This window comes from Prionailurus bengalensis, chromosome F2, assembly GCF_016509475.1.
Source record: "Prionailurus bengalensis isolate Pbe53 chromosome F2, Fcat_Pben_1.1_paternal_pri, whole genome shotgun sequence".
Lineage (NCBI taxonomy): Eukaryota > Metazoa > Chordata > Mammalia > Carnivora > Felidae > Prionailurus > Prionailurus bengalensis.
Window position 1 is genome coordinate 66,843,120 of NC_057353.1, and position 71,664 is coordinate 66,914,783.

The 71,664-nt window shown below is 45.0% G+C and overlaps 1 protein-coding gene across 1 annotated transcript; it reads right to left on the reverse strand.

The window, feature by feature from the left end:
* Positions 1 to 7,944: 7,944 nt before the first annotated feature.
* On the reverse strand, positions 7,945 to 44,151 carry FBXO32 (F-box protein 32). The gene is made up of 9 exons (XM_043601701.1): positions 43,596 to 44,151; positions 37,607 to 37,719; positions 36,693 to 36,742; positions 35,408 to 35,500; positions 22,793 to 22,886; positions 21,731 to 21,915; positions 15,520 to 15,702; positions 13,910 to 14,053; positions 7,945 to 13,469 (listed from the first exon to the last, which is right to left on the reverse strand). Exons 1-9 carry the CDS (start codon positions 43,709 to 43,711, stop codon positions 13,380 to 13,382), a joined length of 1,068 nt encoding a protein of 355 aa, XP_043457636.1. The 5' UTR covers positions 43,712 to 44,151; the 3' UTR covers positions 7,945 to 13,379.
* Between the last annotated feature and the right edge of the window lie 27,513 nt (positions 44,152 to 71,664).

Below are 71,664 nucleotides of genomic sequence, written 5' to 3' on the forward strand. Positions count from 1 at the left end.
ACTGAGCCACTCAGGCACCCTGGATTTAATTTATTATTGATAATACGTCTGGGCTTTCTTATTTCTTGTCACTTAGGAGTTTATAAAATTTAAAGGGTTTTCACCCAAGAAACACTTTAACCAAAGGAGGGTGTATGTGTGCTGTGGGGATGGTGTTGAAAAAGAAAAACAAAAAAGAAAACAAAAATACCAAATAACATAGTTTCATCTGAACTTCTTTATGACTTCCTAAAATCACAAAAGGACATTTGAGCTAAAAAGGACCTAGAGAGTGGCTGATCCAACATACCTTCATGTTACAGATGAAGAGACTGAGTCAGAGAGCTGGAATGGCTTCCCGCAGTTTCAGCCTGGTAGGACAGCACCCTGAGTAGAAGCCAGCAAGGTCTGCAGGGTGGCTGTCTATCCAGGGGTCAGTCTGTGAGCCCAGCCCTTGTTGGCAGGCCTTCAGTGGCTCGAGCAAAAACTTTTCCCCAAAAAGCAATGGGAGAAATGGGAAATCTAAGGTTTATACTCACACTGGTCAGGAAAATTATTTGGCTTAATCTTCAGAATAGCTGTTTAAACTGGTGGTCTCTGAAGTGAGGTGCTGGAAGGAAAAAATGAAAAGTTATGTTGATTTCTTTATTAAAGAGGAAGAAATAAAGCAGTGATCAGTGGTTTTGGATGGGAAATGATCTCCTTATGTAGTTCCAATGAAGGGACATTAGCAAAGGGACTGCTTGGAGAGGTGTGGGCAGGGTTAAGGGAGCACAAAGGTGCTGAAGCCCCCAGAGGTGAGCAACAAGAATTACTTCTCCCAGGCTTGGAGAGGAGGCCCTTGAGAGCCAGAGCCATGGGGAGGCTTTATGTGGAGGGAGGATATCGCCCTTGTGAGAGACTAGTGGGCCAGCCAGGAGGGAGGTGGTAAGAAAGACCCCAAACTCTCCCTCTCTCTGTTCTCTGTCCTCCGTCAGCAGCTCTCATTGGGCAAACCCACACACACCAATCCAACCAGGCAGTAGAATCTGGGGGATGCAGCCCTTTTGTTTAAAAAAAAATGTTTTAATGTTTATTTTTGACAGAGAGAGAGAGAGAGAGAGAGAGAGAGAGAGAGAGAGAGAGAGAGAAAATGAGCGGGGGAGGGGCAGAGAGAGAGAGAGGGAGACACAGAATCCGAAACAGGCTCCAGGCTCTGCAGAGCCTGACACGGGGCTCGAACTCACAGACCGCGAGATCATGACCTGAGTCGAAGTCAGACGCTCAACCGACTGAGCCACCCAGGTGCGCGGATGCAACCCTTTTCGTTCAGCCCCCCGGGGCACAGAGCTGGGCATGGATCTCTGGGGACACACAGAGCAACCAGCACAAAAGCTTTACAAATATTTAATATCCAGATTGATACTGGTTCTCTCTGCCCACCGATCAGACATCAGGTGTCATGTCCGTACCCAAGGTGCCTTGGCCCCAGTGCAAAGTGGAGGCCAGTCAGTGCTTTGTTTTCGGTGTATTGTGACATACTGCAACTTCTGACTGCCTGGCTAACTGGATTCGTGGATTATAGTATCTAGTTTTAAATCAAACCTCACAAAATGGACACATGCTTTAAGGTGGTTCTTGCAAAGAAACAGCAGAGTGAAGATACTGTGATTGCATACATAAAGGAACAAGAAAATGTCAGCATTAACATGGCCCTTCCTAGGAGGGCCTCTTCACTGGCTGCAGTATCAGGTGTAAACAATGATAATCGAACGAAATCTGACCAAAAATTGACTAGAACGTTCGAAGTGGTCACAACTATTTGAAATGTGGATTTATATCCATCATTACTAATGATGACTGTCCCCCTAAGAGTTCATTATGCTTGAAATGTTAATGATAACAATGCCTGCCTGTACTTAATAAGTACACATATATTGGGTTTGTTTTAAAAATGCTTACTGATGGGAGCCGCTTGAGTGGCTCAGTCAGTAACGTCGGAGCGTCCCACTTTCGCTCGAGTCATGATCTTATGGTTCGTGAGATTGAGCCCTGTGTTGGGCTCTGTGCAGACAGCATGGAGCCTGCTTAGGATCTTCTCTCCCCCTCTCTCTCTGCCTCTCCCCTGCTTGCACTCTCATGCACTCTCTTTCTCTCTCTCTCTCAAAATTAATTAATTAATTAATTAATTAAAAAAAAAACCCCTATCACCTCACACCTGTCACAGGAATGGCAAAAATCAACAACATAAGAAACAATAGGTGTTGGTGAGGGTGTGGAGAAAGGGGAACCCTTATGCACTGTTGTTGGGAATGTAGTTGGTGCAGCTACTGTTGAAAACAGTATGAAGCTTTCTCAAAATGTTAAAAATAGAACTACCCTATGATCTAGCAAGTGTACTATTAAGTATTTACCTAAAGAACAGAAAAACACTAATTCAGAGGGATATATGCACCCCAATGTTTATAGTAGCATTATCTACAATAGGCAAATTATGGAAACAGCCCAAGTGTCTCCATCAATTGATGAACAGATAAAGAAGATGTGTGTGTGTGTGTGTGTGCGTGCACGCGCTTGTGTGTGTGGTTGGAATATTACCCATCCATGAAAAAGATGAAATCTTGCCACTTGCCACGACATAGAGAGCATTTTATGCTAAGTGAAAAAAGTCAGAGAAAGACAAATACCATATGACTTCGCTCATGTGGAATTTAAGAAACAAAAACAAACAAGCAAAGGGAAAAAAAAGAAATAGGGGAGGCAAACCAAGAAACACACTCTTAATGATAGAGAACAAACTGATGGTTACCAGAGAAGGGTGGGTGGGGGTATTAAATAGGCGATGGGGATTAAGGAGTGCACTTGTGATGAGCACCGGGTGATGTATGGAAGTGTTGAATCACTATATTGTACATCTGAAATTAATATTACACTATATATTAACCAACTGGAATTTAAATTAAAGCTTGAAAAAAATAAAGTTAGCTGACAGGTCAACTGGGTGCTAGCTGATATGGAAAGGGTCACATTTCTTTCATAAAAAAAATATAATTGAAACAATTGAACGTTTAAAAAGTACAAAGAAAGGGGAGCCATCACTTTTATGTAGGGTAAGAGGGACTATTTTGCTGCCCTCTTTGGCATCTGCCAGATAGGATTTCTCAGGATGTGGTAATTGGCTGACAGCCTCTTCAGCCACTAGATTCCGATCTCTGGTTTTTCTCCCTTTCCCTCCTGCCCTCTGAAGCCTTCCTGTAAGACTTTCCTCACCCTTGTTCTCTTTCTAGGAGCTTGTATTAGTCAGGGCTCTCCAGAGAAACAGAACCAATAGGATGCATCTCTGTCTCTCTCTGTCTCTCTCTGTCTCTCTCTCTCTGTCTCTCTAGCTCTATATAGATATACATATATTTTATTCTTTTATTCTATATATTTTATTCTTTAAAATCTATCTTCTATCTATCTATCTATCTATCTATCTATCTATCATTTAGCTAGCTAGCTCGCTAGCTATCTTTACTTAAAGGAATTGGCTCACACAATTGTGGAGCGGACAAGGTTGTAATTGGCGAGGAAAGTCGACAGACTTTCAGAGAAGAGAAGAGCCTATGTTGCAGTCTTGTGCCTGAAGGCAGTCTGGAGAGAGAATTCCTTCTTTCGGGGATGGGGGACATGAGCCTTTTTCTCTTACGACCTTCACCAACTGGCTAAGGCCCACCTACATCAAGGAGGTTAATCTGTTTTATTCGAGGTCTGCTGATTTAAATGTTAATCGTACCTAGAAACTCCCTTCACAGCAACGTCTACATTGGTGTTTGACCTAACAAGTGAGTGCCATGGGTTAGTCAAGTGGACTCAGAATTGATCATCACTGAGTTCTTTGAAGCAACCTGGAGTTCACTGCGCTTTTGTTAATTTCTGAGAACAACAAGGCTCAGGCGCTGGGACCCCCGGGGAACACCAAGAGCTTCTTCAGTTCCCCTCAAAAGGGAAATCTGCCCCCCCTTCAGTGTTTTCTTCAAAAAACCGATTGGCACCACCAAACAGACTGGGGTGGTAAGTCTTGGTCTCTGGCTTTTAAGCCACAGCCCCTGGCTTCCAGATTCAGGAGGAGTATGTTCTGGGCTTTTGTCTTCTCCCACATTGTTCCTTTTCAGAAGCATGAACTCCCTTCCTCCCCTCTGAATTCCTCTGGTGCTTTGTACCTCGCTCGGGGCACCTGCAACTTTGGATCTTGCGTTGTAGTCGATGTACATTCTCTTGCCCCACCTAGGCCCCCGACCAGATCTGTAGAAGTTCTTGAAGGCAAGGGTGGGGCTCATACTTCTGAATGACTGCTCTAGTGCCGGGACACTGCTGCTTCATAAACATTGCTTATTGGAGAGACTTTGAAAGGCTGATCGTCTGTGTTGTTTCTTGGGCAGGAATGTGATTGGTGTTAACCTCAATTAAGCCTGTGTAAGACGGGCAGGAGACAACTTTACGCCTACTACACTGACAGGCAGAACTCTCCTGTTTGGCTTTGAAGGTCGTATACCTGGGCAGTCAACATAACTCTTGCTGCTGAATTAGGCTATAAAGACAGCTGTGCCTTTCATTTGCAGAAAGACCTTCACTCAGCTTGGGGTGGGGGACATGCCACAGAAGGGTCAGAACTGATAGCTTTTTTTATTTTATAGAGTTAAAAATTTTTTTTAATGTTTATTTTTGAGAGAGAGAACGCACAGAGGATGGGCAGAGAGAGGGAGACAGAGAATCAGAAGCAAGGTCCACGCTGTCAATGCAAAGCCCGACAGTGGGGGGGGGGGGTGGCTCAAACCCACAAACCATGAAATCGTGACCTGAGCCGAAGTTGGGCGCTTAACCGACTGAGCCTCCCAGGCGCCCTGTAACTGATAGCTTTGTAGGGCGGGCTGCTGGACGTGCTGGCAAATCTGTCAGATTAACTATGTTAGTTCCTGTTAGTGCTGTCACAAATCACCACAAACTGAGTGGTTTAAACAATGCAGATCCATCAGAATTTTAGAAGTGTGACACAGATCTCACTGGGCTAAGTTCAAGGTGTTGGTAGGGCTGTGTTCCTTTCTGCAAGCTCTGGGGGAGAATAATTTCCTAGCCTTTCCTTGATGATACACAGTGCTCTCATTCCTTGGCTCATGGCCCCCATTCTCCATCTTCAAAGCCAGCAATGGTGGGAGGGCCCTTTGTACATCACATCACTCTGTCCTCTAGTGCTCTTCTCTTTTTTCCACTTTTAAGGACCCTTGTGACTGGGCCCACCCAGGTGGTCCTGGAGAATCTCCATCTCAAAGCACTTACCTTAATCACACCTGCAAATTCTCCCTTGCCATGTAACATAGTCACAGGTTCTGGGGATTAGGATGTGGACATCTTTGGGGATTCATTATTCTGCCTACCTTAGTAGTCCTATGATTTCCATTTAAAATAAGTAATTAGTATAAGATATGATTTTAAATGGAAAGGTATAATGATTTCACTAGTTTTAACAATGCTAGGGTTTTTGAGATATGTTTATGCTTAATTTATTAAATGTAATAACTTATTAATTTACTTGGGAGTGTTTTACTTATTAGGGCTGATGCCTACCTGAGCAAAAATGTGAAGTGCATATATATATATATCACATGTGCTAGATTTGTAATTGTAGCTTTAAGATGTTAAAAGGAATTTTCATTAAGTGTATGAAAGGAACTTGTTTTTTTAAAATTTCTTTTTTAATGTTTATTTTTTGAGAGACAGAGAGAGACAGAACATGAGTTGGGGAGGGGCAGAGAGAGAGGGAGACACAGAATCTGAAGCAGGCTCCAGGCTCTGAGTGCTCAGCACAGACCCCGATGCAGGGCTCGAACTCATGAACCGCGAAATCATGACCTGAGCTGAAGTCAGCCACTCAGCCAACTGAGCCACCCAGGCACCCTGGGACTTGTTTTGTAAAAGGACTTTGGTCTATTCAACTTGAGTTTATCAAACAGTAATAAAAGCCCCTTTTCTTTTGTATGAAAATTTACTAGACTTGTAAAGATTTAGTTGAACTTAAAAAAAACCTTAATGAAAACTAGGTCTCTACATTTGTTATTTTTTCAACTACCATTATTTGTAACTGAGAAGCTGTAAATAGTTCTATGTCCATCAACTCACACTGATTCTTACTGGAGTGGAGGGTAAGTATGTGGCCAGTAAGACTTCCAAAAGCATTTTGTGAATGTATGTGTGTGTTAATTCATTCAGCCCCTGCACTGTGCTGGGGACTATGATATAGCCCCCACGTCAGACTACAGTGTAGCAAAGTCTAGATGCAGGGAAGGGTTATGGGAGGTGAGATTTACTCAGTTGGGGAGGCTTTAGGGAGGAGGTGGCCCTAAGGGGTAATAGATGCTTATCTGTCAGAGGCAGGGGAAGAGTATTCTAGGTGGATGGAGTAAGTAGTCTGAGCAAAGAGTGCGTGGGATATTTTGCGAATGGTGAGCTTTTGTGATCCTGGTGGAAATTAGGAAAAAAAAAATCTCTTGGGGCGCCTGGGTGGCTCAGTCTGTTGAGCCTCTGACTTGGGCTCAGGTCACAATCTCCCAGTTGGTTCATGAGTTTGAGCCCCACATCCGGCTCTCTGCTGTCAGCGTGGAGCCCGCTTTGGATCCTCTGTCTCCCTGTGTCTCTGCCCCTCCCCTACTCGCTCTCTTTCAAAAACAAATAAACATTAAAAAAAAAATCTCTGATTACTCCCATGCACCTTTTACGTCGTTTTCCGATGGAGAGTTAGTGGCAGGATCAGTGTGTGTTCCAGAGTAAATGTGTTATTAAGTCAGTCACCATGTCGGTCACCCGAGCATATCACACCTAACTAGAGAGAGATGCAGAGCAATTCCCAACCTAATTCTCAGACCCTTGTCGCTCAGGGACTGTTAACTGTTAACATTTAATGAGCATTTATTGAATGTGTGTGTGGCTCCACACATTTTACTGGTGGTAGTTCACATAACCCTCCCAACCCCAGTCATAGATTTATTTTCACCATTTTGGAGTCTAGGACATTGGGACCTAGAGGAGTCAAGGGGGCCAAGGTCACACTGCAGGTAAGTGGCAGGACCGTGATCTGAACCCTGCACAAGCCATTCCCTCTTTCTGAAGTGCTCATGACCTCACTCTTCTGGAGGAGGCTCTTTCTCACATTCTGGGCCTCAGCTTCAGTATCTCTTGTTGGAGAGACCCCCTCCCCACCCCCCACCCCCCCGCACAGCTGGTCCAAAGCAGGTCCCCTTGACATTCTGCATCTCAGCCCCTTGTTTATTCTTTTTTTTTTAAATTTTTTTTTAACGTTTATTTACTTTTGAGACAGAGAGAGACAGAGCATAAACGGGGGAGGGTCAGAGAGAGGGAGACACAGAATCTGAAACAGGCTCCAGGCTCTGAGCTGTCAGCACAGAGCCCGATGCGGGGCTCGAACTCACGGACCATGAGATCATGATCTGAGCTGAAGTCGGACGCTCAACCTACTGAGCCATCCAGGTGCCCCTTGTTTATTCTCTTTATAGCACTTACTATGAATTAAATATTTTCCCACTTGCTTTGTGTGTGTCTGTTTTTCCTGCTAGAATCTAAATTCCATGAAGGCAGGGACTGTATCTGTCTTGTTCACCATGCTATTCCCAGTGCCTCGCACAGGGTCCAGCATATTGTAGCTGTTCAATAAATGTTGATGAAAAAACTGATACTGATTTCACATCTCACTAGTCCCCAATCATTCTGTTATACCCAAGTAAGTGGAGATATCCCATTTAAGCACAGTTCTGTCTTATTGACTGAGGCTGGTACTCAGCAGGGAGGTCATTTTTCTACATATCCCTAGAAATTTTACAACAACGGTAACAAGTTTCTGGGACAAGGCATATAAGCCTTACGAGGCAAAAGATAAATGTAGTCCGTGTGCTCAGAAAGCCAACTTGAATTGGCACGCACCAAAATGCACCAGCGTGTTGTTGGAAAAACATTTATTGCAATTCAGTGTCAAAAAAATCTTTACAAAAATATGCCACCGTCTGGTACAAACAACTATAAAAAAATCAATTCATCATGCAAGAAAAGTGTGCAAATAATTTATACAGGAGGGCTTAGCTCACACAATATTAAATAAACATTTTTTTGTATGTAATTAGTCTAACCTCATACTTTTAGTTACAATGTTCAACCCCTTATAGCATTTTTTTATTGAAAGGAGTAAAGCTTCTCGACTTAGGACGTGGACTTGACTATACACCCCCTTTAGCCAGGGTTATTGGCACTTGGTAGAACAAAGATAGTGCCAAGAGTTCGCAAGCATAGACTAGTACTTGGAGCCTTCTGTTTAACAGACTTGTACATCGTTAATTAAACAAACATTGCTATACTCAAAGACAGAAAAAGTCATGTTCAGACTCCAGAAGTAATGTTGTAGCAGATGGAGTTTTAAGAAGTTCAGAGATTTGGAGCAGCTATCCATTTTTGGACAAATGGAGCAGGACCTGAGTTTTGAGAGATTTCTCAGGAGGCTTTGTTTGCTGAGTTCAGAGACACTTTGAAAAATGTCCAGCAGACAAAGTCAGAAGTATCTGTGGTCCCTCGCTCTTTGCTGCCTCTTGGAATAATCCCTCTTTGCTTAGTGAAGATGAGGTTTAGCAGAGAGTGGGAGGGTCTGCACTGGGACAGAAGCTCACTGGATCTCATGCCAGGTGCTGGAAGATGGGGAGATGAGGGTATGGATTAAATGTTCCTCTTAGTCTAAGAGAGGAAATATCTGCTTGGTTCCCAAGCTTGGTTTCAGAACCTCAGTTTCTAGAAAGCAAGCTGGCCGCTCAGCCGTTTTCTGTCTTAAGGGCCACTTTTGGAATTAAAATGCAAGTACCCAGGGAAAAGTAAATTTGTCAGAACATGCTGCTTACTTTATGGCGAGCAGGTTGTACTCACTAGAATGCTGTCCTCACAATAGAGTCAGAGGTTTGTAAAAATGTTAAGTGGCTCCAGGGAGAAATGTGAATTTCTCCATAGAGAACCAGGGGCTTAAAATATTTGGAAAAGATAATGGCCACATGCCTAACACCGGACTCTCATGCTTGCCTTCCACGGCGAAGGTGTTGAGAAGATTCAGGTCAGGTATCACGTGTCTCCAGACATAGCAAAAGATGCTGGGTAGGGGGCACAAAGTAAAGACCTCAGAAAGTCCCAGGTTTATACTCAGGTCTACCACTGAGTACCAGATGGGCTCAGACTTGTCCCCTGAATATTGTGCACCCACTACCTCATGCTGAAAGGCAGAAGGAATGCCAGACTCCACCATCTTTCATTTCCCTTCTAGCATTAAAGTCTGGGATAGGAGTTTCCTTCCTTTGGAAAACCACAGAGGGTTTACTCTTCTTAAAAATAAAAAAAAAAATTAAAAAAAATTAAAAAAAAGAGAAGAAAGCCTCTAGAGAAAACGTGGAGTTTAAAGGAGTTACGATCTTGTTTACTGAAGACATCAAGAGCCCAAGATATATCAAAGAGCCACGGCTTTGCGTTTGTCTAGAGGTTCAGGGTGTTTCTGAGGTCTGTTTAAACACTAATAGGATTTTAGGCCAGCATCCAGTCAGAACGATGGTTCACAGACTCAGAGAGTTGGAAACAGATAAAAACAAAAAACAAAAAAAAACACCCAGATGTCCACATAGAATATGTTTGATATAGTTTAGTTAAAAAAAATTCACACATAAAATTACAGTTTAAAAAAATTCACACAAAATAGAGTGCATAGCAAAACATTATTGCCCTAAAGCCTGGCAGAAAAATATAAACTCAGGTGCCTATTTTATGATAAACATTGTATTGAGTGCTACAAATGATACATTGTTGAACATGTCTTGAAATGATTGACCTTGTGAATCACTCCACTTGCTTAGACAAATGATACTCTAAGCCCCCTCCCTTCTCCCACATAGAAAACAACAGAAAAACAGAGCCTCTGTTAATCATAGGCTCCTTATGAGCAAAGTTTTTGAATCCACGGAGAATCATGGTGGTAACACAGTACACAACTTACCAAGTCATGTCCCCAAGGAAGGCCCACTGTTGCTGAGTGTTCTGCAATGTCAACCCAGCGCATCTCAAGTATCTCCTCCCAGCCACTTCAATATAAAATTGATCATTACTGAACAAATGTCATCTCATACCCGATGCCCTGGGGATGTTTTTCACTTTGTATTTTATGCCACTTACCCTCCCACGCCACTGGTCTGTCTCCTCAGAGTAATAGCATTAATAATGCAACCTGGCTTAAGATGTCATTGGATCTTCTTCCGGATCTTGCTATGAAGTGAGCACTCACATATTCTTTCCCCAAACGTTGTGCCTTACTCTTAAGAGACTCTAGGCTCACTGCTCATACACCTTTATGTTGGACCAGCTCATCATACAGAACATCCCTGTGGACTTCCTCACACTGCCCTGGACACACTCCTTCTTTCTCTGGAAGTCCGCATTACTTCATAGTCGACATCAATTTCAAATTCTACATCACAGGGTTGGGGTCGGGGGTAGTAGGTAGGTACAGCAAAGAGAGGAGAGCTTTCTATTTCTTCCAGCAATTTCCATCGTCCTGTCCCTCTGGCTTTTAGACCAGTAGTTTGGAAGACAGGGATTCTTTGTGTGTTTTGTTTTGTTTTGTTTTGTTTTGTTTGTTTTGTTTTGAGGTTAGGTTGTCCCGAGAGGGTTTGCCAATAGAAATTCTCTAGATGATTGGTACCCAGGGAACAAGTATTTTCTTTTTCACTCACTTTACTTACATGGGAGGCTCTGACCATGCTTAACAGCTGCCATGTGGTGCCAACACAGATGCCCTGAACCCACTATGTTCTTCTCCAATACCTTCACACAAACCACAGCATCAAAGATAGGCCATTTCTATTCCTTCCCCCGTCCCTCTCCACCTGCCATTTCCTTTCTTATTCTCCTCTCCCAATGAAAGAGAACCAAGAGCATTGGTTTCTTCTCTTTTCTTCCTTAAAATTTTTCCTTGACTCTGTTTCACACCACCTCCAAAATGCCAACAGAGATGGGGAGAGCCCAGAGGCACCATCAAGGTAAACATCTCAGAAAACCATAACCCCACCGCTTGGCAGTAGGAGTCATCCTGCACAGATGTGCCTTGCTGCCTGGCAGATGATGTGCAATCGTGGGCATTGCACAAAGTCCAGATGAGACTGGTTTGGCAGTTTTGTGCTGACAGTCGAAAGCAGGCAACATTTCCGGGACTGTAAACCTGAGGGTACCCAGGAGTTTCCACCTCCCTGATCAGCACGAAGGGGCAGAGGTCATGAGTTGATGGGCAGATGTGGAAGGCCATGGATGCCTAAACCTAAAAATGTCAGAGCTAAAGGTTCCAGCATCTAGAGCAACAATTAACCCAGCTCTGCCCCACATCTTTAAGGAAGCCGAGACATTTGAGGGCACGTCTCTGAATTATAGAAGTGCCAGCTTTTTATTCACCACTTAGGCCCTGCATCCTCAATGTGACTCTGACTCAGGGGGGAAGGGGAAGCAAAAATCCCATCAGGTAATACAGGGGTTCCTAAAGCTCAACCTTACCCAACAAAATCTTATTCTTTAATATTTGTCACAGTGGGGAGAATTTAAATTCAATTTAATTTTTTCTTCTGTCAGGGGTGATGAGGAAAAGAAATGTGGAGACACCCTGGGGTGTAGACACAGGCATTGCAAAGTGAGGGGACTAATGGTTGACTTCTCTTTGGGATGCTGAGTCGTGGACTGTGCACTGACGGATGGGCATGAAGGGACTTCGCATCACCGGCCGGTCCCTTGCCTCGTTTCTGTACGTGCTTAACCATCTCTCCCCTCATCTGGTCACCCCAAGGTTCAACCCCTAAGGATACCCTGTTCTTCAATGTGAATGTGAGCAAGTTTCCTATCTCTGCTTCACCTATGTGCCAAGGCCATGCAGAGTGGCAACTTTATTTGCGTGAGAGAGAAAAAAAAAAAAGCATGAAGCAAATACAACTGCCAAGATATGTACATTGTTGTAGAAAAGCAAAGTTCTATAAAAAGTAAAAAAAACCAAACATCCCCTACCCCATCCCAGGAATATTTGACAATGAACTCATTAAGTCCTGAGATTCCCTTTCCTCTACACAGCTACCTGCTGATATTTGCCTCGCAAGATCCCCAGGGGTATGTAGCAAGTGTAGGATGAACTCACAGTACTTCTGTTCCCTGTGATTGGAACTCCAGGCTTTCTCTTGTCATCCTTGCAAGAAGTGCTAGCTTAGGTTGACTGAATTTTGATGTTGGGCAAAAAGAAAACAAAGCCCCTCAACTCATCCCCTGTCATGAGGAACAGCAGCTGGAAACACGTTTAACTGATATGTAAAACCTGTTTTACAAGCTTTTATCAGCACTCCGGCTCCGACCAGTCCACAGATATGCTTATCCGTGAAGATATTCCAGGAAGCCCAGACAAACCAAGAAGTTAAACAGGAATAGAAAGTCTTCACAGCTATTGGGTGACTAATTCTATCTTTTCTGCGGTAGGACTTCCTCTGGGACTGTTTTTAATTGGCCTTATGTTGCCCTGAATGAGCTACAGCACGAAAGGGAAAGAGGCATACGCGCTGTGGGGCTGTTCTAGAAAAGAGGCAACTCTGAAGTGCTTATTCGCCTAAAAAGGAAGTCTCAAGCATGATGAGGATTGCCTCCAGTATCCCTTTCCTATTGAAACCACTTTCAGGTGATGAAAAACCAAGAAAAACAGACACTGCCTACTGGACAATGCGCTTTGTCAGAGAGGGCATTGCATACTTTCCGAGGTAGACTATTGTGTGATATATTTGCAAGATAAGGCCTTGTGCCCACACGGGTTAAGATGGGTGGTGCTTCCTTTGCCTTTTTAAAACAAACCCCCCAAAATCGAAACCAAAGCGCGGGGACTTCTCATATATAATGAAGTTTTCTTCTTCTCTTCCTTTCTTTAAGCAAATTTTCACATTGTAAACAGAGAGTGTTCTATCTTGTATTCGAGTTCTGCCCTTTTCTTCCACATCCCTAGGGAACTACAAAGGCGTTTCAGTGAACGTCAAGGAAATTCCATTTTCTCCGATGAAACTGAATTCCTGCCCTTATAGTCTTGCCGGCAAATAGTTAGGGAAAAAATTTATTTACAGCATTTCTGATTTTCCATACCGATTCTAATGAGAAGTCCATAGTCTTAAATTCCCAGCCAGCAACTGCATCTCTCCCCTTCCAACATCCTCTCAGTGACTTATCTCAGAAGTTTTGAGCCAGCATTTCAAATGTACACTATTTACAAATGAAGTGTCCAAACTCTGTATTCCCAAGAATCCAATCAGCCGGGGGAACCCGTCTGAAGTGTCGTCATGTGCTGGGATTCAGAACTTGAACAAGTTGATAAAGTCCTGGGGTGAAAGGGAAACGGAGCAGCTCTCTGGGTTATTGGCTGTGCACGGGTGGTCAGTGCCCTGGAAAGGAACATCATGGGTAGGTTTAGGTTCTCAGAAGCATCCTGCTGGCTTGTTAGCACCGTGAGTCATTTCCCAACCTCACAGCAACATTCCTCTGTCAAGAATGCCGTGAGTTATGCAAAACTAGAGAGCTGTGTGTGTGTGTATGCCTATGCCCAAAGAGATGGGAGAATTTGCAGGTGGGTGGGATGCATAAAAAATATATATATACACACATAAAATATACATACATAAATATAAAAAAAATATATGTAAGGGGGTGGAGGAAATGAATGTCTTTGAAAGTTTTTTTCCCCAGGCACTGACTCAGTTTCCCTACACCTTCAGCTGGGGGCTGCAGAGGGGAAGAGCAGGAAAGGAGTAGGAACGGCTTTGGCAGTGCTGCTGGCTCCTAGGGGCTGGGCTGGGGGTCTGTGGCAACCACTGGAGACACATACCTTCCAGGAGAGAATGTGACAGTGTCTGCAAAGCTGAAGGGTGTCTCCATACTGCTCTTTCCGTGGGTAACATCGCACAAGTTTAAAATACATCTTCTTCCAATCCAGCTGTCCTTTGTCTGACAAAATTAATCGCTTGCGGATCTAAATTGCAAACAAATACAGATAGTTGTTCATCAAGAACATGGCTTGTGGTTTTCTGGTTCTGAAAAGTTCTGTTCCCACCCTCCTTCCCCTTTTTCATCTGTGTCCTGCAATTTCCAGGGAAAAAATAGCCAAGATATAAAGAGGGAACTTCTAAGCTCTACCCAGTTAAACGGTAGCTTTTACCAGTCTTTAAAAGAAACAGGTGGATGGTGACATCTTACTAGTGACCTCTACTAAATTATATTTGGATGGTCCTTTAAAGTTTAGGTAATCTCCATAAACACCTTCAATCTTTTCTTAGCTGTAGACTTGAGTGATTATTTCCCGGGAAATGCGGTGACTCCTTGGCATAGTGCCTCTAATCTAGATCTAAATATTAGTGGCTTCATGAACAGAACTTGTTGAACTCACACGTCTATATAAAGAAGTTGGGGAAAAAAAAATCTGAGGCAGCACGAGGAGGGGAAACAGGACTCCTCGGGTGTCAGAAGGCCCCAGTTCAAATTCAGATTCAAGGCCGGTTTCTTCACCTCGAGAGCCATTCCCCTAGTTTGGACAGTCACTTAGCCACCTGTGGTCTGAGCCCCCTCATCTGTTTAAAGTGAGCATAATGATACCTACTCCACCCTGGGTCATTAGACTAAAATGAAATAATACCTGTAAAAGTACATCAGCTGTAAAATATCATGAAAATAAGTGACTTTTGTAAGTTACTTTGTTATAGAAAAGGAGGATTGATGCCACTTCAGGAACTTTTAAAAAATGTTTCTTTTTGAGAGAGAGAGAGAGAGACAGAGACAGAGAGAGAGAGAGAGAGAGAGAGAATGAATGCAGGGGAGGGGCAGAGAGAGAGAGGGAGAGAGAGAATCCTAAGCAGTGCAGAGCCTGAAGCCGGGCTCTATCCCACGAACTGTGACATCAGGACATGAGCCCAAATCAAGAGACAGATGCTTAACTGACTGAGCCACCCAGGCGCCCCCTTTATGAACTTTTTAAAGCAAATTGCAAAGTGTGCATATAGGTTAAAAATGTAAGTTGGTGGGGGAGCCTGAGTGGCTCAGTCGGTTCAGCATCCGACTTCGGTTCAGGTCATGATCTCGCGGTTCGTGGGTTCGAGCCCTGCATTGGGCTCTGTGCTGACAGCTCAGAGCCTAGAGCCTGCTTCAGATTCTGTCTCTCTCTCTCTCTCTCTCTCTGCCCCTCCTCTGCTCGCATGTCGTCTCCATCTCAAAAATAAACATTAAAAAAAAAAGTAAGTTTTTTTTTTTTCCCCATCAAAATCACCTTAAGGGAAACCCTCACATATGTTATTTAGAAACTCCCTGTACTGTTGCTTTCCAGTTGGCCAGGAAGCCCTGGAGGGTGGGCACCCATGCCTAAAGTGCGAGAAGAATGCCAAGGACGTCTGAGGGTGGGGGACAGAGAAGGGAGAGAAGGAAGGACTGCCCGCTGGGCCCCCTGACCTGCCGCTCAGAGAAGTGGTATTGGCAGAGCCTTTTCCACAGCAGACGGTCCTCACTGAGCACGTGCAGGTCAGGAGCCACCTGGCCCAGGCTGACCAGGTCCCGCCCGTCACTCAGCCTCTGCATGATGTTCAGTTGTAAGCATAAAGGCAGGTCGGTGAAGGTGAGGCCCTTGAAGGCAGGCTGTGGGGAGAAGGATGATGTTAAGTTGTGGGCTGCAGGGCGGGAGGGCAGCGGATCACCAGGTGACACCCTCCAGGGATGCAGCTGTCCCCTCGTCCTCTACCCTCAAGTTGGTTTTTTGATCAGAGATTAGAAGCAGCAATTCTCCCCACTTTAAATGCAGAAATGCCCTAAATGCAGGACCCGTGGCCGAGACCCACAAGAACAGCCCTGAACAGCTCGAGCTGAAGGGTGCCAGAGGGATTTTCCTGAGACTGACAAAGCTTTATACTTTTAACGATCCTCTGAGCAGCACAGCACATGTTCGATTCTGGTGCTCCACTCAGTTCACTCTGCGACGAGATTCGCTACCTTCTTAAAGGGCGGGGTGCCTGGGACAGGGCGCCACCCGCCCCTGCCGCCTGAGTTGGCTCTGTCACTGCCCCTCCTGACAACCCATCTCTAAGCGGGCTTTCTCACCTGTGCCCAAACGTGCTGCCCGTGGGCCCCTGCTCTCCCCAGGCCTCTCTGCCCATCCCAATTACTTTCCCTCAGATCCAGCGTCTACTTGTTTCCTCCGAAAGGCCTTTTCTGCGTTTGTGACTACCCCAGCCCTCTTTCACTGCATCTTCCTGGAACTCCCATGGTCTCTCTCGGGTACTTTTGGAACCAGCGCCTTTTTGTTATGTAAGGCATTTTCCCAAAGAAAGCTTAAAGGAACGTTCCTGCTGAAGGTAAGCTCCATGGGGGCCGGACTTTTTGTCTTTTGTCATTGCCGTCTCCTTTGTGCCTAGCATAGAGTGGCACCCAATAAGTACCTGAGGGATGAACAAAACCTTAATAATTAAGGAGGTAAAAAAAAAAAACAGCAACAAAAAGACCCTGTGCCTGGGTGTATGTGCACATGCATGTGCGCTTTGGGACTAACTCGTCCAGAACCTTCTGACCTAAGTGACACCATCCATTCCATCCATTAGAGCATCTCTCTTCAAACCTAGGGCTCCATGGGACATTTAAAAAACTCTTTGTGGATAATAATACACAGGCTGTTAATCAGAAACCTCTACTATAAGCCTGAACTTTAATTTTGTATTTACTGTTTACTTTTACATTTATTGTTTAAATTTTGATGGGCTTATGTTATCCCATCTACACTTTGAACCTTGAAGGGGGGGGGGGTGGCGGGGTCTAATTTCATATCCCTTGCAGCCTAGCCCAGCACAAACCACCTCTTTTGAGGGCCTGCTGTGGCCTGGTACTGGAGTTGGAATGGGTTCCTTAGGCTGGCAAGATACTCAGAAACATAAGCAAATAATTATAGAGCAGTATGTTAAGTGCTGACCAGGAAGTAAGCACAGAGTGCTCTGGCAACAGTCTGTATGGAGGAGGTCCTCAGTAGTATTTGCTGATATGTCTTGAACAGCATCTGGATGCTGCCATTTGGATATAAAGTCAGCACAAATCATCCAAAATTGTGGTTCTTTGTCCTTCTCACGCTAGACCTGGGTGTGCTCTTGATTTTGGACTATGGACATTTTTAGCTCAGTGCTCTGTCACATCTGGCGGTGGGGGGGGGGGGGGAACGTTCAAGGGAAAAAAATAGAGGATGAAGAAGCCCTTCCTTAGCTCAGGGAAAACTATCTTGTCAAAGGGTATTGAGTCCCCTCCTCAAATTTTTAGGGAACTACTCTGTTCGAGGGACATCAAAGCCCCCCAGCCGCCCAGGATTCCAGGGGGTATGCAGTCTTATTGACTCCCACCTGTGTCCCTTGCCAAGCAGGAGAGGTGTGTAGAGGGAATATGGGAAGTGGCAGGGGGCCTTGGGAAGTTGGACTGTGGAGAAGAATGGCAGGTGACATGAGAGATACACCGAATGGACAAGCAGATCTGGATCCCAGGTGTCCTTGGGGACTCTGGGTCTCAGTTTCCCCATGTCCAAAATGAATGAGCTTAGAAGACTCTGAAGATCCCTTCTAGCTCCGACAATCTCGGATGTGGATCGGCTTCAGCCTCTTAACTCATCAGAAAGTCTGTGACTTGACAATTTAAATTGTTCAGGCTGCTGGGCTGAACTTTCAATTGTTTGCAAAATTCAGGACTTTGCCGGGCTGCTGAAGGCTCTAGACCTATTTGTCGTTTATCATCTGCTGGTGATCATGTGAGCTAATAAAACTGCCACGAAATTTTCTTTTTGTTTCCAGCACTTCAAAGCATCTACTTTTTTGGTTAAAACTCCCAGGCCAATTATTACATGAACTCCTATTAAAGTCCACTTGGCAGAGTTCACTCTCAAATTTTCAAACCTGAACTTTTCCAAAATATTTGCCCAGACCCCATGCTGAGCCCTTACTCCTGATAAATGGTTAACTGCTTATATGCCTTCTTCTTTTTGAATGTAAATATATAAGAAAAATAAGTCACTTTTGTTCTTCCAGTCAAGCATTTGGCAAAAATCCTTTTAGGGGTGCCTGGGTGGTTCAGTCGGTTAAGCATTTGACTTCGGCTCAGGTCATGATCTCGCGGTTGGTGGGTTTGAGCCCCACATAGGGTTCTGTGCTGACAGCTCAGAGCCTGGAGCCTGCTTCAGATTCTGTCTCCCTCTCTCTCTGCCCCTCCCCCACCCATGCTTGCTCATGCACACACTCTCTCTCTCTCTCTCTGAAAAATAAACAAACATTGGGGAAAAAAAAATCCTTTTATGGATTCTCTATATCCCCTACATGCTCCCAAACCCTGCCTTGCCCACAGCACTCTGTGGCTCTATTTGATTTTTCTCCTCTCCAAACCAGTTCTCTTTTTTTTTCCCCCTTCATCCTTTATCCTATTAATTATTTTTGCCAAACATCATTGGCTCCATGTAATTAGAGATGAAATTTTGAAGGGAAACGAGATTATATGCCGGGAAGATAGTGCTAGGACTTTGGCAAATAGAAAGCAATTAGTGTGAATGTCACCTTAACGTTTTTGTGTGATAACATACTTCTCTTTGGTCCAAACTGTTAAAAAGTTGGCTTTAAAATATAGTCCACACTGAAGTAACAAAGTCCCTTCTCTCTTTCTTTCCTCCAGAGAGTTGGGCATTTGTGTGACAAGCTCTTTAGGGCTCCATGGGTTCCCATCTCTGCTCTCAAAATCACTGGCTCAGAGCAAGGAGGGCTGGGAAGGAGGGCAGAGGGGAGCAGAGAGTATGGGTAGAGGCGCGGTCTCTGTAGCCAGGCCTGAGGTTCAGTCCCCATACTGCTACATCTGATCTGTATCAAGGCACCAGCCAGCTATTCTTAACTATGCAGTCTAATTTTTCTCATTTATAAAATGAGGAAATGTATATCTTATAGTGTTGCCGGGCAGGGTGGAAGAGATAATGCACAGAAGTACTTAGCCCAGTGCCCAGTGAAAATGAGCTATCATAAAGACCCCTACTTACAATTATTAATTAATACAATATGAAAGACTTGGAAGAAAGCCGGCCGCAGAGTGAGCCGTTAGTAATAATAAGAGCTGACCCATTTAAAGACTTACTACATGTCAGGCACTGTTCCAAGTACTTTCTATAGGTTATTAAATCCTACACTAGGGCTAGGAGATCAGTATTACTGCCTTTATTTTCCAAACGGGGCCCGGAGATGCTGACTAACTCACCCCAAATTCGGCAATTGGTAAATGTTTATCATCATCCCTAACCCAGGGCAGTATTTTCCATCTATATTCCCCCAAACACTGCACGAGTTATTTCAGGCAGGTGGTGGGGGACTTCCCTTCAATTGTTCATCCATTCGTCTCAGATTTACTGACTGCCTTCTGCTCTGAGCAAGGAAGAGGGAACAGAGAGGGAGCAAGATGGTGGGGTCTTTCCCTGCGGTGCTCAGAAGCCAGTGGATGGAGGCAGGGAAGTGGAACCAGGCAGGAGATAATTTCACATAGCAATAACCACTCTGAAGAAGGTGAGGGGAGAGTGGTTTCCGTGGATCGGATGGTCTGGGGAGGCGGGACCAAGCTTGGAAGGGGCAGGGAATAGCTTGGCCTGGCTGTAGTGCCAGGAGCAGAGGGGCGAGTGAGATGAACTTCCGTGTCTGATCTGTCCTGCACAGGATTGCGCTGGACTTAAAAGGTTGCGAAAAGCTGGATCATGGAATAAATAGTTGGAAGAAAGCTGGATTGAAAAGAAGTTTGGAAATCTCTGACGTTAAGAAAGCTTTGCCGTGTGAGGAATAGAGAGTCCCGGTTTTGGCCTAAGTCACTGGGCTTCTCTGGTCCCCACTCCCCTCTCACTCCATGAAGGGTTAGAGTAACTACAATGGCTATCTTCCGGTGTCCATGGGTCAATTAAGGGGGTGGTTCTAGGTAAGTAAGCCCATGGGGCTCCTGTGGTGTGGACAGAGGGAACAGAGGCAAGCTCTAGGCAAGTGTGATCATCTAAACAGTGTCCCAAATTCCCCTGGGAGAAGATGCCCTTGAGACAAATGGACTTGCTCATTTAGATCACTGGCTGGGTAATTCTCTCCTGGGCTTAGACCAAAAAAAAAAAAAAAAAAAAAAGTATGAAGTCCAGGCTACACAGAATACCAGAAATCAGGTAGAAGGTGTAAGTGAATTTTCTGGGAGAGATAAGCTGGGAATCTGGGTCACAAGTTCACGTTGTCAAACTATGCCCATACCTGAGAGAAGGGATTGGGGTAAATTATTGGAATAAACTAGGTAAAGGTTCAGAATGTACTCTCTTAAAATAGTCAAATAATTGAGATAGCTTTTGAAAGATTATCTGGGCTTGAGCTCTGCTGTGTGTGTGTGTGTGTGTGTGTGTGTTTGTGTGTGTGTGTGTGTGTGTGTGTGTGTGTGTAAGTGTGGGAGTTGTAGCCTACGTGACTAAGGAAGTCACATAATTCTGAGGCTTCTAATTATTCCCCTTGTTTCAGGGTTTGAGAAACTAAGTCTTAGAGAGGGTGTTAACACCAAAGTCAAGGATGCTACATTTTGAAAACTTTGTTAGTAAAGTAATTATTTAAAAGAGGTCAGGGGCGCCTGGGTGGCGCAGTCGGTTAAGCATCCGACTTCAGCCAGGTCACGATCTCGTGGTCCGCGAGTTCGAGCCCCGCGTCGGGCTCTGGGCTGATGGCTCGGAGCCTGGAGCCTGTTTCCGATTCTGTGTCTCCCTCTCTCTCTGCCCCTCCCCCCTTCATGCTCTGTCTCTCTGTGTCCCAAAAATAAATAAACGTTGAAAAAAAATTAAAAAAAAAAAAAAGAGGTCAAACAGGTTTTTTTCATGCTACTGCCTTGAGAGATGGGGCGGACCCAAACTTTATCAGCTTGGGTCCCGGAACCACTTAGAACAGTGCGGTGGGTGATTAGATATGGGAGTCGAGCGCTATGTGAGCGGTCTAAGTATGCCTGTCCATTAGCGAGCCTTAGAGATTACAGCAGTGTCTTTCTCACATTTTTGTGTGCCTTCGTCCTGCTGCTCGCTATTAAGAAGACAAGAGCTGGGGGCCAAATTATGTTGTAAAAGTCAAAAGACACTACTTATAGTTATAGTAGTTTCATTGTAATATAGGGCTTTTTTTTTTTTTTTTTTTGCTTTGAGTGAGAATTACTCTTCTCTTTCCTACATGTATGTTCACAGTCTTTAACCAAAGGCTTCCTTGTCATAATTATTCATTGGAACTAGAATTTTCAAAAGTTGGCACCAGTTTTCCAAGCCGCTGCCATTGTAGCTCTATCATATGCAAGGCAGCATTCCTAGAGCTATAAGGGACAGGTTCTTTAGGAGGAAATGGGCAAAGAGGAGAGATTCCTCCCGCCCCCCCCACCCCAGATCGAAGTCTCCAGTTTTCCTACCATGTTTCAGTTCCCACACTTTGATCCTGTTTTGCCAAGTTCTTCTGCTTCCCTCTCCTGGGAAGTTCTAGCCCGCTCCCAGCACCCAAGTAGAAAGCATCAGATCAGAATAGTTGAGACTCTTCCACCACCACCGTGGATTTAAAGTCCTGCCTCGCCGTGGAGGACCTGACTAACGTCTTTACTGCCAGAAGGAAGCCGGGGCGCTGCTGCTTACCCTGGTGATTTGGATATTGTTCAGCTGCTGCTGCCAGTGGAGAATGGTCTCCATCCGGTACACCCACATGTTGATGTTCCCGACCAGCACAGACTTGCCGACTCTCTGGACCAGCGTACATAAGGATGTGTAGAGGGTCTGGAGTAGTTCCCTTATTAGCCTGATGTTTTGCTGGTCTTCGAGGACTGGAGTGGGGGCGGGGGGGGGGGGCGGGTAGAAAAAAGTATTAACAGTCGTGATACTGGAAACACTGTATATTTTATAAGTGGGCCTTTCTTCTCGATTCTGCTCATGTTACGTGGGTACTGCCTCCGGGGATGTGGTTTTCTTTCTCACTGTTATTTATTCTACACTTGGCCAAGCTTCTACACTTGAGGTTACTGGGTAGAGTTTCCATTATCTAGGTCCCTCTTTGTTCTCTTCTCCCTAGTTTTCGACAAAGACTCTTTCTCCCTTCACAGTTTTGCCAGCACCAATGGCTCACCTGATTTGAAGGCAGTTTCTTTTGCCCAGCAGTGACATCCTGCCCAGCAAGTGGTCACTCGTCAGGAATGTGAGTTCCGATCCTGTCTGGCTGAGTCTTTGTGTGATTATGGATAAATTACTCTTTCTTATGGGCCTCAGTTTCCCTCTGTGTACAACGACTCAGATGAGCCAAAGATCTAAAGTTTCTTTTAGATCAAATAGTCTATGAGTCTATTCTGCTTCGTATATAGCTCAATTTTCTAGGAATTTAGAATCCAGAGAGCTTGGTTAGCCAAGGTTGGGATGTGTGCCCACACTGAGAAGTTTGAGAGGCTTATAGCAGGGCAGATGGATACTCCTAATAAAAGGATGGGAGGGTGATGGTGTCTCCCCTTTTCACAAGCGACCCTCCTTTCTGAACTGGAATTTGGCAGAAGTGCATCTGGAGTCATTCACTTCCATCCACTCACTCTTCCTTAAATCTAATGACAGGTCCACTCTATCAGAAAACCCATCTGCCCATCCCCATCTCTATAAAAAGGGGTGAGGGTGAGGGTGTGAGAGGGAGAGAGAGAGAGAGAGAGAGAGAACGCTCACCTTTCAGTACCACTTTTTCCAAAATGTTCATGAAGTTCTTTTGGGCGATGCCACTCAAGGATGTGAGCTGTGACTTTGCTATCAGTTCCAACAGCTGTGGATAAAAATAGAAGTTGCCAGGCTTAGAACACAGAGACATTTTTCTCCTCTAATCTTTGCTTTCGGGTCACATGACACGTAGAGACAGATCGACAGGGAGAGATAGATGGCAGGCGGGCCCACAGTGCAATAAAAAGCAGATGCTCAAAGTGAAAGACAAATGGGGGGTAATTCAAAACCCAGGAATCAGGCTGAATATTTAATTGCTTTTGTTTTCTTTTCAATATAAAGAGTCTTGCTTCATCCAGGGTGAATTCATTCTGCCTGTCCTACTTCAGCAAGTGAAGCTGAGGAACTCTAAAGGGAACAAAACTTCCAATGACCTGCAAATGTTGGAGTCGTACACAATCACTCCCAGCAAGAATTTTTCTACCCCTACTTGAACTTCTTCCCCACCGGCACCAACTACTCTCAAGGCACATTAAACCTCATGGTCAGGAAGATGCACACTTTCCAAGGAAGGGGAAATTCTTATCCAGAAGTCTCCTGCTCCTGCAGCATTCAGTAAAAATGTCTGTTAATTAGAATCTTCCATTGCACTTAAATTCCTGTGGAAAGAGGCCAATCACAGGAAAAGAGAGGAATTCAGGGTTGTATCGTATATCTACAAATTTCTGCTTAGAGGCTAGGATCCTTATAGCTCCTAACCTTGGGTTCAATTTTTGATTTGACCACCTATTAGTCCTGTGGCTATGGGCAAGTTACTAAATTTCTTGGTGCCCTGGTTTCATCATCTGTACTAATAATACTCAGAGTCGTCAAGATTGTTGAGAGCTTTGAATGAGGGAATGCCCATAAAGCACAGTGCCTGGCACAAATTAGGTGGAAAACAGAGGTTGGTGTTTATTGAAAGACTGTGTCCCAATCCCACGACCCCCATTATTGCCAAACACAAAGAAATGAAGGTAATAATTTAAGTTGGTGCGTCCCTAGTCTGGTCTTTCTTTGGTAGCAAAATTCTTTACAGATGTGGCAATATTTTTAAAAAATCTATTAAAAATTCTATTGTTAAAAAATGAAACTTGGGGCGCCTGGGTGGCGCAGTCGGTTAAGCGTCCGACTTCAGCCAGGTCACGATCTCGCGGTCCGGGAGTTCGAGCCCCGCGTCAGGCTCTGGGCTGATGGCTCAGAGCCTGGAGCCTGTTTCCGATTCTGTGTGTCCCTCTCTCTCTGCCCCTCCCCCGTTCATGCTCTGTCTCTCTCTGTCCCAAAAATAAATAAACGTTGAAAAAAAAAAATTAAAAAAAAAAAATGAAACTTAAGACTGGAAGGGCATCTTAGAGATCATGTAGTTCAACCAACTTAACAGATGAACAAAGTGAGGCTCAAGACTATCAATTTACTGAGAGCAAGGAGAGGACTCAGCAGGGACCTCAACACACTTGATGCTTTCACGGAGTTATCGAACAAAAGAAGTTGATGTAAAATGAAAACAATCTCCCCAGAGCCCAGCAGGCCCCCAACGCACTCACCTTAGACTTAGAACCAAGACCCCTCTTTGACATTAAAGCTTGAATTTCTGCTCCTAGGAAACTTTTCAAGAGCGTTTCATCTCCTGGCTAGGCCCCAGCCCAACTTCACTTTGGGTCAATAAACATTGAGTGTGACACTGTTGGAAGCGTTGGAATCAAGGCTGAGGGAACTAGCAAAGTGACATTCTAAGAAGTAGGCTGCAGAGGAGAACCGAAACTTCTGGATCAAAGCCCTAGGCAATTGAAAGAACCTCTGCTTCCAAGACATTTGTTTAAAACTTCTGTCCTCCCGGAGCCCTTTTGGAGCCTGTCAAACCACATACAGACTTTTAATTTCCTGAACATAATTTTACTTTTAAGTAAAACAAAGCAAAACAAAAAAACCACCCCAAAACCTTTTCCTGCCCGGCTTCTGTATCTCTCACACATGCAGGGAGAAGGAGGTGAGGCAAGGCGGAGGCTGGTTTGTTAAGATTAGTGCTGCTGATCCAAGCTGATCCAGTGCCCACTGAGAGAGGCGAGAAGTCAGTACATCCGTAGAGGCCACATCCATGGGCGGTGACCACACCCGATGACCTCTGCTTGTCTGGTTCAGCTCTGTCACCAACCAGCACGTGATAGTCAAGAGAGGAGTGACAAATGGCACCAAGGGACCGGCCAGACCTTGCATTTATCTCCCTGACCAACAACAACCAGATTGAGAAGGCCAGCCCGATGGTCTATTAATACACTGTGCCTCACATGACCAGCATAAAGCAAGATGAAAGAAAACAAAAGCCTTGAGTGGCTCTCGGAACGGCAGTTGGCTGTGCACTGTGACTCATCGTGTGGTGGAATGGGGGAGGGCGGGCGGAGCTCTGCCTGAAATCCATCCAAAACCCAGATTCCACGTGACTACCATCTCTTGAGGGTGTCAGTTTTAATCTTGTCTAAAAACATACCAATCACATGGAGAAGGCAACTCTCAAGGCTATGACTATGCATCTGAGGGAAAACAAAAAGCCCTTTGGTCAGATTGAGATGATGTTTGACTAAGGAAGAAGAGTAATACGGCAGCGAAAATTTCTCCATCGACCTCAGGATGACATGTCAACTACGCTATGTTTAACCTGATCTCAAGAAAAAGTCCCTCTTTTCACTGCCAGGAAGTTGTGGGGTCAGGAGAAAAAACCCTGCAATAGGAACACACCGAGCTTCTCTAGCTGGGTGACCTCTACAACTGTCTTTCGTTAGCAAATATTTTCCGAGTGCCCACTCTGTCCTAGCATTGTGGCAGGTGACGTGGATATGACAGTAGGGTCACATGATAGCTAGACGCATGGAGTTTACTGTCTAGCCTGTGGCATAGGTCATTTAACCTCTCAGAGCCCCACTTTCTTCATTTCTAAAATGGAAATGAAAAGACTACCTACTTTACAGGGTTGTTATAAGAGTTAAAGAGATAAATGTGTAAAAACCCATTCTAAATACCAAATTCAAGGCATTATTACTATTATAAAATATTATTTCTTCCTATTCCAGACCCCAATCTTTTAGTGAAGTTTATAGCTGATATCAAGGTTTAGCAAACTTTCTGTAAGGGGCCAGAGAGTAAATATTTTGGGCTTTGTGGGCTATAGGCTCTTTGTCACAACTACTCCGTTTAGCAGTTATAGTGCAAAAGCAGCCTTAGGCAACATGTAAATGAATAGATGTGGCTGTGTTCCAATAAAACTTTATTTACCAAAACAGGTGGGGGACCGGATTTGGTCCTTGGGCCATAGTTTACCAACTTTACTTCGTGCCTCAGTTTCCCTATCTGTAAACCATGCATAATAATAGTACCAACTTCGGAGTTGCAATGAAGATTGTGTTCATAAAGCATTCAGAATAGTGTCTGATACAAAGAATATACTCAAATTGTTATTAGTTTTTATCATAATGCAGAGAATATCACTAGGTAAAATTAATGCCAGGGTGGGCATAGTGAATTAGTAAAGTACAGATGGTTTAAAGATCTTTAGAATCCTTGTATTTCAATTTTATGTATTGTCAACCAAATGCTTAAATGGTTTCAAATTTTAATATCACTTTCTGTCATTTTTATGTTTGTGATACATTTTAATAGCTCCCTATCTGTTGGTGAATGTTAACGTTGATACGTTTTACGACTTACATAGTTGCATCTACCGTGAGGTCTTATTTTGCTAACGATAAATGGGGGGTTACAACACATCAGTGACTGCACTAAGCACCTCACATGTATGATCTCGCTTAGTCTTCAATGGTAACCTGAGGAGTTCGGCTCTCCATTTGAAAAAGAGGACACTGGCTCAGAGAAGTTAAGTCAAATACCTAAAGTCACACCAGCAGTAGTTAAGTGGTGGACTCTAACCAGATGTGTCTTCACAGAAAACATGTTAAGGACTTCAGCTTTTCAGGGTCGATCAAATTTGCCTCTACGACCAAACTTTAAAACTAGTAGCAATATCACGTATTGCTATATTCTGGGAGACAGGGTCTGGAAATGCCGTATCAATATTACACTGTGACAGGTAATCAGCTTTTACTACTAAGGGAGAAATAATCCGCAGAAAGTGTTAACGACATGACTGGGATGGGGCCATTGCTTTGGGTAAACCACTTAGGTCTACTTTCCACAACAGCATAACACTGCAGGCCCCAAACCAGTAGGTAGTATGGTGTGGAGCTAGTGGTAAAAAGGACTTAAATTGATTAATTTTACTTCTGTGTTAAGAGAGCTGTGTGCCGAGGGGAGCAGGCCTACATCTAGCGATTTCTTTACCAAGATGACTTAGCTGGCTGGATTCTTTGCCCCCAGCCACAAGAGAGCAAAGGAAAATGTTCTGTTTGGAAATGGCTCTTTCTTTTCGGCCGGGCAAATTTTAGCCCAGGTGCCGGTAATCTGTGCTGTGTTTAAGGAGAGGCAGGAGGGTAAGGAGGAGCAGGAAAAGGAGGAGCAAGACGGCTCTCAGGCCCCTCCTGAACTCCATGGTATCATTGCCGCGTGGGCAGTCTGGGTATCCGGAGTGATTTGCAGTGACTGGTTGTGCAGTGACAGGAATGGGTCTGGGCTACCAGAGGAAGGGATGGTGGTCACCGCATGCCGAAACCACATCCTGCCCTTCAACTTTGGCTCGTGCTCATTTTGGAGACGTCGAGTAGGGGAAAAATCTAGTTGCAAGCAATATCGTATAGCAAATCTTGGAGCGGTTACAACCGCAGTTTGAAGTGGCGTGTGGAACATGACTGGGCAGAAGAGATATTCCCCTCCTATCTCACTTAACCAAAGAAAGGACAGGTTTCTTATCTTCTCTCACCTTCGGTTTGTCATAGCATTCATACTTAAAAAAATCAGCTTATGCCGCTTCTCTGCTTGAAACTCTCAAACAGCTTCCCTTAGAAGAGGATCTCACCTCCTTTCCGTGACTGGCAAGGTCCTCCCTGATCTGGCCTGTGCCCCTCCTCCAACTTCATTCTGTTGTAGCCACAAGGGCCATCTTTGGTTTCCTGAACAGGCTCAGCTCAGTCCCACCTCCCAGCCTTTGCCCTTGTCACAGCTTCACATGCTGGCTCTTACCCACCCCTCAGGTCTCATTCAAATATCACCTGCTCAGGGAGGCCTTCTGTGACCATCCTCTATGGAAACCTCCCAGTCGCCATTTTTATCTTACTGTGGTTTCATTGTTCCATTTACACATCTCTGAAATGATCTTGTTTCCTTATTTGTTGACTGTCTAATTGGGATATGAACCTCAAGACTGCAGGGGTTGTTTTGTTTACCAATCGCTCTACCCCCAGCCTGGCATGTTGTAGGCAGTCAACCAATATTTATTTTCTAACACATTTGTCTTTTAGAATCAATGAGCATTGTAGCTGCAAGGGACCTGGGAAAGAGTATGCCCAAATTCCTCCTCTTTAGATCAGGAGGCTCATGATGGTCAAATGACACAATCACGGTCAGTGCTAGATCGTCTCGACTGTTAGGCTGGAACTTATATGGGGTCTGGTCCCAGACGAATGCTTCAGGAGTAAATTACTTATAGTGCAAACAGATCACCCTTTCCAGGAAGGCAAGCAGCTGACATCTAGAGGAACGGTAAATAAATTGGGCTTCGGAAGCATCAACAGAAAGCAGTAGCTTCCCCGTGTGTTTGTTTCAGACCAAACCACACAGGGGTTAACAATAAGGCTGCTGCTGGAGCATACTCTGTCTTTCATAGGATATTGTTAAGAACATAACTGATCTCTAAATTCTTCCATCTCCTGTGACTATGGGCTCTGAAGTTTGAATTATAGGTGTGATTGAAAACATGCCTCAGGGTTATCAAAGGCAGGAAAGAAGCTTCAAGAAGCCCCTGCCATTTCTCACGTGTTCAATACCCAAGCTGGGTACCTATAGGAACATTATGTCTTTGCAAGAAACCTTTGGTTACATCAGGCAGTGCCTCTGCTTGTACCGAGTGCCATGTACTTTCAAGACCCTTATTTATTCAGTGGATAACACAGATTAAAAACCTGGAAAGTTTTGTCCTGACTTTGAGCTTGAACACTGACAGGTTGGAAGAGAGAACATTGCAGCTACATTAATAATCTTCAGGCGTGTCAGGATTGGGTAAATATTATTTGCAAGTGAAACATCTCTCTCTAACGGAGTGTTAAAATCCTAAGAAGGAGGGCCAAGTTTACACAAATTAATTGTATTCTCATCTGAGAGAAACTTGCCTGTCTTCTATCCATCCCAGATATTTTTGAACTTGTAATGGTGCCCCGCTCCCTGTTTGCATCAATTTGAGCAGCTCTGTTTGCTTCAGTCATCCTGCTTTTAGATTGGGCTTCTCATCTACCCTAGCACTCCTAACCTCTACCCTCTGATTTCATGAGGCTGGATGTCACATTGCCTGGGCCTCTGGTTGACCAGCACTCCCCTCCCATTCTTTCTCATCTCCCGGTTTCTGCTCACAGCATTTGTCCCTGCAAAGCCTTCTTCCTGCCTCAGCACCTAGCCAGCTCCTGGAAGGACTGGTTCTTCAGTCCTTCTTCAGCGATTCTACCTCTTCCAACAGGCTGTCTCTGGTGCCCGCCCCTCCTCCAGTCTCCTAGACAAGACCAAAACCCCATCTGCCACTTCAGTAGTTGTACCTTGTCCCCCAAGTAGCCCAGAAGATCCTGATAAGCAGGGACCAGGTCTTCGTTGATTCTCGAGTGGTTATGGCAACACTAGGTAAATGTTATGGATTTCATTCAGAAATACCTATTTAGGAATTTGAAAGCATTCACCGGAAGCAGTCTTTGATCTATGGGGACCTAGCAGGGGGATGCTGTCACCTCCTTGCCTTTGGAGCTCCTCTGTCTGTGGACTGGAGGGGCCTTCGGATCCTAGCTCACAGTTCCTGAAAACAAACCTTACCCTCAACCAGAGCACTCGGAGTACAGTGTCCAATGCTCTCAGGAGCTTACCTCCTTGCATGGGAGAAAAGTCTGCTGAAATGGCATTTAAAACTCAGCTCACCTGTCCATTTTAGCATATCCCTCTGCATAATAAGCACCTGATAATGTAGAAACTAGACAGAATTTTTGTATATTTTTGTATATTTCTGGCCTATGGTGGGATAGGCTTAGATTCTGAGTTCTCAAAACAAATTTGATCTTGAGGTCTTCAAAGTGGGATAGGAAAGGAAATCTGGCAGAAAAAGCATAAAACATCAATCTCTCCATTTTATTTCATCTTTAATCTCTATTGTCTATTTCTATAATCTATTTGTGTGTTTTCTAATGCCTGTAATTAGGACCCTAAAGATGAGGATATTAATGGCAACAACTGATTCTCCTCAAGTGCTTACCACATACCAGGTCCTGTTGGAAAGCACTTAAATTTAGTTTTAATTCCCTGAGCAACATGATGGGACAGATACCATTATTAGCACCTTTTATAGGGATGTGATTCACAGATGAATTTATGAATATATGTAAATTGAGAGTACGTGCTTATGTTATTTGTTTAGGAGTCCATGGTCAAAAACACCACTGTTTTGCTCTCTTGGCCATTCCTCATTTTTTCAGGTGCCCCCCCCCTCTTCGATGGGTACCTTTCTACTTTTGAATGTATCCCATTACTTCTGTGAGCTATGTAGGCACACCTATTTCTTCAGGTAGGTCCCCACTTCTGTGTGTGCTCCCCTGCTTCTGTTTGTGAGTGTTCCCTCTTCTGTGGGTACTCAGACATTACAGTATCTGCTTGCCTCAATGCTTGTTAGGACTGAAAACCAGGAATTCTAAGCGGCACAGACTTTCTCCTGTAAGATCCCTGGCAGCCTAATCAACATTCACTGAAGGACCCACCCTGTGCCCTCAAATGTTAATGCCCCACAGTAGATTCTCACAATTCCAACCATTTCTGTGAGTCATTTTCAAATAGGCTCACGGCTCTGTTCTTTTGACTCTGTGGCCATTGGGGTGGCTGGCCTTCCTCCCTCCAACCCAGCTTCTCTCTCCCAACAGAAAAAGATACCACGGGTTTTAAGACCCAGGTGGCAGGGGCCACCCTCCATCAGAGGAAGGCGCCAAGTATGTGCAGTGCTAAATTAATCCAAGGTCACTGCGGCAGAGGAACCTAGCAAAGGAGCCAGGCTTCTCCTGCACATCACGACCCACCAACAGCATGCCCTTAATTGAAGGCATTGGGTTTGAATTTGAGTCATAGTGCCATATTTCAGTCTTTTGTTTGCCAAGCCACCAGTCAACTTAAACTAAAACATGTTTTTGGAAAAGACTTTTAGGGGTTGTAGGAATGCAGTAACTTGCTGGAAACATTCAAATGGACTTAGGGTGGTAACGCAGAAAAAAATAACGTGCATTGGTTTAGGTTGTGATTTTCTTTGGGCTGCAGAGGGATAGAGAGTGGGGTTGCAAGCTTTTGCTTGTCCTTTCTGATCTGCTAGCACAGATGGGCCAGTTCTCTCCAGTCAGGAGGTGGTCCTCAAGGTTCTCCAGAACCTTTCTGGTCTAGAGGTGGCATCTGCATCCCACAAAGAGAGCTGGAAGACCCGGTCAAAGGGCATCCTGGCATTAAAGCATGAAAACCCTTTCCTGCATGTGTGCCTTACTGTGTCTTGTTTAAAAACGCAATGTGCAAAATCCAGCATTTGGGCTTCCAATAGTTTTTTGAGCTGGTTCCCAAACTTAAAAACACAGGGGTCACCAAAGGGCAGATTTAAGTAGCCATGCATGGACACCACCTTCAGTTAATTAAATCATATGCCCAAGAGGTGGCCTTCTGTAGAGAAACCAGCTTTGCAGGTGATTCTAATGTGCAGCCAGTTCAAATGAGAACCAGTGGGCCACAGCAGGCTTAGTTCAGACAGCTGTGAGTTGATGTGTGGTCTCCAAAACCCTCTCCCAGCTTACTGGAGACCCACTTTCTCCATTGGCCTTTCTTTGCCCTAGCTGAGTTAGTCAGCACTCACCTCCTCATGGGGACCAAATTCCAGCCCTACCACCAGCCCAGCCCCTGGAATGCTCACCGACTTCCCAAGGGAGTTTCCAAAATGTGTTGGTCTTCAGGCATGGTGTAAACCAATGACCTTTCATAAATGGGTAAGTTGTTGCCTCTAAAGGTTTTAGATCATCCTTAAAAACTACAGTTAAAATTGTATTTAAGCCATTGGGTGTGTGTGTGTAGAGAAGGGGATGAAGGCAGCGAGTATAATCTGAAGCCTATTAAAATAAGGTACAGATACTATATGAAAACCTTTCCTTCCCAGCTTATATTAAAAACTTTTGACTCCATAAATTCCACAGAACTTTTGTACTTACAGATAAAAATTAGACAATCTTGAGATAGCGGCGTTGGCCACCTCTTTTATTCCCTCTGCGTTGTCTGTTTCTGAAGAGGGAAGCCAGCATGAACACATTTTGTAAAAAATGTACTTGGCTTTAGGGGCGCCTGGGTGGCTCAGTCGGTTAAGCGTCCAACTTTAGCCCAAGTCATGATCTTGTGGTTCGTGAATTCGAGCCCCACATTGGGCTCTGTGCTGATGTCTCAGAGCAGACCTTGGAGCCTGCTTCAGATTCTGTGTCTCCCTCTCTCTGTCTGCCCCTCCGCACTTGCACTTTGTCTCTCTCTCTCTCAAAAATAAACATAAAAAAAATTTCTTTTTAATGTACTTGGCTTTAAAGAGATTAAAGAACATTTTTTAAAGGCCTTCAAAGTTGGTTCAGTTGTTCACTGGAACTAAGGAATCACTATGGTACTATATTAGACCATTATGTCCAAGTGGTAAGATGGGGAGGACATATTGGCAAGCTACTTTGCAAAGTTGGCTTAAGGGTAAGAATATATGAGATGTGCATTGACTTCCTTAGAAGAAAACCCTCAAAGCGCAGTGCCTATCATTAAAATGTTTTAAGCTCTTTATAAAAATAACATTATTTCTCAAATTATAGAGGACTCTTAACAGTGAAAGGGGGAAAAAAAAAAAGATTGTTCTTTCCAAAATAGAAACACTTTTCCACTATTGCTGAACCTGACATCTCTGAGAGCATTCAGCAGTTTCTCTAACTTCAAGATTATTTGTGGGAAAGTGCTCACATTTTGTAATTAGATACTATCAGATACAAGTCCTCTATGCTGAGTCTTAATCAAGTGGCAGATTTCCCATTAATCCTTTTTTTTTGGAAGTAGAAAAACATTTATCAACTGAATTGAAAAGGCATATTAGGGAGAATCAATGATAATTTAGGTGAGTAGGCAATAATAAATATTAGTAGCTGACTCTAATTGATTCCGATTTGCAGGGTATCTTCATATATAACATTACTGAGTTCACAGCTACCCTGTGAAGTTGAGGTTGTTCTAAATCCTTCTTACGGAAGGGGCGGCTGAGCCTTAGGCTGTAACAGTATGAAAGTTGCGGGGCTGGGGCCTGACCTCAGACCATTGTACCTTCAGTCCTCTGCTTGCAAAGAACTTACTGTAGCAGTGAAGAGTGTGGACTCTAAGACTGACCAGGTTTCAGATCCCGATTTTGTCGCTTATGTAGCTTTGTGACCTTGGACAAGTCATTTTACTTTGCTGTATTTCCGTTTATTGAAACAGATAATAAAAGTACCCACACTTCATAGGGTTAATGGACGAATAAAGGTGAAGGCACATAATTGCACGAAGATAGAGTTTTGCTATTACGACCTTGTTCCTTTGCTGTATTTCTTGTGAAAGGGAAAACAAGTAGGAAGACCCATCTACAAACTGACTGTTTTGCTGATCAGTTTGTAATTAAGACATCAGAACTGGGTGTCCTCCTCTGACACCTAGAAGATGGAAAGTATTCATATTCTTAGCAACAGAGTTTCCAGCTCTTGCTGGGCCTGTCTCCAACCAGCCTGGGCTGGGTTGCAGGCCACAGTGACCTCCCTGAAATGGCAGAGTCACACTGAATGACGTGAACATTTCATCAAGAAGGTCTCTTATTTTCATCCCTTTTGGATTGGAATAAGGGCTCAGCTGAAAGCTGACAGATTTACTCATGTGGTCACAGGCTCAGCTCAGAGCTTCTAACCTACAAGGAGGCTTGGGTTTTTATCAGGTCAGCTGGGACGGCCAGGCCAGCATCTGCCCTGATGACAGGTGAATGATCCAGGCCTCAAGGGGCCTTGAATGTCATTGCTCTGGCTGAGCCGTAGCAATCATGTGACTCAGTGACGGGGCACTGAGAAGCACAACGACCCAGGAAAAAGAAGATAAAAACCCAGCCACCCAACACCCACAAGGGGTAAATTCCCTCTGTTTTTTTTTTTTTTTTTTTAATGTTTATTTATTTTTGAGACAGAGACAGAGCATGAATGGGGGAGGGTCAGAGAGAGGGAGACACAGAATCTGAAACAGGCTCCAGGCTCTGAGCCATCAGCCCAGAGCCCAACGCGGGGCTCGAACTCACGGACCGCGAGATCATGACCTGAGCCGAAGTTGGCCGCTTAACCGACTGAGCCACCCAGGTGCCCCCCTCCTACGTTTTTTAAAAATTTGTTTTAATGTTTTATTTTGTTTTTTGAGAGACAAAGAGAGACAGAGTGAAAGCAGGGGAGGGGCAGAGAGAGGGGGAGACACAGAATCTGAAGCAGGCACCAGGCTCTGAGCTGTCTGCATGGAGCCTGATGCAGGGCCTGAACCCGTGAATGTAAGATCATGACCTGAGCTGAAGTCAGCCGCTTAACTGACTGAACCACCCAGGAGCCCCTAGTTCCTCCTACTTCTGAGACTAAAACCCAAACAGCTGCTACCTCTCAGGTTGAACCACTGACAGAAATGCACAACAGAGCTAAGGGTTGGGGGGGGGGGGGAACAACAATAAACCAATTAAAAAGAATCACTGATTTGGAGGGCATGTTTAGACTTATTTGCTTTACTACCTTCATCACTAATATCTTGCCAAAGCTCCTTAAAATTTTTTTTTCCCCGACATGGGGTTTCAAATGGAAAGCAACGGACCTGAACAGGTAGTTAGTTTCACGCTTTAGGTGAACAAAAGACTGAACGTGGGGTGGGAGGGAGTCACGGGAAAGATGCACTGAGGTGCTTTGAACTTGTCTGGTGTTGTAGCCTAAACCAAGAATGCCGTGGGGTCACCTAGAGTCTGCTAAAACAGGACAAGGAGGAGGACAGTGAGAACAATCAGAGGTACAGAAGGTTTTAAAATAAGCCATGGTGTTTTTTGGCTTTCTTACTACTGAATTCTCTCTTGCTAATGTGGCTGCCAGAGCCCTTGCTGCCTGCAGTGTGTTCCCATTTATGGTGGGGGGCGGGAAGTGGCTCACACGAGGACTATGGCCGTTCCTGTCTGTCACGGCCAATCTCAGGGACATCCTCACGGGATCCACGTAAGGACTCGAAGTACATCTGGACAGAAGGGAGTTGAGAAGTCTGTTTTCTGCTTTCCTCAAAATTCCCAGTGTCCTACAGAGTTATTCTTGGGGGGGGGGGGAACTATCTCAAGAGAACATGAAAAAGATAATTCAACTGAGACCCTGGGAACCTAAAGAGACTTACCCGTACGACGTAGTTAAATCTTCTGGAGTCCAGAATGGCAGTTGAGAAGTCCAGCCTGTTGAAAGCTTCCCCCAGAGTGCAATATCCATGGCGCTGAATGTGAAAACGGGGGGCACAGAGGTCATTCTCCAGAATGGTCCACCTGGACTCTACTGGCAAGCTGGATGCCTGTCTTAGGTAACCTGTGGCCATATGCTGTTTTCCTGGGCCATGATAAGCTCTTTCTGGGAGCCCCCTGCGAGCCACAAAGACGGACAGTGCAGCTAGCAGCTGCTTTAGTCTGTGACTCACATGTTAAACACCCCCCTTCATGACTTGCACCATTTGGACCCTTGTTCTCCGCATGAACTTGAATGGGAAAATCCTAAGTAGTTGCTTATCTGGGAAAGGTCAGGAGTTGGACATAGGATGGGAGACGAAGATAGCTGGTCACTGTAGCATCTCCTGGGAGGAGAATTAGACTTCCTTGTGTCAACCCTGCCTGCTACCTTGCCTCGCATCTTTACTGCTCTTCTCATTGGGATCACCAGAAACATTTTTTTTTTTGTTTTATTAAGGCTTCATGAGGAGGCAAAAAGAACTTTTGATTTTTTACCTATGAACGCACAAGCACTGGGAGCAGAGAGCCCTGACTCACAGTCCCAGCTCTGCTCTGAGTATCTGGATAATGGCGGGTGTGCCCTTGGCCTCCAAACCGCAGAGGGACTTATGTATTCACCAAGGTCTCTGACAGTGGTAGAAATTCCATCGTTCTACCACACTGCCTGATAACCTAGATATCTGAGCAGATGCCTGTGCAGGGAGAAGATGCACATAAAAGGGTTTTATAAAGTGCCACGCAAATGTAGTTGTTACAGTGCCTTGTCCCCTTCTAGGTCTAGCTCAGTGTCTCATACTGAGCAGACATGAAAACTTCTGCTGCGTTTAGTGATTAGCCCCTCCAGGGCTAAAACTTAACAAAGTCGGAGTCTGAAGAGATCTCAGAACAAGAAAGAGGCACTGTTCTCGGGGCAAGGCCAAGGCTTTATAACAACACATTTGAGATGGGTATACTAATCTTTATAAAGCACTTTTACATACGTGATCTCACTGCATGACTGGGGAGTCCACCTAGTGACTTTGGCTTCTCACTCTCTCTGATGGTTGGGTAGGTGGTGAGCTGCTAGCCACTACCCCCCACACCCAGCCATGATTTGAAGTCATATTCTTGCCCACTTTCCCTCCCTTTCCTGTTGGGAGAGGCATAAAGCTAAGCATATGCTTTAAGGAACAGATGGATGCTCACCTCTTTAGTACTTCCTTTGTGAACATAAATCCATTTTTCTTGGTGGAAATCTACAGAGGCAAAAAAAAAAAAAAAAAAAAATTAAAAAAACCCCCACAGCTTTACAATTTGCAACATGCCCCAAAATTTAAACTTGTTTCTTTTTCATATACTCCAAAGTGTTAAAAAAGTTTTAACAAAAAAAGACAGAGACTCTACTGACAATCTAAGAAATGCAAATGCCTAATTTCTGCAGTGTATACATATCGGAGTTATGCTTACCAGGTCTGAAGCTCTCCAAATCTTTGATCATCAGATTTAGTATATACCAAAGCTCCAAATTGAAAAAAATCAAATACCCAAGTACAAGTTTGTTTTAAATGTCAAACCTACAACTTATACAAGGCCATAAAAAGTAGAAATAAAGCAGATAACATGAAGAGATCATGTAGTATGGGTGGATTAAACTAAAGATCTGTGATTCCGACTTATTTCTAGAACTTTATACTCTTACACCCAGCATCTAGAAATGTAGTAGTATTTAGACAAGGAAAGAGGGAGAAACAAATCTATTTTCAAAGCCTCACAACACAGTGCCAAATAAAAGCACATGCTGGAACTGATTCAGCCGACCATATCACTGTATAATAACTAAATTAACTACGTCAAATATTAGTGACAAGTGGGGGGAAAAAACCCCACTCTGACTAGCAACTGACTTATAAACAAGACTATAAAGAACACATTGATCTTGCTTGTAAAATGCACGGCCGGGTTTCTGAGTGCAAAGTTCCCAATGACCTCTGTCAATGACACAGTAAACATTAAAGCAGATGTCTAACACTCGAGGTCTGATTTTCTCCCCTCCCCCCGCAAAGAACCAATCCTAGCGATCTTCAAACAGCTTTCTTTTAAGTTCAAAACAAATGGCTTACACTGGGTTTTGGTTTTGCTATTCAGCATGTCCTTCTTTCTCTTCTTGGCTGCAACATCATAGTTCAGGCTGTTGAAAAGATTCTCCTTATCGTATACTTCCTTGTTGCAATAACTAGGAATAACAGGAGAGGGGATGAGCTATAGCAGCTATACTTTAATAAGAGCTGTTTCTATAAATAACTTACCGGGTTATAAAACACAAACATACATCTCCTCAAACAAAACAATAACCCCCTCAAAAGAAGTCTGTTCAGGCACAGACCTCCCTCTTTGGGGATGAAATATTGTCACATCTCTGTGGAAGGCAGGGATGGGGGCTTCTACTGCTTTTGAATTCCCAACAGTGCCTGCCATTGTGTTTGACACACAGCCCTTTACCCTTTAACTAAAGGCAATGCCGGGCACTACAATATTACTTTAAGCAAAAATGACGACTTCAGGGGGGAGGGAGAGGGATGATTACTGCTATCACTGTGGTACACAATGCCTTCATTTTGCAAAAGTATCCACCCTAAGCTGCTTTCTAAGAAAAAAAAAAAAAAGTCTTTATGGAGATACAATTCACATACCATACAATCCACCCATTTAAAGTGTACCCAAGCTTCTTTTAACTAGCATGCTTCCATCATGCCTTTGAAACATGATCATATTAACAAAAATCTGACTTACACACTCCATTTCTAGGAGACGTTGAGCATACAGTGCTAATTGTTTAGATTTCATGGAATTCCGTGACTAACACTCAGCATCATGCTGCGAGGTGAAGACCTTGGGTCCTAAATGAAACCAACTGATTTCACAATTCATAAATTTATAAGGGCTGAAAAAACAGAACTGCCCAATTCACAGGTCCCTGAAGGACGCACAGATTCAACTTGGGTCAGGTGCATATTTCTGCCAGTAGGCTGAGCTGTTATTTTGGGGAGCTGAAGTCTATTCTGTGATACCACATAACTTCACGGTAAATCTCTGAAGAGTTTTCATTGAAAGGATGCTGGAGAAATATTGAAGTATAGTGAGTAGGTCCCCCAAGCCCCATGGGGATGTATGTACAAGGCAGGATTTAGAATTCCCACTAGTAAAACATAACTCAGGGGCTTTTTCTTGTATCACCGATATATCAGAGCTCTTTAATTTTCTGAGTTCCTTTGCTGAATTTAAAATGTGGTTTGCTTTACATCTTCTTTGGACATACATCTGTTGGCTAAAATGAGGCACACCTGCACTTCTCTATTCCACAGACATTATGTAAATGGTACAAGAGAAAAGAGGGTTTGAAACAATTTCCAGTATCCTGTTGCTACAGTCGTCTCAAGTAGCACTTCGATAAGTACAATAAGTATCTTGCTACATAAATGCTTACACATGATATCACCAACAACGTGCTCAGTGTTTCTGGACCCAGAGGAATAAGCTTGATGGATAATCTATCATTTGTTAATCTGCCCTTGTAAGGCCATGTTTAATACCACTTATTGAGATTTCTAACATCTCTAGCCTTCTTTTCATTTGGGGAAACTGGATATTTTTAGGTTTCATAGCGATTACTGCAGAAATGTCTTCTCTTAGAGACAGTTTCTTAAACGAGCCAAGGGTGAGTGTTTGGGGCCAGGCTCTGTGTCACGCATGAGTGTGTGTTTGTCTACTTGCATGACAGTAGTGTACAAAACCACCGACTGGTCAGTGATCTGCTCCAAGGTCAGCAAGAAAAGAGAGAACAAGGGAGCGCTGGACTCTGAGTCCTTAAAGCCAACTTAAGAATTTCAATCAAAGTTGAGAAGGGGAAAACATGGAAGGTTACTTGACTGGTCCATGGTGTACCAAAGCTGAGAACAGCTTTTAGAAAGCAAAGTTAAGAACGTGTTTCATGTAAAAACACCACACGAAGGCTTATTTTTAAAGAAAACACACTCCTATACCATGAACGAAAACCTAGAGCTTAAATTCCACCTGTAGAGAACCATAAAATGAAGCGGTCTTATTCTCAGTCACACTTTTGAGGTTTGGCAGAAAGTTTCCAGAGCCTGGACCTTAGATTGTGGCCATTCCCCAGAGATTTTAAATATTTACAGTTCACCTTACTCTCTTCTAATTGAGAACATTACTCAAAGGAATTTGAGCACCTGCTTTCCTCATAGAAATGACAATAATCTGCTTTAAGCCCGAGCGACTCATTTCCAAAGTTAGTTGAAGAAGAATTTGACATCATTGATGATGTTCTTCCACTGTAGAATGTAGAAACGCTTCAACCAAAGACAAACCCTGCATTTTTCTCTTGATTATTAGGTTTTGGACTTCAGAGGTGGGGCCTGGAAGGAAGGGCTAGGAGGTTTATTTGTGTTGTCTGCTTGTAGCTTTTCTTTCAAGCAATAACATACTCAGTTAGAGGTTATTCTGAGAGTTCAATTATGTCCATCCATTTCAAGGAAATGCAAAGCCAAGAGAAAATTACAACTGAAATTTTTAACAAGAAAAGCCACCACCATTTAGGAACCATGACATTTAACTTTTTTTTTTTTAAGTAGAACTATTTAAGGATGCTAATTACCTCATTAAATTCAAGAATAGCCACTGAAGTTGCCATTTGGTGGTTAGTTTTTACTAATCTTGATTTTTATAGGCACAGGCACAGAATAAGAAAAAAAGACCTCTCCCAGCCTTATACTATCAATATACACGTACCTAGATATTTAAAGACAACTTTAGAAATGATGGAAAGATTTCAAAATAAGACCATTTGGGCAGAGGAGATAAGGGCACCGGTGGGGGGAAAGGCCTATTTCTCATTTTGTTCCACAATCACAGGCCATTTAAGAAAGCTATGGAGGGCCTAAAGGATTTGGTGGTGGATTAAAGCTGGTGAGATTTCTATGCTAATTTGCTCCAGTACAGACGCAAATCGTCAGACTCCCTACCCAGATTGTTCTGGTGAAACAAACAGCCTACTATATGAAGCTTGTAGAACAGTGCCTTGCACACAGTAAGCACTCATAAAAATTTGACCTATTATTTTTGTCTTCTGCACTACTCGTCCAGGGCACCAAGCTTCCTGCTTCCTGGTTCAGCCTCAGCTATGTGCAGAGCAACATTGGAGTTTTCAGCTGCAGGCCTGTAGACTTGGAGAAGAGTGGCCTGAGGCTCCGATCGCTGAGATGACTCATTCTGGGGGTGGGGGAAGCTGGAGGGTTGTTGGTGAGGCTTGGAGGTACCTCAACTACCACTTCCTTGAAGCATTCTTGGACCACCCCCAATTCATGCCAAGCGCTTTCCCTGAACTTTTCATCTGCCCACCCACATTTAAACTGGTCATTCCTCTGCTGTCTTATGCAAGTACCCCTTTTAAATGAGGGGTACTGCTTTAAACTTATCCTAAAGCCTGCCATGATCTCTGTTCATGGCTGGGATGGGCTTTGTAAGGTTCTGCTGTTGGAAGGGGACAGGGACCAGAACATAGAATGGCCAGCAGAGTCCAGAGAAGGCGTGCTGTCCAGACGGGCTGTGGTCAACTGTAAACACTCTCCCCAGGTCGGAACACACCAAATGTACCCTTCATTCCCGACTCTTGTTCAGGCAGCTCACAGAATTGGATGTGGAATTAGAGAAGTGTAGCAGGCCTCTGTTGTCCTCTGTTTTATTACCTCCCCTCCCCCTTTGGAAAGGGCTGTCGGCCTTTTGTTTTCTCCTAACAGGAGAGGCATTCACCTGTGTAGGCAGGCGGTCAGCCCAAACCTTACATCACAGAGAAACATGACCAAGACTAAAAACAGTGGGGATATTTGAGACTCCAGACCTAGGTCCAAGAAGGCCAACTGCTTTTAAGAAGTTGGCAGACTTCTCATGCTAAGTAGGGAAGGGATTGTTTACAATTGGTGGAGGAAAAAAATACTCCGCAAACAAACAGCCAGCTGCTTTGCCAGGAGCTACCAAACGATTCCTAAACTCTGACTCCTCCAAGAGCCACAGGTGGCCACTATATTGATCACCACTTGTGGTAACTATGGCGGTGCTACAGCCCTGGCTCAGAAGGCACGGAATGGGAGGAAAGGAGGAGGCTCATGAAGGGGTCTGAGGGGTGTGAAGCTACCTGATCCCAGCCTAGGTTAAACTTTTGTGGTAAGTTAAAACCATCCTCAAGGTCTCCCACTCTGTGGTGAGAGGCACCACTATCTGCTTCTAAAGGGGAGTGATACCAGCTTATCTCTTGGAGCAGATACAGTGTGAATATTTACGTGAACCAGAGGCTCAGTATCTTGAATCCTCTTCTGCTGAACGAATGCATCCTACTGATGAGCAACCTATAATCATATTTGGGTGAGCCGCTGGGACATCATTCAGCAGATCCTTGCTGTATTTCCCCAGAAAGAATCTGGACTGTTGTACAGAAATAAAAGAAACAAACTATCAAGATCATCATTCCTTAGGAATGAGGAGGCAGGAAGGAAGCTTGTATTCTACTAGAAGCAAGCTTCTAGTCAAGGGAGAATAATTTAGGCATAATTGGTAACTCGCCTCCCTAAAAGGTTAAGAGTCTAGTGACAGCAATTGGTCTATTTTTCTATTAAGTAAATTATCTGATTTGCAATAAGACTTCTTATTTGCTCTCCAAACTCTACAGTTTGCCTCAAAATATCTTTAACATAAGGGTTATATATGCTTTTGTCTCTCCTGACAGACCCCCAGGATTAAATGCTTTTGTTTCTTTTTCCATTGGAAGACTAAAGGAGTTTGATGTTTTACAAATAACAATCAGATGGGGGGGGGGCGCGCTCTGGAGGTCAAACTGTCAAAATAACCACACTTTCTTGACAGTTTTCTTAAAATTGAGTGCCAGGGGGCTAAGCCAAAAAAACCACTGGTAAATCTCAGTAAGTGGGAACCTGGTCCGGTTACAGAACTCATCACCGGAATCAATTTAAGGGTTCTGGTGCCAGTGGCTTCAACCAAAGGCTGCACGAACAGGCATCCAAGGGTGACTGGGCTGCACTGATCGCCTCTGGACCCGCTTTCATTGCCCTTCCCACCTGTTCCAAATGTCAGCGATCTGGAAGTCAACTGTTGCGATCCGGGACTGACAGATTCCAGACCACTTCACTTACTAGACAGCGCTTCTGTGTTATAACCAAACGGAGCGGACCTCGGGTTTTCAACCAGACTGACGGGGCTCGGGGGGGTGGGGGGTGGGGTACTTTCTGCAATTGACGGGCATCACTTGACATTATTTCGCTCAGAAAACTGACCGAAAGGGCCACTGAAGAAACAGGTGCAAGCGCTTCGTCCTTTCAAAAGCAGAAGGCTTGTGGGTGGCCTTCCCGCCTCCCTTCCCTCCTCCGCAGCTCCGCAGTCGCGAGTCTTCACCCTGGTTCCGCCAGTCCGCCCCGCAAGCGCCGGTGCCCCAGGGACCATCTGGCCGCCCCTTCCTGGTTACTCATCCTCCCTGCCCACTCTGCGGTCGCCCGTGCGTGGGAAGAGCCTGGAGGTGCTGCACCCATGTCCGATCGCGTCACCCGACTTGTGCCCACGGCGCTAGGGTGCTCCGAGCCCCGCCACCCCCAGCGGTTTAAAGGTGCGAAGCCCACTCGCCCGCGCCCCCGCCCAGGCGGACGGCGCGACTCCAGTGTCCTTAAGGCGGGGGTCCCCTGAAGTTGTATGCTTGAGTTTGAACGTTTGCGGACAAGGTCTGCGTCTGTCGTCAGATTCCCAGAGGGACCCGGGGCTCTGTAAAGAGTTGTGCCCACTTGGAGACGCAGACCCTGAACAATAAGAGAAACCAAATTCCCCGAATCTCGTGCTCTAGCGACCTCTGCAGAAACCCCGTCAACTTCTCTCTCCTCCCCTGCACTCCACCGCCCCCCCCCCCCCGCCCTGGTCCAGGGGCTTCCTCCTCACCCTGTTCCAGCCCTGCGTGCCCCCCACTCTCCCGCCCCTGCGCCCCCGAAACCAGCCCAGGTCTGTTTCGCGGGGCTGCACGTTGGTGGCCGATCCACTCACCTGCTGAGGTCGCTCACGAAGCTGCCGCTCTTCTCATCCAGGAAGCGCTTCCAGCCATCGGCCGTCTTCACCCAGCTCTGCCCGGGGGACCGCCAGTCCTGCCCGAGGAATGGCATGGCTCCGGGGGCGACGCGACGGTCGGACTCGGCGGACTGACGGACAGGACCGGCCGGGCGGCCTCGGGGACGCGCTGCCCTGGGCGGACGCTCAGGGGTGCTGGGGCCGACGCGGGGGCGGCTGCAGGGAGGCGGCGTGGAGGGCTGCGGGTTCGGGGGCCGCGGAGCCGAGCGCCTGGGCTCGGAAAGGGCGCGGCGCCGGGGAGGGCCGCAGGGCGCGCGGGGCTGGCCAGTGTGCCGCGCCGCCGTCCCGGCCGCAGTATTTATCGCGGGCCGCCGGCCCCGGCCCTTTGTTGCCGGAAGAGCCGCCTGCTCTTAGCCCGGCCCCCCCGCCGGAGCCCACGTGGCTTTGTTTATGGGCTCGGCTTGTTTTCCGAGGCGCCCGCGGCTCCCGCTCCCGAGGCTGTTGCACAACCGCGCGCCGGTGGAAACTTGAAGCCGCGCTGCCAGGCCGGGGCTCCCGCCGCCCCTCCGCCCCTGGCCCCCCGGCGCCCGCTCCCCGCCCCCCAGGGCGCAGCTGCCGCCGCCGCCGGGAGAGCGGGGCCCGGCGCTCGGGAAGCCGCGCCCCGTCCTCCCGCGGCTCCCGGGCTGGCGCGGCGCAGAAAGGAGGCCCGAGCGGCGTCTGGGTCACTGCTGGGCGGGGGTGGGGAGGAGGGAGAGCTCCCCTCCCATCCCCGAGCTGTCACTGAGCCCCGCGATCAGAGCAGCTCTTCCGGAACTGGGGGAGCACAGCGCGGCCAGGAGCAGAGCGGGGGAGGAGACCACAGCCTCCGAGCCTCTCTCGCAGCCCCAGCCCCGGCTCTTGGACGGAAGAGGGCAACCCCTGCGGGGCGGCGGTGGGGAGGAGGGGCAGCCCCCACCCCACCCTGCCCCCGAGCCGCCGTCAACGTGTCCTCTGCCAGGCCTGTCTCCGAGGGTGCCAAAGAGAGGACAAGGACAGGGAGGCCGGGCGCTTCTGGTGCCTGCGGGGTGGGAGTGGAGAGCAGAGACAGTCCCCCACCCTACTCTCTCTCTCTCAGCACGCTAAGCGAGCAGCGCCGACCTCTGGGGCACCAGGCCGCACGTTAAAGGTGTCCGAGCCTCGCTCCAGCTCCGGGGCTGTGCCCGCCTCTCCTTCCCGCTGTTCAACATCCTCAGGGCTGTTAATTTCTCTCCGGGAAATACTAGGCCAGGAGTTATGTTTTAGTTTTGGTGTGCGTTGGGAGCGAGGGACGCAGAAGCCCATCCACCCGACCGATGGGGGTTAAAGGAAGTGCGGTGAGCTGGCGGTGCCCCAGTGCAGGTGCCGAGACCCTCAGGGACTAGCTTGTTAACCCGGTCTTCATAACCTCGGGCAAGCAGCCAGTGTGGGAGCGACACGGGTTTTCCAGATGAGGGCACTAAGGGCCCCAGAGGAAAGGTAAGCGGGTGACTTACCCAGGATGGCAAGGCTAACTTCTTCACAAGCCTTAGTACCATCTGAAATCACCCTGTTCAGTTTTAGTTTTAGTTTGTTTGTAGTAATCCATTCCTCTCCGTCCCTCTCTGCCGAACATAAACTCCTTGAGAGCTCCTAGGTCTTGTTGGAGGGATATCCCAGCACCTTGCCCGGCCAAGAGAAGACTTTCAATAACTATTTGTTGTAGGAATAGGCGATCGGATGTGGGAGGCTGCTGGCTCGGGGTAGCTCAGGAAACCCTTCGTGACTTCTGGTTATGATGCTTCACAGTCTGATCTGTTTGGCAATGAGAAGGCACATAGCAGTTGTAGCAAGTAAAAATTCCACCCTCAAGAATTAGTTTCAAACTTGACCCCTCAATATTCCTTCCTCTGCAGCCATCTACAAGTATTTTCTGTTCCACAGACTGTGCAATCTTTAAGGCTTAAAGTAGGCAAAGTGATCGTGTGAGCCTTGGGAGGGGTGCATGGTGGAGGGGGAAGGAGATGTTTTTAATAAAGTCTGTTTTCAAGTAGCCAGAGTTTTCTGATTCAGGTTTCCCACCATAAATAATTTATTAGTGTGGTAATAGTAAAAATAGCTTGTAAAAACAGCGCAGAAGATCCTAAACAAATGATAAACACAGTGATCATGCTAACAGATGAGACAATGTTGAGTCTGGCCTTTGCTGGACAGAACTGATATCTGCAAGGGAGCGTAATTGAGGGATGTGATTATTAAAGATGCCTGCTAGTTACATGTCCCTAAGCTACATCACTATAGAAACCGGAGAAGGCAGAAGATTTGAATTCTAATTCTGCTAGGGCAACACACTGCTGTCTGATGTGGATGAATGACTTAAATTCTGGAGGCTCAGTTTTTTGAACAATCAAGAAAAAAATAGAGCCTCTAATGCCTCCCTCTCTGGATTGAAATCATTGTAAATGGGATTATTCGAACTAGTTCTTCCATCCTCTTTGGTGACGTTACACATCCACGGGGCCCATGGCCCCCTAGTGATGTGTACTTCTCTGATTCTTGAAGTTGGGCTTGGCTAGGTGACTTGCTTTGGTCGGTGGGATGCCGGCGGATATGACATGAGGAGATATGGGGTGCGTGCTTGTCTGGTTGATTGTGTGTTCTTGTGTTTCCGTGGCAAGGGTATACCCTGGGTGGCCACGGCTAGAGCCTTGGTCCCAGCATGGCACACAGGGAGCAGACACCTCAGTTACCCTACAGATACATCAGCAAGAAATAAACGTTTATTCTTGAATGCCACTGACGTTATTGTGGTCTTTGTTACACAGCCAGTAGCGACAAAGGATTGAGTGGCTGAAAGTTTGTCAAAGTTTTTTTCACTTCTAAAATTCAAGCATATGTAGGAAATCACTTTTTTTTTTTTTTGCTAAGAATTAATCTCAGAGAGCCTCAGTGTTTGCTTCTTGTACTTCAGCTCTATCTTCCTTCTAAAAAAAAAAAAAAAGAAAGAAAAAAATAAAGAAAAGAAAAGAAAACAAGTTGTGGTTATCCTATCTAACCCAGCCTTCTTCTGAAGTGTCAGTGACTGCTTTAGATTTCCCACACCATTAAACATCTAACTCGACACTTCTTCAAACATATGGTTTCTGCTAGGAAGCCTTTCAGTGCTGAGCCCCTCAGGATAAAGAAAGTACTAGACTATCTTTAGAACAGTTAGCTTCATATCAGATACTGGCTGGACTTTGCAAAGTCTTGCGATTGGAGGCCATATCAAGACTGAGCATTTGAGAACCACAAAGACAAGGTATCAGCTAAGGTGTCTTAGCTTCCGACTGAAGATGCAGAGGCAGACAGATGCTCCGAGAATTTCACAAGGCACAGGCCGGGGAGGACCCGCATGGCCTGGTTTGAGCAGGGCACACAATGCGAGTACGTTTGCATGGACACTGGGCCACTGCCTCTCCTGACCAGCTTCCTACCACAGATTGCCCATGTGACATGCTGTGTATTTGATTTTTTAAAAAAATATTTATTTTTGAGAGAGAGAGGGCGTGTGAGAGTGGGGGAGAGGCAGAGAGAGAAGGGAACAGAGGATCTGAAGCAGGATCTGCACTGACAGCAGTGAGCCTGACACGGGGCTCGAACTCACAAACCGTGAGATCATGACCTGAGTGGAAGTCGAATGCTTAACCAACTGAGCCACCCAGGCACCCCTGGGTATTTGATTTTTTTTTAAAAAATGTGTGCTTCTCCTCTATGGGGCTGTGAACTCCTTGTTGGTAGGGCCGTGTCTTCGTGTTTTAGTCACCACAGTGCTTGTCATGGTGTTTAGTATGTGACTCTCGCAATCAGTAAATGACTCAATAAGTGTTGAACTACTCAGGATGCTGTTATTCCCCTGTCTTCTCCTGTTGACCCCTAATTCCTCCGAAGGACACAGCAGGGTAGAGAGGAGGGAGGGTGGGCAGCCCCGAATCCTAGCCCGCATAGCTGAATCCTCCACGAGTTGGGCCTTACCAGCTAGTGAGGCAAACAGGAAAGGAGGTCAAAAGGTGACATCTTAGAAAAAAACGTTTTAAGTGTTTAAACACTTGTTCCCCCATGGCAGAGGCTAGCCATGCTGAAGACACTGTGCCAAGCACTTTGCAAACGTGATCCGGTTTAATACTCCTCACAAAAGCCTGTGAAATGGGTGTGATCGTTCCCTGTTTTACAGCTGAGGAAGCCGAGGCTCCGAAAAGTTAGGTAGCCTGTCTTGAAGATCAGCCAGCCAGTAGGGTGAAACCCAAGCTCGTCCCCAGGTCTGTCTCCAACCCCGACGGGAGCCAGATTGGGTTCGAATCATAGTTCCCCACTTAAATAGCTGTGTGGCCTTGGACAAGTTACTTATCCTCTCAGTTTCCTCATTTGCAAAATGGGAATCATGATAGTACCCACCTCAAAGGGTGTAGTGAGGATTTATTGAGTTAATGTGCATACAATATCCATAAAGGTGCCAGCACCAATGGTAAAGAGTATTATTATCTTTATGCAAAATTTGCACCTCCATCTTTTATTTGCTTAAGTCCGTGTCTACCCACCGAATTTTAACTTTTGAGGGCGTGGAGCATAGCTCACCCAGCTAATTTCCAGATGTGGGAAAAACCGTCTATACTGGAGCAAATTGTACAATGAAATGATAGCTTGCCTATTACTAGCTGCAATTTCTTGCACTTAAACTATGGAAATGGGTCTTATTCTGCTCAGAAGACTACATTTCCAAAGGCAAACCCAGCATAATTTTAGCCTGCCCACTGCCTCATAAGGCTGTTTATAGAAATTGTTTGTGGAAAGGATTGATAAATATGAAGTGCTCTGTTGTTTCCAGCCCCAAATGACATTTGTTTATGGTTTTGGCTGAGGGACTGACTACTTCTCGCTAAAATGCAATGCTGTTTTGTTTTTTCATAGTTTCTCTTTCTGAAAGGTTGTGTTTTTTGTTTTTTGTTTTTTTTTTTTAATACTTATCAGCAGTCGTTGTAAGTTAAAAATAGCTTGTTGGGTGGGGCGGGGGCTGGGAGCAACCAAATCTGTTGGCTCGCTCTGTCCAAGTTAGAGTGCATTTTGTAAAGGGGGAGCTAGAGGAACTCAGGATATTAAATTCAACCTGTCAGTGCTGTCGCAGGACCGTGTGTTTAATGCCACAACAATCTGCATATGACCCTACACCCTGTCTGTCTAGGGTGGGGCATCCTTGAAACAGTGTGAAATACGTCTGTTAGGTGTGTGTGAGCAGGCACTGCTGGCTGTGTGGTATTTTTGGGTCTCTGGATGCCATGAGTCCTGCCAACTAAATTAAAGTCGGTCAGACACATGTCACTGAAAATATTCTCATTACTTTAATGAGAATCATTTGGCATTCCTCAAATGTGGGCCTGGTTCTGTTTTTGAGAGAGGGTCAAGGGCATTTTGCTATAATCCTCCTTCTTTCATAGCCCAGTTGTTCAATTTTAATGAAAATTCTTTTTTTTTTCTTTTAATAAGTAGTAAATAGGATTTGGAGGCAAGGCTGCTAACTTTTGTACAATATAGAGAAATGAATGAAACGACACTTACGAATAGTCCAGACTTCTAGTGTCTTTTTATAAAAACACATTTTATTTTTATTTATCATTATTATTTTTAAATGTTTATTTATATTTTTAATGTTCTTGTTTATTTTTGAGACTGAGAGAGACAGAGCATGAGCAGGGGAGGGGCAGAAAGAGAGGGAGACACAGAATCCGAAGCAGACTCCAGGCTCTGAGCTGTCAGCACAGAGCCCGACGCGGGGCTCGAACTCACAGACTGTGAGATCATGACCTGAGCCAAAGCCGGACTCTCAACCAACTGAGCCACCCAGGTGCCCCAAATGTTTACTCACTTTTGAGAGAGAAAGAGAGAGAGAGAGAGAGAGAGAGACAGAGAGAGACAGAGAATGAGTGGGGGAGGGTCAGAGAGAGAGAGAGAGAGAGGGAGACAGAATCCCAGGTAGGTTCTGCACTGTCAGCACAGAGCCCCACACAGGGCTTGAACCTGTGAACTGAGAGATCTTGGCCTGAGCCGAAATGAAGAGTCAGATGCTTAACTGACTGAGCCACCCAGGTGCCCCTAAAAACACATTTTAAAATGAGGATCTTAAATTTGTTACGGATGTCAAGTTTTAAATACACTATTAGTGCCTGAAATTGGTTAAAATCATCCTATCTATAACCTTTCAGATGGTATCTTGAATAGTTGAGTAACAAATTTTAGTTCTGAGATTTCTCATATACAAAAATAGCTTGGACTGAAATTCATCTAGACATTGTATCTCATGGTTACTTGTTATTATCACTAATGTTCATATAATTTTGCAAGGTAAGTATTTTTATCCCCATTTAATAGATGAAGAGACTAAGGCTTAGATATGTTAAACATTTACTCAAAGGTCTGCTTAAAAATCAGAACAAAATTTAGAGAGTTTACCTAATCCAATTCCTTCCTTTTACCCTTGAAAAAGCTAAGTCTCAAAGAAGAGAAACTCTCTTCTTTGGGCACCATGAGACCAAACCCACAGTGTTTGGATGTTCCAGTAATCTTGCTGATCAATGTCCCTGAGAAATGTACACTTTGAAGTAAAATTCAAATCCTCTGTGATTTGATCCAGTGATCAGATCTTATTAGGGCTTCTCATCAGTGAGTTTGTTCCAGAAGGTACAAGAAAAACAATTTGATCCCCTAGAGATGCTACTCTTCAAAGTCAACCAGGATCCTAGAGAAACGACAGAATTGAAAAATCAGCATTTACCTGGCCACCAGATTGAATGTGGATTTACTGCTTGTTACCTTTTGACAGATTGTGGTAATCACTGCAGGTTTTGACTGGTCAGCCCTGGGGATTAGAATGGTTGGTGAGTCATGCAGTGTGTTTCCTCACGTGAGTTAACTACTGACTTGTCAAATCCTGGAGAAGTCACTTAACCTGTTTGGTGTTCAGTTTTCACATTTATATACACACGTTATAAAGATGGTTGTATGATTCTATGGCATCCTTGATTGAAGGGTGATCATTAACATGATTACAGATTTTCTTTGGGAAATAGAAAAATACAACTCTCTCCTGTCTTTCTTGTTGGGTGGCTGCCTGTCACCTCCATTAGAAAGGAAAAGTCTAGGGGCCCCTGGGTGGCTCAGTCAGTTGAGCGTCCGACTTTGGCTCAGGTCATGATCTCACAGTTTGTGAGTTTGAGCCCCACGTCAGACTCTGTGCGGGCAGCTCAGAGCCTGGAGCCTGCTTCCGATTCTGTCTCCTTCTCTCTCTGCCCCTCCCTGCTCATGCTCTCTTTCTCTTTCTCTCTCTCTCTCTGTCAAAAAAGGAGTAAACAATAAAAAAAAAAAAATTAAAAAAAAAAAGAAAGCAAAAGTCTCTAGAAGTGTTCCGCTCACTGTTGTATGCCTGATGCCTGGTGCATATCAAAGATCAAAGTGCCAAGGAGGTCTCAGTGTAAGTGGGACTGAATTTCTAAGTCGTCACCTAGAAATTGTGGTCCATGAACTGAAAACCGTTTTACTGTTTGTCTCAGATGATTCAATAAAAATAAAAATAAAATGAGCCTGTGATTTTTTTTTTTTTAAACAGCAGTACATTCATTTCAGGAAGAAGAATGTAATTTAAAAATAAGTACAGAATGTTCATCTTCTTTCCCATTCTGACTACAGCCTGAGAAATCCAGTCCCTTAAGGGACATAATATTTTCAACCAGGGTTTACTGTTGATAGTAATTTAAGAAATAATTTAGTCTTTTAAACATCTGCTTTGCTAAAAATGGTATTGCATAAAAGCTTTTGCTAAATCTCTTCAAATTGTGTATCTGTTGAAGAGATGGGGCATAAATTAGATTTTTCTCTCCTCTGCCAACTAAGCAAAAGGAGTGGTTATCTTCAGTTCTGATTTTGATCATTTTACAGGCTGTAAAATCTGTTGTCGAATATCATTCATTCACTGTCTCAACAGGGGTATATCATGCCTCTGCTATGTTCTGGTGCTCTTCTGAAGCAACTTTGGGAACACAAAAATGAACATTTACTCTCAGGGAGTGTATAGGCCGTAGGGAGAGAGACATATACAAATATGTATTCCTAAAACTATGTGCCATGTATAGTGATTGGGATTTGCACAGGGTTTGTTGGGACACCCACAAGGGTAAATCACGTGACTGAACCTGGCCTGGTCAGGCAAGGCTGCCAGGAGTTGGATCTTAAAGGATGAGTAGGAACTGATGAAGCGAATGGAGATAAAGCCTCCAGGTAGAGGAGACGGCAGGAACAGTGACAAAAGGGGCGGAAGAGCCTGGGGTGCCCCGAAGGACAGAGTGTGAGCAGATAGTGAGAAAGGCTGGGATGGAGGGGGTGGAGGCAGATTGCAGAGGGTTCTGTGAGGTCTGGTAGAAAGCTTGGGCTTTATCTGAAGCAGTAGGAGCCTCAGAGAGCTGTAAACAGGGAATGACGCAGGTAGGCTGTGCTGTAATAGATATCTCTTGGTGGGGGAGGGCAGAGGGAAGGACGGAAGAAGCACACAGAACGGACAGGAGTCAGGAGGATGTCACTGTTTGCAGGCAGCAGCTGATGAGCATCAGAGCCAGGAGGGTAGTAGCTGGGGCGGTGAGGAGGAGACGAACTTGAGACTCCTGTAGGAGGCAAACACCCAGGACTTGGTGATTGATCAGGGATGAAGAAAGGACAGCACCAAGGAAGAAGGAAGGCTTTCCAGATTCTTCTTCCTTCCTTCCTTCCTTCCTTCCTTCCTTCCTTCCTTCCTTCCTTCCTTCCTTCCTTCCTTCCTCCCTCCCTCCCTTCCTTCTCTTTCTTTTCTTTCTCTCTCTCTCTCTCTTTCTTTCTCCCTCCCTTCTTTCCTTCTTTTTAAATTTTTAAAAATATTTTTCTTTTTTCTTTGAGAGAGACGGAATGCAAGCAGGGGAGGGCAGAGAGAGGGAGACACAGAATCTGAAGCAGGCTCCAGGCTTCTAGCTGTCAGCACAGAGCCTGATGCGACCTTAAACCCATGAACTGTGAGATCATGACCTGAGTTGAAGTCAGATGCTCAACTGACTGAGCCACCCAGGAACCCCCCTTCCTTCTTTTTAAGTAAGCTCTATTATGCTCAACATGGGGTTTGAACTCACAACTTCAATATCAAGACAGATTCTACATTAGGTGAAAGAATAAACCAACGGTTGGGTGAGGGTCTGAGGACTGTCTCACTGTACTGAGTGAGTCCTCACTTTCACTCATTTTAGGGCCGTGAACAGGACAAACTCTGCATTTCCTCTTCCCTGGGGACGTTGCCTGTGTTGTGGAAGGGACTTATTTCTTTTTAAAAATTTTTTTTTATTAAAAAAAATTTTTTTTTTCAACGTTTTTTATTTATTTTTGGGACAGAGAGAGACAGAGCATGAATGGGGGAGGGACAGAGAGAGAGGGAGACACAGAATCGGAAACAGGCTCCAGGCTCCAGGCTCCGAGCCATCAGCCCAGAGCCTGACGCGGGGCTCGAACTCACGGACCGCGAGATCGTGACCTGGCTGAAGTCGGACGCTTAACCGACTGCGCCACCCAGGTGCCCCGGAAGGGACTTATTTCTAATTGCCAAGGCTTGCCCAGGGAAGAGGAAGGAGCTCCATTTGGAACAACATTCAAAAGGGATCTTCTTTTTTGTCCTCCATTATCTGATCCATCTTGAATAAGATTGTTTTTTCTACCAGTGGTGATAGTACACAGTCCTGTCCTATGAAATGAAATGTTCCTTTTTCACCTGTCTTTAAAAATGTTATGAATATATAGTGCCATTCTCACTACAAATAAGAATGAAATTGCCTAAAACCAACAAGTGAATGGGTGGGTGCTGAAAATTTGTTTTAGGTAAATATTTTTACCATCCAATTTGTACCGCCTGTGAGTGCCCTGATGTGGGGGACAGGGGATGCCTCAAGTATGGTGGGAGGTTGTGCCGACTTCTAAATCCGGGATCCAGAGGGACTTCTCTCCCTGCTGTGGTTCAGTCAGGGGCAGGATGTGACTTGGGCTGCACCAATCACATACACTCTCCTGGAGAAGTGCTGGAAGGAGGTTGGCATTTCCTCATTGGAGGGATGCTGACCCTGGCTGGCCCCTGCTGTAGCAGCTTTGCTATGATCCTTGCTATCTGGTCCTCTGGGGACCCTCTCAGTTCTTGCCTCGGTTTTCCATGCCTGTTTCTTCAGCCTTTATGAACCGATAGTCTTCCAGTAAAATCTTTGTGCTTAGAAGAGTTGGGGTCGATTTCTGTTCCTTGCAAACAGTGACTGCGACAGTATGGAAGCTCCATGTAGGAGGCATTTGGGGCCTGGGTCACATATGAACACACTGTCTCCTCTGCCCATCACCCCTCCAAGCACCTGTGATCTCATGTGCTTATGTGTGCACTTGGGCCAACAGTTGAATTAGACCAGAGAGGATGATTTGTAAGTATTAGGACTTACCTAAAGAAATCATCCACTGAGAAAACTGGACTCAAGCCCAGACAGGGGATTTTGGCTCGCACAAAGCCGGCGGATTTAGAAATATGGAGACCGGGAAGACTGCTGAACTGCCCATGTGTGAAAGTGAAACAAGAGGAATTCAAAACCTCAGAGCTGTAGATTTTTCTTATAAATCCATGGCATGAACCTCATCAGGGCAGCATGGCTGAACCCAGAGAATATCTTATAAATTTCCCTAAGGTACACTTTTTGTTACAAACCATTTCCTAAATTGATGCTTCAGATGTGGAATTTAGCTTGAAGGCAGGAGGAAGGAAGTGATATTTATTGAATACCTGTTGTTGTCTGACTTTTATCTACATTGGTTTATTTAACCCCCCCCCCCCCCCCGCAAACAGTGTAAGGTATCATATCCCTATTTATTCACAAAGAATAAATAGTCAGACTCATAGTTAGACTCACACAGCTTATGCATGGCAGAGCAGGGATTTCAATCCAGGACTTTTAACTCCAAAGCTTGTGCTCTTTCTATGAAACAATTCTGCCTCCTGAAGGTTATGTGAGGGCAATAGGGAGCATAAGGGCAGAGAAAGCACACTTCTAGACCTTGGGAAGAAAATTCTTCTTTCATGCGTGTGAGACTCAGGACCACAGACATGGCTAACGGTTTGTGTCATAGTGGCCAGTGTGTAGTCTGGAAAGACCACGATTGGATTGGTATTCTACCTGTCAATAACCAAGGGACTCATTTTATGATAAAAGAAGTATAGCACTGGGTGCTTGCTGGCAAAGTCAGCTGATTTGACTATGTGACCCATCACTCAGAAGCTTCACAGAACTGTAGAATGACCTTCTAAAGACTGCTGGGGAATAATGTTCTAAAAGCTTGGGGCTCCTGTCTTACAGAATGCAGTAAATACAGTGTTTCCACCATGTCCAGAAGTGGGGAGGTGAACGTAGCCCCCATCTCATTTTTAGGCTATTGTACCTAACAAGCCATCTAGAGAGCTTTGGCTTCCCATGCCTGAAATCTTGGGTTGATGGGTTTAGATGTTCTGGCTTCCACCAGAAAGCACAGACATGGTTCCATTAAAGTTGAAGCTAAAACTGTCCTTAGCCCTTTGAAGCTCCTCCTGCCACTGAATCAACAAGTAGGCAGGAGGTAACTGTATTGATTGGAGTGACTGATCCTAATTATTAATGGAAATAGGTTATTGCTACCCAGTGAAGGCAAGAGAGACCATATCCAGAGCCCAGAAGGCTCACCCGGTCACTTCTTAGCACCACAATAATAATGGTTAATGAAAAACCGTGATAATATGGTCAGTACAGGGCCACTGAGGGCTCTGATCCTCCAGAAATGAAGAGTTGGCTCATCCTATCAGCTAATAAACTCCAACTAGCTGAAGTGCTGAGGGAGAACGTAGAATAGTGGTGGTGGAGAGATTGCTGATTTTTATCCCATGACCAGAAGATGACGTTGGGATTGTTGTTGGTAGGCATGTCTTCTCTAATTGATTATGGTCTTCTTTATGGGCTTGACTTTCTGCCTCATGTGAAGGGCATGTTACAATATAGGTTCCAAGTGAAAGTGTGACTGTATTGACCTCTCCTTACCATGACAGCAGCTTATGGGACTTTGGTCCTCTGGGATGTTGGGGATGAGTTTCTTCATCTGGATGAGGTACAAGATGGATGCTGAGTAAATGCAAAAGGGGGGAACCATTCAGGTTTTCCCCGGCATCCCTCCCCTTCTCTTCCCTCCAGTCCATCCAGACCATCTCACCTGGGCTTCCTCGTGCTCTGGTTTCTGGTTGGGTTTGGTCAATGAAAGTTACTGGCAAAGGATGAGAGAGAGAGAGAGAGAGAGAGAGAGAGAGAGAGAGAGAGAGAGATTGATTTCTTCCTCTCTCCCTTTTTGCTTTAGCATCATATGCTTAGCCCTTCCACAATTTTAGTTCCTGCCAGGCAGCTGCTCTGCCCTGATTTCAACTCTCATTGGGCTCTGCAAAATCACATTCTTCCTCTTGCCCCTAAGACCCAGAGGTAGTAACAGCTTCCTGCTGCCCTCACCTCTTGAGGGCTCCCTTAACTCTATCCACACCTCTGTAACAGATCCCTTTATTAAAACCTCTTAAGTTAAACCGTTTGAACAGAGTTTTGTAACCTGCTGGGCCCCTGTGTGATACAAATTGGGAGATGACTTCATTTTATTGAAGCATAAAATTATCATTTTACTGGAGCAGTCTTGATTTTCCCAAAGGCTATGCAGTAGTGTTTCTTGAAAAATCAAGGGTTCCTACAATATTTAAATCAATTCAATCTACAAATGTTTGATTTACATGGAGACTTCCAGGAAGAAGGCATGCCAGAAGTAATGCAAAATAAGAGCAGGGCTATTTTAAAAGTTTCATTTACCTTAGAAAGTTGGGCAAATAGACTTTCCTCCTAGCATTACTTATGGCAAGTAACATCATTTTTATACTTTAAATGAGAAAGTTGATTTCTACAGACATGTGGTAGAATTTAGCTGTGACTCTACCTTTTTTTCAGTTGCCTGTCATTAGGTTATAATCCTTTGGGATATGCATTCCCCAAACATTCACTTATTCCTTCTCTAAGCTTTTATTTTGTGCTTACTGGATGCCACATAAAGTCTTGCCATTGGTAAAACAAAGATGAATGGGGTGTGGCCCTCGCCCACCAGACACAGGCTGAGCACAGTGAGAGAGCCATGGGTAAACTCATTCCAGTCTCTGCTTTTGAGTGCCTCCATAAGTTAAAAAAATTTAAGAAAAGCCAACTTTCATTCATTCAGTAAGTATTTGTTGAACACTTGAAATGGGACAGCGCTATGTATCAGAAGTATAAGACTGAAAGGAAAAATGCATACAATAAACTGTCCAAATACACAAAACAAAAGAAAAATAAGGACAAAAACAAAGCAAAAAAGGGGAAAAAAAACAACAGGGGTGCCTGTGTGGCTCAGTCAGTTAAGCATCTGACTCTTGATTTCGGCTCAGGTCATGATCTTACAGTTCATGGGTTTGAGCCCTGTGTTAGGCTCTGTGCTGCGAGTGTGGAGCCTACTTGGGATTCTCTCTCTCCCCCCCCCCCCCCGCCTCTTTGTACTTCCTTTGCTCTTGCTCTCTCTCCAAAAATAAATAAATAAACTAAAAAAAAAATAAAAAACCCAACAAACAAACAAAACCATTCCCCAAAACCAGCACCCAAAACACATACTCAGGTGGTCTCTGTAATCATGGCATTTACAGTTTAGGACTTAATGAAGAGCTGGTGTGAGAATTAAATGAGATGTCACAGGCACATAATAGATGCTTAATGAATGCTAGAGATTATGAGCATCTACTGGGGAGACAGACTCATTGCACTAAAATGTAACGTGTAGTATATCTGGTGCATAGGGGAGATAGGCACTTATTCTGTTATGGGGAGGTCATGGAAGGTTCCACAGGAGAGGTACAGCTGAAGGACAAGCCTCACTTCACTGGAGAAAGGACAAGGAGGAAGACATTCAGGCAGAGGGCAAAGCCATGTGGGAATAAGAGAGCCCAGGGTGTTTGGGAAACGGTGCTGACTCAGTGTTGCTGGAGCAGAGGTTGCATGAAAGGAGACAGGAAATGAATCTGGAAGGCAAGTTAGAGCCTGAATTTGAAGACCCTCCTCTGCCATATGGAGGGCAGAGAGCCTTTGGGAGGTGAGGTGAGCATCTTCCATTGTGTTTGATCCTATAGCACTGGAGACATGTTTCAGCCAGCGTGCCTGTCCTGGTGGGTGGAGCTCTCCATGTTCTTGTGCTTTCAACAGTTTTAAAGGTTTTATTTATTTTTATTTTTTATTTTTATTTATTTTATTTATTTTTTTAATATGAAATTTATTGTCACATTTGTTTCCATACAACACCCAGTGCTCATCCCAGCAGGTGCCCTCATCAGTACCCATCACCAACCCTCCCCTCCTTCCCACCCCCCATCAACCCTCAGATTGTTCTCAGGTTTTAAGAGTCTCTTATGTTTTCACTATTATGTGGGTCCCGAGAAACTTAACAGAAGACCATGGGGGAGGGGAAGGAAAAAAAAAAGTTAGAGAGGGAGGAAGCCAAACCATAAGAGTTTTAAAGGTTTTAAAGGCTGAAGCAGCATTAGGAGCCCCTAAACCTGGGGAGACCAGTGGGTCCAGAGTGCTGTTACAGAGTTGAGTGTCCAAATATTGGTGCAAGATCACATGTTTCTTTGTTTATTGATTGATTGATTGATTGATTTTTTTGACTTTAGGGAGTGGGGGGAGAGGGGCAGAGGGAGAGAGAGGGAATCCACTAAGTGTGGAGCCTGATGTGGGGCTCGATCCCATGACCCTGGGATCATGACCTGAGCTGAAATCAAGAGTCAGACACTCAACTGGCTGAGCTAATCAGGAATTCAGGATCACATGTTTGTTTTTTATTTATTCTTTAAAATGTTTATTTAGTTTGGAGAGAGTGCAAGGAGGGGAGAGGCAGAGAAAGGGGGACAGAGGATCCAAAGTGGTCTCTGCACTGACAGCAGCTAGCCTCATGTGGGCCTTGAACTCACAAACCGTGAGATCATGACCTGAGCTGAAGTCTGATGTTCAACCCACTGAGCCACTCAGGCGCCCCTGGGATCACATGTTTAAATGGCACCCCTCCTTAGCAGGACTCTTCTAAAGAAAGCACGTAGATGATGTATGATAAAATCAGTTTCTTTTCGTGACCTATAAAAAAATACAAGATACAACATAAAGAACAGCACTATAAGCTTCTGGGTTTGGTTGAAGTTTAATGCCAAGTGCTACCATATTTTTCTTATCTATCTTCCAGAACCAAAGGGAAGGAACAAGGGCCAAACAATAGATTGACAATCCATAAAATAACATTTATTGAGCACATACTAGCTGCTGTTGACTCAAAGATGAGTAAAATTACATCCCTGGCCTGGGAGTTCACAGACTAGTGAAGGAGATAGTTGTCTTTAGACTGAGTGCCTGCCGTGTATCAGGCAAGGTGTTAGGCTCCATATGTTATCCCATGATGACCATGAGAGGCAAGTATAGTTATCTTCATTCTCAGTTGTGAGAACTAAATTTCCTGGAAGCTGAGTTATTTGCCTGAGGTCCCATAGCTGGGTTATCACTCAGATATCTCTGCAGGGAACAGATGACACACTCGGATGGGGTAAGGGAGGACAGTCTAGTAAAGGGACAGCTTACAATGGCATCAGCAGGTAAGGAAAACCAACGAGGGATGGTGGGACACTGTGGGGATGGCAGTGGAGAGGAATATTCCTACTGCAAGGCCCCTGGGGCAAATGGAGGGAGCAGTTATGGGAACCTGGAGAAAGGAGCCATGGTTGTAGCAGAGGGCCACCAGAAAGGAGCTGTGGCCTTTGGTAAAGGATATAGCCAAGTCCCAGTGACTTGGGAGAAAGGTACCAAGAGCAATAAATACCCTGACTGCACTCTCTTCCTTTCCTTCAGTCTCCTACCTGTCCCTGCCATTGAGAAACCCAACTGGAAGCTGGAGAGCAAGAATGCCCACTGATGCAGCCTGCTGGGGCGCAGCGAAGGCAGAGAAGGGCAGAATGTTGAGTCTGGAAAGGCAGTTGGGAGGCAGCCAGCACAACTGGTAAGAGGAGGTTTAACTCCCTACTTTTTCTGACTTCATGACTTCTACTCACCATGTTAAAGCAGTAGCTCTCTCACATTTACATGGCCCGCCTTCACAATTACCTGGAGGATGACTGTCAGCAGGAGTAAACAACACAGAAAGGTGGGATGGATTTCTGTTGTTTCTGACATCCTTTGTCTCCCTTCTTTTGGCAACGGCACCCTTCCTTGATGCTTAACCCACGTGCACGTGCAGGTGACAGGGTGGCCATGTGGCCCAAGTGAAGCAGTCGGCGAAACTGACCCTGAATGTTAAAAATGTCACAGTTTTCTGTGATGAGCCCAGAAGGTTCATGCTCAGCAAAGGGAACCAGGAGGTTTCAGGCTGGAGGATGTGCTGGGAGAACTGTGTCTGTAGGCACCCCATTTCCTCTTAGGAGATACATTTGGGTTTGAGGTGACGGGATTCTGCCTGTCCAGGGCGAGGTCTTATCTGAAACTCCCGCAGTGTCATTTTATATGATTGCAAAGAGTGCCTTTGTCAAGAAATGTCATGGAGATCTGACATGTAGGTTCTGTGAACAATTTCTTATGGGTCACCAGAACCATCTTGTTATACAGTTATATATCTCTCAATCATCTTATATAAATATAACTTGTTATATGGTTCCAGGCATCACACATGGGCATCAAATTACAGCCGTGAGATGATGAACAGTGTGTGGACTTCTGTAGCTATTTCTCTAGAAGGTCCAGGAGGGGCTGAACACAATCATCTCTTGCATATAGTGAGGTATTCAGGGCATGTGACCCAAACAGAGTGAATTGCAGGACTTGTGCTGGTGGTATTGAAAAGTCTCTTTTCTGCCTGAGTTGCGGAGAAGGAGGGACGTGAGAGAAGCTGGAGAGAATGGAGTTAACACAGAGGATGGCCTGGCTAAGATACAGACTAGAGTGATCAACTGATCCCAGACTGTCCTGATTTTAAAACTTAAAGTCACACATCCTAGGAACCCCCTCAGTCCTGGGCAGACTGGGACAGTCTCTACCTTAGGGACAGAATGGGAGTATGTCCTGATCATGTCACCTGAGCCCCAAGTCCCAGCCCTGCCTGTGAACTTTCATTGCCTTCTGTCTTTTGCAGCCAAATGGGTCCTGACTGAGCCAGAAATGGGCAGCTTAGGGGACTAGGGGCAACTGTGTGGTTTTGACCAAGTCACTAAAGTCTTCCAGTACTCCTTGGTTTCTCCATCTTTCAGATGAGTGGCTGGATGACTTTTATGTTTTCTTCTACCCCCATAAAGTTTATGCATGTGTGTCAGCCCAGTCTTGCAACCCTACCTCCCCCACCTCTTAACATCAAAACACAACAAAACAAACCCGCTGTGCAGAGTGTTCCAAGATGCAAGCAATGTGCTTGAGCTGATGTTATCATCCCTTGGCACAGTTTTACCTAGATGAAAGTGAGGACTATTAAAATATCTCCTTGCAACTTTTATGTGGGAAGAGGGCTGGAACACTAGGCATGAAATGGTATTTATTTTGCTTGTGATAGGAAACAGCCGGAGAATCTTCATGGATCAGGTATGTGGCTCATCTGCAGTGATGGGTCTCATGGTGGGGCTTCGGCAGGCAACCTGGGGCAGAGTGTGTTCTAAGCCACAGCTCTTCAGGACACACAGAGACCTATGCGGGAGGGGGGGGGCGGGGGGGCAGGATTCCTGGGTCCTAGAGTAATTACTTCATTACTTATTGGTTTAGAGTTGATGATACATCTTAACATATGTTAACATATGTATTCCCTCCATCCTTAGCATTCTTTTTCAGGTACTGGCTTTTGTTTTGCTAATTTCCACTTATTCTCTAGGTCTTTTATTAAATGCTCTTAGGGAGGTTTTACCGGCATGCGTATAGAACGGCTTGGTTTCCATAGTGATCATGGTGAAACAGGATAGATATTGGTTGTCAAGCTCACCATCTCATCCCTCCTCCCTTTTAGTAACTCCTCCTCCCTTCCTTTGGAGGAAAACTCCCCCCTTTCTACGTGGTTCCAGTGGGGCTGTTAATCTCTGTGCCCATTTACCTCTCTACAGGGGTTACCAAGTAACCAAGCTGGGCCAGTCGTAGTCCCTAGCCCTCACCCCTTGTCCCTCACAGCTATTAGTCCAGTGGGCATGCGACCTAAGTGGAGCCAGTCAGGTCTTCTCTGGAATTGATTGAGAGAGCTCTGGAGAGAGGGAGGGTCCAGTGATGCATCTGCTAAAGCAGAAGTGTGTGCATCTAGGGATACCAGATGCTCTCTTTCTCAGCAGCATTGGGAAAAAGATCAGCATAAAGGGAGAAAGAAGATAGGGCACAAAGGGAACAGTGGTGAGGAGTGGAATAAGAATGAGAGCCCTCTTTAGAGACATACTCCACATATATCCACAAATGGGCCCTTTCCAAGCGTACAGTTCAGTGGTTCTTAGTGTGGTCACAGGTTAGTGCAGCCGTCGCTGCTCTCTGATTCCAGAACATCTCCATCACCCCAGAAGGAAACTCCGTCATCATTGGCAGTCACTCCCAAATACCCCCTCCTCTTAGCCCCTGAACACCACTCATCTACTTTCTGTCTCTGTAGATTTGCCTCTTCTGGACATTTCATCCACATAGAATCATACAGTATGTGGTCTTTTGTGCCTGCCTTCTTTCATTTCCTATGATGTTTTCAAGGTCCATCCATACTGTAGCATGTATCTGTACTTCATTTCTCTTTATAGCCGAATAATATTCCATTGTATGCACATACCACATTTTGTTTCTGCAGTCACCAGTTGGTATACGTTTGGCTTGTTTGGAGCTATTATGAATTATGCTGCTATGAAGTTTTCATAGCATCTTACATAACTGTAATAAATTATTTCCATGATACTTTGTTAATGTCTCCCTTTCCCATTAGACTATGAATCTAGGAGTGCAGGAAAGCTTACACAATGCTTAACAGCTAGTAGCTGTTCAATGATTATGTATTTGCTGAGTGAATAAATGGAAGACATAGGAGTATGCTCTCCATTTTATAGACAGGGAAGCTTAGTCAGAGAGATTAACTTGTCCAAGGCATACGACAAGTGTATCCATCACAATTCGTAATTATAAACAACAGAAGCCAATTCTGGCTGATTTAAGAAGAAAAAGAACTTACTCGAAGCCTATTGGGGAGCTCACAGAATCACCAGGAAGACCCAGGCTTAAAAAAATGAGCCGGAACAAGGGAGACAAGATGGCGGCAGGGACCAAGGCCCAAATGGTGCCTGAGAAGCAGCCTAGTGAGGACATGGGTGACATCCCCACCTTCCCCCTGAACAGAGGACATTGCCAGCACAGCACTGCTAGCATCACTGTCTCTGGGTAGCAGACATTGCTGCTGGTCTCCCCAGAAGGCCTTTTCCATCGGCCCTACTTCTTTGCATTACCAGCATCTGATTGAAAGTCTGTCTGATTGAATGTGGTTTAGCTGCAAGGGAAGCTGGGAAAATAAATGTATGGTCTTTTAGGCTCTTATAGTGGAGGTGGGGTCTCCCTTACTCTTAGTAGGGAACTCTTTAGAACAGGAAGATTTAGCATTGGGTAGCAAAAAATAACTTTATTCTGGTAATAGGTAGAAAGCCAAGTCTCTCCAAACTGAATACATTATAGTTGTTTGATAGCTTCTGACAAGACGCTCAGTTCACTGAACGTTTTGAGTCAGTGAAAGCCTTACTGTGTTATTTTTCATCTACTCCCCACTCTCCACATGTCAGGTGTCAAAACTATGACAGGTCGTCATGTACTGAGGGAGGTCTATTAGTTTCTTGTCTATTCCCCCACGTTTTATTTTAAAGGCAAATCCTGCCAGAGCACAGTGCCCTTTTAAATGTAAACAGAATTGAGTGCCTGGAAAAGAAAGAAAGAAAGAAAGAAAGAAAGAAAGAAAGAAAGAAAGAAAGAAAGAAAGAAAGAAAGAAAGAAAACCCCCAAATACCTAGAAGAACATGAGGACCTCAGCCTCTGATCTGGCCTTGCCCATATAATTGGGGAGTATCCCAGTTGCTTTAGACCTTGAGAGGAGTAGTCTGATGGCTGTACCTATCTGCCACCCTCTGCACCAAAGGGGACTATATTGAGAAATACCTGGCTTTTTCTTTGGTTAATATCCCTGGGACTTTTCAGTGCCATTTCCTCAACAATACTTCAAGGGAAGCCAGCCCCAGACCATCCATCTTGTGCCCACAGAAACATTTGTTGCCCATTCTGAGAGCCCTCATTCTGAATCAAGCAGTCTTTGATTAGATCTGTGTAAAAATGCACCCACTCTCCTTTGCCCCTGAGTGCATGGATAATTAAACCACCTAATTATTCACAACCCCTGAGGAGGTGCCAGCCTCCCTGTGTTTAAGCCAAGAGACCTCAGGTTTGTCAGAACACAGGGGAAGGACATTCCATAAAACAAGGCTGTCTCTCTTTATTATCTTGGGTATTCCAGCTTGGGGAATCTTAGAATCTAGTTCCTCCTTGACTATTTTACAGAAACTGGGGCCTGGAGAGGTAAAGCACATGCTCAAGCTTACATAGCTCAAAAGTGACAGGGCCCAGGCAAAGCTTTGGTCCTCCATCTCCAAAATTGAGGTGTAAAAATAATAAAATACTCGTTTGTGAATCACAAACTTGTTATAGCAACAAAGAAGAAAATATATATGGAAGCAGTGTTATACAAATACTATGTAAATTTAGCAGACTCAGAACAAATGCTTAATCTATCTGTGCCTCAATCTTATCACCTGTGCAATGGGAATAATCTTATCATTCCTGTGTCATCCAGTTGTGTGAGGACGAACTAAGTTCAAATGTGTAAGTTGCTCAGGATATGACTTGGCACATTGTGTGTGCTAAATGAATGCTAGTTATTATGTTGGTTTATTGAATCTGTCACCCAAAAGAAGCTTCAGTTATGTCCTGCTACTTGACTAGTCAATTAAAAAGTTAATTAAGTGGCCAATTACTCCCCTCCAAATTTTCTTGTGGAGATCTATCCAAAAGCTAAGGTCTCCCTGTTCTATTTTACATTTTTTTTAACGTTTATTTATTTTTGAGGCAGAGAGAGACAGAGCATGAACGGGGGTGGAACAGAGAGAGAGGGAGACACAGAATCGGAAGCAGGCTCCAGGCTCTGAGCCATCAGCCCAGAGCCCGATGTGGGGCTCGAACTCACGGACCACGAGATCGTGACCTGACTGAAGTTGGACACTTAACCGACTGAGCCACTCAGGCGCCCCTCACTGTTCTATTTTAATGAGAGCCAGGAGCAGTAGAAAGGGCTGACATGGAAATTGAGGAACTTGGCTGTGCAGTCTTTTTGATCATGCAACCTCTGGGTACTGTCCTGAGTGGTGAACTTATTTCAAATCCTGGCTCTCTCAGTTGCTAGCTAGGTGCATATAGGCTGACCCTTTCCTTTCTTTGGGCATCCATTTCCTCAACTGTAACAAGAGGAGGTGAATAAGCTCTTCTCAATTCTAGATGTCTCTGTCAAAGGTATAGACGTTGGATCTGATTTTATTGATTTCCTGGAACAGGATGATGTAAGTTAAGCTTATGGATCCTTAAGCCAGAGTCTTGAGAGCAAGGGCACTCTGCATGACTGGGCAACTGAGACTCTAAGCCTCAGTTTTCTGATCTGTAAAATGGGGATTATAACAGTACTTCTTTCAAGGGTTGTTGTGAGGATTAAGTTAGATAGTGCATTTATGCTACTTTTCATGGCATCTGGTGCCCCGTGAGCTCCTAGTAAGGATTAGCTATAATAACAACCACTGGAAGGTATTTGTTTCTAAAGCTAAACCGGTCTTACCTTCTCCCCTCTGTGGTCTTAGTCTTTTCCTTTGAACTCAAGTACAAAGTTTTGAGTAACTGACGTTCTGGTGCGTTGAAGGCTGGTTAATCAAGAGTTGGCTCCTCTCCCGTTATTGCGGCCTTTGCATATTTAAGGATAGAATTTGCAAGGGGGCTGCTGGGCATCAGATGGCACTTGTCTTGAGTACATTCATTCTGAGGGAAGGAAATCGATGTAGGTTCCCACACAATGGCCACCACTCTGAAATCATTAAGACAAGTCGGCCTCTGGGAGATTCAGGTTGGATAATATCTTACCAGAAGTGGAAGCAACTTCTTCAGAAAAAGAAAAATATATCTTCTATCACATTTAGTCTGAGTGCTTCAGAGAATGTATTTTTCTTGGAGATTAATAAAAAAGAAGCCACTGTGCCATCCATACAAAAGTTATAAATAGTTTTGAAATCTCCTGTGAACAGCCACTTCTTGGTAACCTGGACCCAGAAGATGTGGGTTCAAAGTCAAGGGTAGAATGATTATTAGATGCATCACATAAAAACACAAAGAACATGGAGAACTGGTTATGGATTTATGACATGTTTATGAGGTGGAACATTTGCCTTTTAGAGAGATTCCTTCCCATGGCTTTGCAAGAAGAGGCAGCTCTAGGTAAATCTTCTCCTTTGCCTCCTGGAGGGTGATAGGGGGAAAGAGCAGGGAGGAGGCAGAAAGGTGGTTTATCTGGTGATGGGAAAGCAAGCGAACAAGTGACCTTGCTCGAGTCCCAGCTGCTCTGCATAGAAACTCAACTCAAGGGTCTTAGGTCAGCATCTGGGCAAACATTCCTTCTGGAAGAGAGGTCTTACAGTGAGTCCTGATCCAGGTAGCTCTTGGGTTCCAGGCCATGGAGTCCTTGGCACATTGGTGATAGACGCATTTGTCTTCTGTGGCTCTCAGTTCTCCTTCCATTGCCCATGGTCCACTCTGTAACCTCCTTGCCCACCTCAGTCTCAGGCCATCCCGTCTCCTAAGAGCACCCTCCCCTAGGCCTTCCTTCTGTGCTTTCTCTGCCCTCATCATCCTCCCACTCATGGAGCCCATCGCTCTGTCCCAGATCAATCAATTTTAGTGCCTAACTACTACCAATACCACACACTGTGCGCTTACTGTGTGCTCATTGTTAGGTCCTTTGCAAATTATGATCTGAAATAATTATCTGAAATAGAGATGGGTATTCCTAGCTCCATTTTTCATATGAGAAAACTAAAGGTTACTTGGTTGCTTGACTTGTCCAAAATTTCACGACTAGTCGGTAGCAGGGCCAGAATTTAATCCCAGACCCTCCCCCTCTCTAAGAGGGGGTACCACAGGACTGTGTGGTACCACAGGACTTTTCTCAGAAAAAATACATCATACAGAAGACAAATGGCTGGAGGTGGTGCTGTTCCATGGAGCACAGGGATGGGCACTCATCATATGCTGACGGCCTTTTGTTTTGTGTTCACTTCCAAGGTAACTTTTATTTATTAATTAATTCAGTGGGATTGAATTTTTGATTCTTTGAATCAAAAGAATTCTTTGAATTCTGATTGTCAGCAAGTAACTTACCCTCTCTGTGTTTGTAAAATGGGAACGATAAGGCCTCCATATGTTGCGGTTAGGTTTAGAGTAGGAAACGGTGTAAGGTGATGGTATGTGGGAGACACTCTGTGAATGGCAATTGTTACTATGATTTCATAGTTGATTTTAGTCAAAATTCCAAGACTATATGGACCCTGATTTCTCATTTGTTGAATGACCTAAGAGGTGTTGCTTTCTTTACAGACATCAGAATCCAGGTGGGTCTTAGAGGCTCTCCAGCATAGCAGAGAAGGTTCCACCCAGCTGGGAAAACATAAAGGGAACTGGTGAATGTTAGGTCTGGGAAGGGATGTGCACAGCTCCTCCCATGAGCCAGCCAGGCATACTACCGGCGGGGGATTTTGAAATGGGACATTTATATTCCAACTTCCCAGGTGCTTTGTAAAATTCTTTAGTTTCATCGCTCCTTATGACAAGTCAGAAGGCTCTGATTCTGACGTCATCCTAGGCAGGGGATGGTTAGGGAATGGTTATTTCTCCTAAATTTCTTTCTCACTGGCTGGATTCCCTAAAGGTAGTATTCCTGCTTCAGGTGACACTTTAGGGAATGTCTTTCCCCTGAAACAGAGCCATGAGTTGGACTGCAGAGAGGGACTCAGGCCAGGAAAGCTGTGCTAGGGATGGAACTACAGGAGAAAGGAAATAACCACAGGCTCTTGCAGCTGTCACTCAAAGAAGGAAAGCTGTTCTTTCTCTCTTACATCCTCTCCCTCCATATGGATGTCCTTAGAAGAGCCATGGAGGTCTCTAGTTACCCTGGAGTATTTGTTAGTGTTTCCAACAGATACATAAGAAGTAGGGTTGCCAGAAAGAGCCTCTGGTTACACAGACATTTCCGATGCAGAATAAGTGACTTGGGGAAATTGTATATGCCTCTGGGCTGAGCTAGGTCAAATGAGGCCAGCATGTATGAGTACCTGCTAGGGCATATAAAATCTGGAAGGGTCTCATGGGTCCCAACCAGTGACTTAGAGTCAGAGCATTTGAGAGCTGGGATTCAGGAGACACTCCAGGGCTCTGGGAAGCTGTGACTTGACCTGATAGGTGTCTCCTGAATTTATTAGTCAAGGCACTTGGCTGCAAGTGAAAGAAACTTGAAATTATTTAACAGATAATAAAAAAGCAGAGGGAATTTATTGGTCCATGTCCATGAAAAGCCCAGGGGTAGCTCTTGGACTATGGGCATGGCTACAGATCCTCTGTGCCTCTATCTATCTCTCCATTTCACATCCTTGTTCACCTCTGTGCTGGCTTCAACCTCAGACAGGCTTTTCTCCATGGTGAAAAAGGTAGTCAGTGGCACCTCTCAGCTTTAGTTATCCCTAGAGCTGGTGATCCTAGAAAAAAGGGAGAACATCATTTCCAAAATTCCAGCCCACATGCCAGGAATGGCATGATTGACCTGGCTTGGCTCACATGGCACATCTCCTGAAGCAATTACTCTACCTAGGAGAATTCTGATTGACACCATCAGAAGCTTGAGAGGATAGGGCTGCCCCACCTGAACTGTGCATGGGGGAGGGGAATCCCTCAGAGATCCTGGGAAGACAAGAATGCTCCTTCACAATGAGTACCTCTGTGCCATCAGCATGGCAGAACTGAAGGTCCATGATACCTGCTCTCTGAGATCATTGCCTCATCTTTCTTGTATAGAGATAGAATTGGTCACCTGTGGTAAGCAGAATAATGCTCCCCCCAAGATATCTATACCCTACTTCCCAGAAACTATGAATATGTTATGTTACATGGAACGGGGGGAATTCAGGTTACAGATTAAATTAAGGATTCTAGTCAGATGACCTTAAAATAAGGAGATTATTCTGGATGATGCAGGTGGGACTAATATAATTCTAGGAGTCCTTAAATGGGGCTGGGGGCAGGGAGAAGGTGACAAAAAAGTCAGAATCTGAGAGATGGCATTGGGAGAAAGACTTTCCTGGCCAGCACTGGCTTTGAAGGTGGAAGGGACCATGACCTAAGGAATGTGGGTGACCTTTTGAAGCTGGAAAAGACTAGACATGGATTCTCCCCTAGAGTCTCCAGAAGGGAACCCAGTCCTGCCGATACCTTGATTTTAGTCCAGTGAGACCCGTTTTAGACTTCTGACCTCTCGAACTGTAAGATAATGAATTCGTGTTGTTTTAAACCATTGCATTTGTGGTAATTTGTTACAGTTGCCATAGGATATGAACACACTGGCCAGAATTAAAAGGACATTGCTTAAGCTTCTTGCACCCAGGGGTGGCTAGGACTGAGTCCTGGGTGCAGGGGGAGGGGCTGTGTGGCAGTGCCTGGGAATCTCAGGCAGCAGAAAGTGCCCTCTCTCTTCCTCCTTCATCTCTTCCATCCTGCTCCCTTAGACCTGGTTGCTAACTGGGCCACCAGGATGAGGCCATACCCTAGAGAAGGGGGGAGGTATGAGCTGGAAGCAGCAGTCACAGGGCAGCCTTGAAATGTCTACCTTTATACTTTGACTTGAATGAGACATAAATTTTTATGTTGTTCAAGTCACTGTTATTATGGGCATGTTCAAAACTCACAGTTGGAGCCAAACCTAATTATTTTGGGAAAAAAAGGACATTAACACTGACCTTTCAGGAAGTCCAACAGATCCAGTCTCTACAAGGTGAGAGCATCCCAAGGGTGTTCCAGTGATGATTCGGGGGCTCCTCCCTGATCGCTGACTCTTTCCCCAGTGCCCCCCAGGGCCTTTTCCATCAGGTGCTGCCATCTTGGCTTTGCAGCCCCCAAATCCATCCTGTCTCCTGCCTTTGCTGTAGATGTCTGTTCTTCAGCAGCAACCCTAACCAATTCTGATTCAGCTTGACCCTCTGGCTCTCCGAACCCCAGTCTGTTTTGGTGAGCATCTATGACCCAGTTCTGGCCCTAGGAAACTCACTCCTACCCTGGCTGACTCCCTCCCCCCAACATCCTAAGAATGCAAGATTTAATTTGCATTGAATACCTTGTCTCCAGGTCTCTGTGTATGACTTCAGAGGAGATTACAGTTATAACAGTTAACATTTATTGATCACTTACCATGAGACAGAAAATTGATTAAGTGCTTTATATTTTAACTGCATTTAATCCTCAGAACAACCCTAGGGGAAGGTACTAGTGTTATCTCACTTTACATGTAAAGAAACTGAAGTTGTGTTAACAGAGAAGTGAAATAATTTGTCTGAGGTCATTCAACCCAGGCAGTCTGATTTTGGAGCCCATGCTGTGATACATTAGGTGTACTGCCTTCCAAGCCCAGCTACTTTTGTTTTCTGAGTAGCACTTAGCAAAATGTTTAGAGGATCATGATAATGGTTCAGGAAACCAGGTAGGGTCACCTTGTATGGTTGTGTGGACTGTGCACTGCACAACTCAGGAGGTGGCATTCACATTGTCATCGATGTTAACTGTAACCCCTGGAATTGTGCAGTGGACAACCTACATTGTGGCCACTCTGAGGCCTTGGGGCTTACATAAGCCAACAGCAGAAGGTCACATGGAAACTCCAGCAACTCAGTTGGGGAGCTATAAAAAACTGTGCTTGGGTGTTAGTGTTGAAGATTAGGAATCAGGGACACAAGCCAAGGTAATGGGAGACAGGAACGCAGAGGACTCTTGCTGGGGCAGTCTGACAAAATCCGCTGGATGGTTTCTTTCACACCCAGACCTGCACCAGATGACTCTTTAAAAAGGGGGGAGGAGTTAGTTTTGTTGTTGTCATAAAATCAATACATGTTTATTGATGGACATTTGGAAAATATAGAAAAGTTTAAATAACAAAATAGTAACCATCCATTGCCCATGACCTAAAGAAAACCACTGCTAATATTTTCTTATATTTTCTCCAGACTGTCCTCTCTGGTTCTTGATGGATGATATATATGTAATCGAGACAGAGAGAAGGGGGGAGAGAGAGAGAGAGAAAGAATGACATATTTGTACATGGTTGATCATGTTAAGATATTAGCTAATACTATTTGTATCATTTTCACTCAGTCTTCTAGAATGGTTCAGATAAGACTGGGCTGACTCTGGCTTGTCCTGGAGCATCTTTAAGGCTCCACTTTGCTACTAACACAAGCTATTGAGTGATCCTTTTCAAAACTAATAGGATTGAAGGGGAGGAGTGGGGGTGATTCTCAGGATAGAGAATGCATCTCAGTCAAACCCAGGGGTCTTGAGTGTTGAGGGCCAGCACACAGAGCCATGAGCCTGCTTGTACACCTGGGAACTTAGGGACCTTGCAGGTGATAGACTGGTCCTCCTGAAACAGACCTTTGAGTTGATGTGGTTCAGCCTCCTCCTTTGTCTTCATCACTCTCCTGCCCACTGCCCCCCTTTGACAGCACAAACACATTTTCTAATTGAGCAAACTAAGACCTAGGGAGGTAACTTGACCTTTTTGAGGT

What these genes read in the sequence shown, in the direction of transcription:
- FBXO32 (XM_043601701.1), bottom strand. Translation starts at nt 43,711, where the DNA reads ATGCCATTCCTCGGGCAGGACTGGCGGTCCCCCGGGCAGAGCTGGGTG. An exon ending in GGAAAAAGTGGTACTGAAAG is followed by an intron (nt 21,916 to 22,792) that starts GTGAGCGTTCTC and finishes CCCCCACTCCAG; the next exon opens with TCCTCGAAGACCAGCAAAAC. An exon ending in GTCACATTCTCTCCTGGAAG is followed by an intron (nt 13,470 to 13,909) that starts GTATGTGTCTCC and finishes GTTCCTTTCCAG; the next exon opens with GGCACTGACCACCCGTGCAC.